Below are 72089 nucleotides of genomic sequence, written 5' to 3'. Positions count from 1 at the left end.
TTCCACATAAACGTTTTGGCCTTAAACATATTATATTCAGATTAAAATCTCACATTACTCTTTGTGAATCATTATGCCTGCACATTTAAGCCTCATTCTATCCCATACAGGTTTCTCTGGATCATCAAACCTTAAATGAATGCATTAATAAGGCTTTTGCCTACTTAAAATCTTTCTTCCTTTGCTCTCTGTCTGCTTTATTCATTCTTTCTTCAGTTGTGAGTTATATAGAACTGAAACTATCCTTGTGGAATGACTTGGGATATACTAAAGTCAGTTCCCTTGTAGATGAACATAACCAGCAATGTTAGCATTTTTGTTTTGCCAGGCACATCAAGCTGTTTGTATGTTTGTTAAGCATTTTAATAATGAAGCACTTTTCAAATGCTAATTATTTAAAATGAATCTTTTTCATTTGTAATTTATTACTTATTTCCCAATTGTTATGAAATGTCATGTAACGGACTTCTCATGAATAAAATAAATCATGGTTTGTTCAAAGCCAGCAGTGCTTTAGGGACACTCTGTGAAGGCATAAAGTGTTAAGGAAAATGAGCAGCAGTTCCACCTCCACAACATTCATATACTAACTGGCACACCTGTAGTCACTGTATCAGAAATATAGCCACTGAATTTAGGAAACATCTTTAAGCTGCCACAGAAAGTTTGTGAAATTGTTCCAATCAGTTAAACCTTAAGAAGTTAAAATATCAGTTGTGTATATAATGGATAAAAAGCACTGTTGAGGGAATTAGTAACACTGTCAAAATACTAACTGCCAGGCTACCAGAAAAGTAAAATGACATTTGATAAATATCCTGAAGATAATCAGTTCATGCAGTATAACAGATGATTAGACTATAATCTTAAAACTGTGGAATTCCTGTTCACATATTGAGGAAGAAAGATCATAACGGGGGGAAAAAAAACTTCGAAAACAAACAAACAAAAAACAACCAACTAATAGAAGATGAACTTTGAATGTTTAATATATTACAAACAACTTGTACTTATATCACTGAGGAAAAAGAAAAAAAAAAAAAAAAAAAAAAAAAAAGAAGGGAAGAGGAAGGGAAGGATATTGTTACAGGGAAATCTCAGGTGCTCTGTTAGACAGCAAGACATGAGCATAGACACTACACACCATGGCAGATGCTGTCTGGGATTTCCTGATCATCAACAGTCTCCATAACTTTGCAATAGTAGAATCAGACTTGTCAGCTGCCTACAGCAGTTTTGAGCAACACTTATTATCTATTAAAGATGGAGACACAAGAGAGCATTTAAAATGACAAGTGTTTAGAGAGGAGACATTGATTTATTCTGCACAGGGTGCAAGATAGATTATTCCTGCAAATCAAGTGTGCTGAGCCTTTATATTAGCTTCTATTTGTATTCCTAATATTTTCACTATACTCTTAACTAATACATAAGTCATACCTATCTACTACATATTCATAGGATTATGAAAGTACAGGATTACATAATATGTTCCAATCTATTGCACTTACAAAGGGGTCTTTGATGGTGTTCAGTGGATGTTTGGAGTGGTATCCCATTCCTCACTTTATCTATATTTGGGATCAAGGACTCTTCTAAGGTTTCTTCTGATTGGTTACCATTTTGGACTTGTGCCTTATCTCAGGAATATCTGTCCTTGTATCTTACTTATGGCAGTTTTGGATCTTGAAAAGAAACATCTTTTCTCTGTAAGGTTGTTTAACGTAAATAAGCAGGTCATCTAGAATTCCAAGCAGAGCTTCAGCCTTGAGCAAAATATCTCAGCTAGACAAAATTTCAAACAAGCAGCTTTTGAGACATCAACTTGTATACTATACCTTCATAGTCTCGTTTCTGCACTTCATATGTCTATGCAAGGTTCTCACTAATCACATGGTAGTTATGATTGGGTCATTGCCAGCTAATCTCTCCCTCTTTCCTGATCATTTCTCTTTTGGTGACAATTTTTATCTAAAATAATATGGGGGAAATTTTCTGGAAGAGTTGGAAAGTCTGGATAATCCAGATGTCATACCAATATTTAGAAAACACTATTCTAGTTAGGCAGATTAAAAAGTCTACTGAATATTCAGACATTCCTACTGTATAGAAAAATCAAGTCTACTGTTAATGCTATTGTCTCCATTGCCTTAAGTAACTGAGTTCTATAGCACAGTTCTTTAAGTGTCCTAGGACTTCAAGTGGAAAATCACTGTTTAAAACTATGCACATACACAAAATCTCATAGAAAATAATGAATTACTGTAAGAATTCACTAATACTTCTTCAAAAATAATAATAAAAAAGATCTTCAAATTTCCTTCTCCCCTGAACACTTATTTTAGACTGAAAGCTTCAGAACAACAGAAGTCTAAAATAAACACAAGCAAAGAACTAGAACTACTGTGAGCTCAGCAGAATGTTGCACTGAGATCAACTCAGTAAGGAAAATGATATAAATATTAATAATAATTTTTAAAAAGCCTTGAAATAAGATGTTTTTATACATAGGAGGATTCTGAATGAATGCAATATCTGAGTGAGAAAGTCGTAGGTTAGACAACTGTTACTCCTGTTTTTAATGCAAAAAAGGGTGGTATGAATGAAATTATTCCCTTGGGATTTCTGTCGTACAGTATATGCCAGCAAGCCCTAGGCAAAAGGAAAAAATACTTTTTTTTCTCGCAGATAATAGATATGCTGGTCACAAAACATAGTTCATTCTATGATAAGGCCATGACTTCTACTCGGAATAATGGTAGAATGTTTCATGAAGGGACATGATAATTACTTTTAACATTTAAGAGAAGACTTACAAAGGACTTATTATATAATTTCCCACAGTTATCAATGGGGCTGCTCTCTAATGAAGCCAGGCTGAATTGGAACAGAAATGGAAAAGAATAAAAAAACCACAGAGTATTTTCTTACATGAAAAATCACAGCTTCACATTTCAAACTGTTCTGTTCTTTAAAAAGACAAGTTGGCTCTGAAAAACATGATGGAAAGGTAGAATATTTAAATTCTGTTAATTTGGTCCTATAACACAAAACTCTCAGTGAACAGTCTATATTTCACCTTTTTCTTCAGCTTTTGAATGTCTAACCCACAGTACCTAAAAAAAGACTAAAGCATCCTGCATGTTCTAATGTGTTCAGGATCACTACGCATTTTTACACTCAGAAGTATCTACATAAATATAACAAATTACAACCAATGCAAACTGATATAATGCCCTAAACTTCAATAGTTTCTGACTCTAGGGAAGAATGAAATGATAATTCACTGTCATTCAATATGTCCTGGGGGAATCACAGAACCACAGAACATCCCAGATTTGAAAGTACCTATAAGGATCATTGAGTCCAACTCCCGGCTCCACACAGCACCACCCAAAAATCAGATAATGTCTCAAAGCATTGTCCAGACAATTCTTGAATGCTGGAAAGCTTAGTGTCAAGACCAGTGCTCTGGGGCGGGTATTCCAGTGCACAACTACTGTTTCAGCGAAGAACCTTTTCCTGATATCCACCCTAAGCCTTACTTGCAACTCATGTTCCCTGTTGAAGTTTCCAAGGGAAAAAAAAAGGGAAGCATTACTTTCAGAACAACTTATGTAGTTTGGACATATTGTTCTTAACAATCTCGTAACACTATCAGCTAAATATTAACTGTACCTAATGTTAGGAATTTTAAATACAAAATCAATACAGCAACATACTCATTACAAAAATAAATAAATAAATAAATCTCTTCAAGGGTTTTTCTTTCATTATTTCATTAGAACACAGTATGCAAATATCCATAATTCAATTATACAACAAAATAACCACGATTTATATGTCTTATTATATGGTTAAATACATTTTTTTTTTCAGACACTTACTTCCCACAGAAGACAAGAGATCAAACAAAAATACATTTCACAGAACCAAATAGATATCATTCTACTCCTAGTTGTAAATATGTTTTCTGCCTACTGAACACTCACAGTGAGAATTTATAGAAATCTGACATAACTGCTGATATTCAGAGGCTGTTACTTTTCTTCAAGACCTCCTACACATATTTAATAAATGATGTTTATTGTCAAAAGTATGCTGTTAACAGCTGTGTTCAGTTTCTGAGCCCAGTAAATCAGAAATAATTGTGGATGCAATTTCTGAAAAATTAATGTTTCTAGTGATAGTTCTCTTACAGTACTTCCAATTGCAGCCTGAATAAAATAAAATAATAATAAATAAATAAATAAATCTCGTATAATCTTTGTGTATAAAGTCTTTCACTTGTCTACTCACCATAATTATACAAGCTTTTTTTACCATATTTAAGAATATTATTTCTCCAACAACATGAATATTCTTCCTACAATAGACATGCACAGAAGCTCACTTGTCAGACCAGTGTGGTTGCACTTCCTCAGGTTTTGTACCATTCCAAAGCTCTTGTCCGGTTCCAATCCAGGCCTTCTAAGCAGGAAATACTGATCCTTGCACTAATTTTGCTGCTCTGTGTTTCAAATTTTGGTCATTACAATACTCAAATATGTGTGTCATACTATTTATGTCCTAAAACCTAATGAGAGAACTGTCAAGAGACGATATAGTTCTCCTTACCTCTCAGATAATTAAAAAATTATCTTAACAAACCAGAGTATTTTCATTTCTTCCAGTCATATCACATATTTGAATTCAATATTTTTTTTGAATGATTATGTACATAGCTCCAAAAGTAATGCCTCCCATTTATTTCCATAGGAAGTCTAACAGATACAAAGAGCATCATAGCACTCTTTGAGAGTGCAGATTCTCCGGTACATAACACTGTTTTTCAACACAGTCATCAGCATTACCTATGCATTTTTACCAGCAATGAACAACAGCCACACAGAAGAATCTACACTAGCAGCACTGATTCACTATCACTGTGGCCATTGCTGAAACGTACCACCCATCACCTCATTGTGCTCAAATCCACTGTCTGGTCTCCATAAATGTTCAGTAAATATAGATGAACGGGTGACATGCACCCTTTCATGTCAGACTTCCATGTCAGTCACCATTTTGTCAGCCTACCTCTCTGCTGCCAGCTGTTGAATAGCAACAAAACACAATATTTGTGGACAGTTTCAAACTACTGCCATACCACCAACCTTTGCTTATGATGTCACTGGCCAACATAATAAAATAGAAAATAATAAAAATAGTAATAAAATAGAAGGCATTACTTTTGACTCAGCCCTCATATTTGTCAGAGCAAATAGAAAATATTTTAAGAATTATATTAATGTCCTATTTGAGAGATAAATTTGCACACTTTATTCCTTTTTTCCATCCTTTAGAAACTTCTCTTTTATTTTTGTAACTGCATGTGAAAATTATATGGGTACTTTTTATGTTTCTCAAGATTATTTAATAGATACGTGATTTCACAGTGAGAGAGCTATTATCCTTTCTTGTTCCTCCTTTATCTTTTCCTGTTCTTCCTTCTCATGACCAATAAATCATGCTCCTTTTTAAAAACTGTCATTTTGTTAAAAAGATAGTGATTTTATATATTTAAGAAGTAGATTACATTTTATGAAAAATAGTAATTAGCAAACTGTATGTATTACACAGTATTTCAGAGTGGGAGTGGGCACTGAGTCTTTTTCTTTACTAGCAGGTACCTGCTAGTAATACTGAAGTGCTGAAAGTAATACATAGGGGTACTCAATCTGCTACATGCAGTAAGAATGAGAGAGAAAGCAAGGTAAACAAGATGAGATGTTTATCACTGAAAAGCAAATATAATTACTGTTGGTTTCAAAAAACATATCTTGAAGTTAGAATTTCATTTTGCATTCAAATTTGCAAGAAAACCATCCTGATTCTTCAGTTTCATGCTTTGGATCTTTGTGTCTCATGCATCCTCTCTGCAGAATATGCTCTCCATGGGCATTGCCTTTACAGCAGTAGACATTCAGTCCTAACAAATGAAAAGGGACAAATGATCAAAGAAATCAAACTATGTAGCCAGGAAAAGTTAAACTGCATGTTAAATATGGGGTGTGTGAGAGCTATTTGGTTCTTTCTTAGCATCTAAAAAATAATAATAATATGTTGTATGAAGAAATCATGGACTTTTTCTTACTGTAGTGTCAAAAGTTTGTTTGAATTTGAGAGTGAAAGAAACAATATAAGTACACAACTGGGGAGCAAGAAAGAGAATGTGAAAGTTACAGGCATATATCCATACAAACAATGCTCTGAAACAGAATAGGGAAAGATGATGCATGATAATAGTCTTATTACAGCTATTCATGTGGGCTGCAGAATTAATGTGAACATAGCACACAGATATAAACAAAGTCTGAGAGATGGATAGAGACACTTCTGGCAATCTAGTCCATCTTTCTGATAATGACCACTTATCCAAAAGTTTGTTTTCTGAAGTTCTGCCCCTTTGGATTTTGCAAACAAAAGGTGAGAGTGTAATTTTGGGAGGTACTAGAACATAATGGAAGTCCTTGTATTCTGCTGATTAATTATAAAAGAACATAACTTGAGAGAAGACTCAATCTTTCAGTTCACAGACTGCTTAAATATCTTATTGAATCCAAGCTTAAATCCTTTCAAAGAATTCCAGAAGTCTGGACCTCCTGACTAATTTTTACCATGTTGTCTTCATTATAGAAATATCTACACAAATGAAAAAGACACATTCTATGCCTACTTCTGCCACAATAACATGGAGAACTATTATCCCCAGTTGTTTGATAGGAAGACCCTGATCATGCAGCTGGGTAGTGAGTCATTCCTTCTAGCTGTTCTGACACAGAGAAAGGACTTGGTTTGCTTCAAGTCACAGGCTCACTTGCTGGGGAAAACCACCCAGGCCATTCTCTGCTCTCAGCTGTTACATGTAGGACAAAATCACAACAGCAAGATTTTCTCAATTTCTTTGATGATGATGATGATTATTACCTGGGACTTTTTTTCTTAAAAAGGATATTCCATAGTCCCTCTCAAGCTTCCTTTTCCTAATGTTGATGAGTGTGTTGACAGGCAGGAATAATTTCTATCTTCTGAATATAAGTTTATTCAGTTTGTTCTTCCTTCTGCTCAATAGTCATATTGGAACATGGGTTACACACAATGACCTCCATCATCTTTTTCTCTTAACGTTAATCAGATCCTTAAAATCTTTTTCATTTGAAAATCAGTTTTCAGGCCACTGAGTCTTCTTTGTCAGCATCTGACTTTTCCAAATGACTCCTCAAATTCGATGACTTTGGTGAATATCTGAGTTTAATAAAAAAGTTATCTTCTTTGCTTTGAAAATTGTGCTTTCTGTTGCATATTCTGGAGTGAGACCTGGGATTTTTTTAAAGCTTACTTCTGGTTTTTCTTGCTTGGTTTGCAATTCATTATAATCTACTGTACTTTTACAGTATAGTGCCACTTATTCCTGTTTTCTCTGATTCATAATTATGCTTTTATTTATTTTTTTTTCCTTGTTATTGGCTTTATTACTGATTTCATTCAATTTTGTCTCCTTGATTTTGGAATATTTTTCCAATAGTTCACTGAAATTACTTTGGATTCTGACTACATCTTCTAAAAGGTTTGTAGGCCTGTCCTTTTTGGAGTCATGTATGTATTTTATAACTATTAAATACATTCAATTGTTGGAACCATTAATGGAAATAATGGCACACTTTTAGGCATAGAAGAGACTATGATAGATCATATTTGAATTCCATTTTGACAGAAGCTCATTATAATTAGATCTAAGCAGATATTTTTGTAACCAGTTATGCCCATTTTATGTTAATATTTCCTTATAAAGATATTATCTTATAATTCTGTGAGTTGGTATCAGAAGCCTTACTGAAGTTCAGATAATACTGCATTTATGTTTGCTTTTGTTATAGTATATATATAGTATAAATAACCATGCTGGAATAAAAAATTTGATTAGCTTGGAGAAGATAATTCTTGAAAAATCTGCTTGTTATATTTATTAATCCTAGTCTCTCATAAGAGCTTTTATAATTTTTTGAGACATAAAAGACTATTTATTCTTGAAGTTAGACTGAATTGTCTTAATTCTCAGAATTCTGAAGAAGAATTAAAAGGAAGAAAGACATTTTTATTCTAAAGAACACCATCAGTGATTATCATCAGGGTCCTCAAACTCAAATACATTCTACAGTAAATGCTGTAATAGACTGAAATTATCTATTCCTTTCTCCTACTCTGATCCGCACACCTGTGCACTGTTAATATAATTGCATTAAGAATCTGGTTGTAACTGAATGTCTTTGTGTAAAAATTGAATCAGGGAGTTCACTGAGAGCATAAGCTTGCATCATTTGCCACTTAGTTTCCTGTTTTATCAAGTAATGAATCTGTTTTTCTTTTTCCTTCCTTTCACTTGCAAAGCCTTTCATAAACCTCACTACTTATGAACCTTTTATTATTATCAAAGCTCTAATTGTCTTCTGGATTCTAAAAGTAGTTTCAGTGATTTACTGGCTTCTTCCTGCTCCCAGAGGCCCTTTGTGTACTTATTAATACCTCTAGTGTTCATATTACCTCACTAAAGTTAGCTTCAGCATAAGGACACATTTTGTTTGAAACACACTTTAAGAAGTATATGGAACTACATGTAAAATGCTTGAATTGCAAAAGGAAAACAAAGAACTTCCTAACTTCTGAGAGTGGGAGAGTACTAAGGGTTATATTAATATTCATCCAGTTTGGTATTCTTTGTAAGATTATCTAGCTTAAAAATTAGGCAACACACAAAATAAGCAGCTTTTAAAGTATTTTAGAAAACAACTGTTCTGGATAATTTTGTTTTCTAAGCAGGCATCTGTGATGTTGACTGTTACATACTTTCCTCTTTCTCATGTATCTTATATCTTTAGTATGCCCAGTTTTTGAGCTTCATTTCTGGTTTTGTTTGTTTGTTTGTTTGTTTTGTTTTGTTTTGTTTTCCTTAGCTTCACAACATTACCAAGTACAAATAATACATTCTATTACTGAGGGGAAAACTAAATTCCTGTATCTCAGATTCGATCTTCATTTTTCAAGTTTCTTTCATAGCATGAGATGTGATTTCTGGTCTGTTTCCGTTGACTCAGTGCTATACATTTGAAAAAGCATGGGATAAGAATATTTATGAGTTCAGGTGACTGAGAACTGTGGTGCCAAAAATTCTGATTCCTGGTTATTGCTTCACTGAAATGAAACCAGTCAAAGTGAAGCCCGCTCCCTTCCAGAGTAACAAACTGACTACCATTTGTTTTACCAGCGCTGCCCACAATAATATGAAGCCATGGAAATCCACAAGGAATATTTGCCATAACAAACAGTGTGATTAAATTGGCATCACTGCAGTCATTACTTGAATAAACTTTCTTAAAGAGAAATATTTTAGCTTTCAAGAAATAAGATCAGGATGGAACTTCTGTTAAGATTTCTTTCTTCTAGCAACACCATTGCCTTTATTTCAAACACTCCAAAATTACTGAACATTTCAGAACTGAGATTTTTCCTCTGTCCTTACATATTTTTTAACATTGTTAAGTGTTGCTCAATAACCTGAAGAAATGCTGTTTTGCTTTTTGTGGAAATACTTGAGGTTTTAATCAGTTCTAATTTTGGCCTGGACGGCTATACTTATGAAGTTTTCTCTCCTATTTCACTTTGCATATATTTTTTTTTCTTTCTCAACTTTCCGGACTAGAAATGGTAGTTGTCATGACAACATAACACTGCTCTTGTATTCCTGTGATTGTTACTTTCTTTTTGATGGGAACAGCTGACAGCCTATTTTAGAAGTATGGGTATATGAAATTATCCTCTTGTATTACTTCTTTTTTTCCTGTTTCTTTTTTATCTTTTTTGGTTTGTTTTGTTTTGCATGTGGCTGACTGCAGAATCTACTTGGTTAAGCATGTCATAATCTGATCCCTTCCAAAACACATCCAGAGAATTTTCCCACAGAAATCTAAAATGAACACTTACGTTGTCTTAAAGGCAGATTTGTTACCCAGTGTGCAGTAAGCTGATCTCACACCCAGAGATGAGATACTGATTTATTTCAAAGTAGTTCAAGTTTGGGTGCTAGGTGTAATCTAGTAGTCTCCACAACTTGTCTCAATGGAACCTGAATTATAATTGAAAGTTGTGACCTAGTCTGTCTCAAAAGAGGGCTAAATCCCTTTGACCCCCTGACTTCACTTTCTCTTAGTCTCTCCCCACTAACACTTGCTATATCATTACCTGTTCTCCTATCTGTGGAACTAGCTCCTAGCAGCTGCACAACCTCTTCTTCAACTTTTTGCTTAATGCATTTTTTTCAATACTCCAAGCAGAACAATATTATTTTTTTTTTATACTTTTGCTCCTCTAATTCTCAGATAATATCTTTAAAGTCCCCAAACTCATTTTCATCAACTTACATATCCATCTAGTATAATAATCATAAGACAAAGAACAAGTCAACTTAGAGAATCTCATCCCACCTATCTACAAGAAGATTAAAATATCATTAATAGCATTATAATTCAAAGTTCCCACTTCTGGACACTTTTTCCATCCTCCAATTTATACAGTTTATGCAATTTTTATTTATATTTGACCACCACTGCACACATTAGTGTTTCAATGTTTTCTTAGTCAGGAGATCCCCACCAAATTTATCCCAGTGTTTTAGGATGCATCTCAGAGGTGAGCAAAGTGAAATCTCAGAGGAGGGACTGGTCTCCATACTTTCAACAATTTTTTGTTTTATCCAAGACTCCATATAGTCTGGTCTTCAGCACCTACATGTACGATTTCTTATTCATACAAAATACCAAACGTTGGATAATTCTTGAACAAAACAACAAAAATTAGTAAATGAAAGCCTCTTATTCTTCTGTGACACCGTGAAGTCAGTATCTCAATTTAAGTGTTGCACCTTAGTGTCACTGCCACAGACAGAGTGGGCATCCAACAGAGTACCTGAGAAAAACAAAGTGCGCACTGAAGCCCAATCTGTCCTTCACTCCCTGCTAGCTGCTGCAAGACAGGCAAGGCCTCATGGCTGTCCTACCTGGGTATCCAGAAAACTGTAATTAATTCACTGTTTAATTTAATTCACCTTACAGTGAATTAATTACCCTGTGTGCAGTAAGCCAGACTCGCTCACAGACACAAGACACTGTTTTCTTGCAAAACTGCTCATTTGGGTTCTAGGTGATCTCCCACAAAGCTAGGATTTTTGTGACACTTTTTTTTAATACTTATTATTATCACTTGACCACTACTTTGATACAACCTCTGTCCTGCAATTGGTAGGTTAAACATAGGGCTAATCTCCTTTTCTGGTGGCTTTCCTATTAGTGCTAATTAATTATGTGCCCTTTCAAGAAGCTCCTTTGTCATTTTTCAAGATGCCCCCTATCTTCTTCTGAGAACTCACATTGTGATTAAGAGTTCCTCTACTTAATCACTTTAACAGTTCCAAGGATGGTCATCCTCACCTAGCTACATATAAGGCTGCACATACAAAGACTTACGCAAATATTAGCACTTACGCGACTAGCAACACTTTGTATGTATACTGGTCCAAAAAACAGAAGCTATTCCAGACAGAAGATGAAAGTTCACAGTTTTAGTGTAGGTTATTCAGTGCACAAATGGGCACATGAGACTGAATAGCATTATAAGCCAGTAGTTGCTCTAAAAATCCATTTTCACTTTTAAGTGTGTATTTTACAAATATACTTGAAATGTCTTGTATAGGATATTCTTTGGAAGTTGTACAAGACATCGCAGCTGAACTGCAGACATTTCCATTCATTGTTAAACTTAGTTATATTTAATTTTCTTTTTCTGTACAGGCCTTTAGTCACCATGTTACATAGTAATATTCTTATAATATTTCTAGAGACTACCACTTCATAATTCTGTCTCAGTCTAAAATAAGTCTGTATGATTCATTGTTACATTTTTCCTTCACTGATCACATTAATAACAATTTCATCTTAAAGGTCTACTGTTACATTTTTCCTTCACTGATTGCGTTAATAATAATTTCATCTTAAAGGTCTACTTCTATTGTCTGTATCATAATATTTCTAGGAATTGTAATTATTGAGTCATTTCTCTTCTCTTCTCCCCTTCCCATTCATTCTCATCCTTTCCTTAATCTTCACAGTTTTGATGATCATAAGTCAAAACAAAGAAAATGAAAAGAATGTGTCCTGGTCATTTGGCTAATTATTTTCAAGTTTTGTAAGTATTTCTTAGATTAAAACACTAAGGAAAATGTAGAAGAAAACAACAATAGCAACAACCACAACAGTAACAACAATAAATAATAGCAAAATATCAAGACATCAAGATGATCAAGGAATCTGGCACTTCCTAACTTTTAAAGCTTTATAGTTTAAATCTTCTCTATGCAGCTGGAAGACTATGCACAGAATTTTTTGTTAAGATACGTATTTCTAATTAATATTTTACCAAATGTATTTCCTTACATAAAATATTCAATACCGTACCATGTTGTCCACAAACACCGGAGAATATTTGAGAAATTAAAGATTAAATTTGTAATGAGCATCATTATACCACTGATATTTTAGGAACACAAAATTACCTGAGTAACTGCAATTCAGACTAACAGATAGTCATGATCAACTGATTGTGAATGAGGTGCAGAAGAGGCATTTTAAAGATACAGAGCTAAGACTAATACTCTTATTTAACTAATGCTCTAAAGAAAATTTCCTTCTATTTAGGGATGATTTAAAAAGAAGAAAATGTTAAAAAATAAAATAAAAATCTCTCGGATGAGTAATTCATTGTGAAGAACTGGCTGAGCATTTCAGGGAGTGAGTGGGTATTTCCTTTCCCTGAAAACTTTGCCTTCTTGTATCCTTCTAATGTCTTGATTACAGCAATCATGCTCGATTGGTTTTATTGTTATGCTGAAGAAATGAAGTGGCTATCTCTCACCATAGCCTGGAGAGGAGTCATACACGAAGTCTCTGGGCTTTTTTACACCCCTGCAAGAAAGTACAACACGTACTATGCTGTCATTGTGCCACGTTTCCCAGAGGCTGCTTATCCCTTTGGAGGCAGGTACACTGAAGCAGTACGACACTGAGCTGTGTAAGAAAGAGTGATGGATTGTGACAGGGTGACTTTTTTCTTCTTCTAATGAGTCTTCATTTTATTTTTTCCCACTCCCTAATTGAGGGCCCCAGGGCAATGCTGAGCACAGGTGTAGGATGATTTACATGGTAATGTGGCACAAGCAGGCAGCAGTCACAAGTAGGTATTTATTCTGTTCTGACGGAAATGGCTCCAGTATGTCTGTCTTTCACTTGTGAGTTTCTCTCGTTGTTATTCAGGGAATAAACGACAGAAACACCAAGACCAAACAGAGCAGAAAATCTTGTCGACAATGGACCCTTGTCTCTGCCAGCCCCTCAGTATATGCATCAAGAGACTGCAGCAATATTTTTTTGTTGTTGTTGTTGTTCCTCTGAATAATACAGAAAAGAAGCACTTAACCAAGAGTCTAGGTGCCATGGCTACCAAGTAAAAATATCACATATAAAAACTTAATTGCCAAGCAGATGATCTACTGGGAGAAGCTGGAATGGGATTGTTCTCAACTTCCTGCTTCCGATCAGAAGCACTGGGGAATGCAGAGGGGGACCGTGTTGTTAACGCAGCCATTAGCCTGAAGCACAGCCTGCCTTGACCCCTTGGGCACAGCATGGAACTGCATGAGATCCTTACAGGCTTTGCAATGAAATGTGTGATTTACAGGACATGGTCTTCTTTGCTGAAAAGAACTGGGGTAGCAGGTGAGTTTTCCAGGATGGTGAAAGTTGGTTGGAAGCTCATGATCTATACTGGTCACACAGTCATTGAATGAGTGTGTCAGCTGGCAGCAGGCAAGGACAGACAAGCACTGGTGGTGAATCTGGATCCAGGATGGTATGAAGAAATGGATGTCTGCTTGTCCAGCTCATGAATATTTATTATCAGTAATAATGATGAGGGAAACTTTTATCACAACGTTAATGACGGTGGGACGCTGCGGGTTAGGGGCAGGGTCTGAGGCACAGGGCTATCCTCCAAGACAATTAGTGATGCATGTTGTGGATGAGATCAGGGGAAGTCTTTGTTGAATCTGTTGCTCTCAAATAAGAAAGAACTAATCTGTGATGGGAAGGTTGGTTGAAGTCTTGATTGCATTAGCCCTAACATAGGGCTCAGTTGATTAAAATGAGCATGCTTCAAAATTGTGCTTTAGTCTCCATGGACAGTATTCACTGGTTCTCCATTGTGTTTGAGAAGTGTAGACATCTAATTTGCTGATGTGCTCGTACAATTTGAGGCTTTTGAGTCTAGATCTGAGTTCTATGTCATACTTCAGCAATTATGAGACAGCACACCAGCTCTGAAATCAGCTGAGAATATTAGAATAGTTACTGAAAATAACAGGTGAACGTTTTTAAGAATTGGTCATGTGCATTATAAAGTGCAGTTCCTTTCCTACTTCTATCACAGAGATCAGTTATGAAATCACCCACAGTTTGATTCATCTGCCTGCATATTGATGCCTGCTTCCATTTGAGCCGCACAAAGGTGTGGAGCTGGTTTGAAGTATGTGCAAGATGCACACTCACCATGAGTAGTAACTCAAGACCAAGCAACATCTCAAGTGGCACTAAATGGCTATACTTGAGCAGCTGAGCTGAGCCTTTGTCTGCAGAGATGAGGCTCACTCTTTGAAATAACGGTGGTAATCTAAGAGGTTCTCAGTCATATAATATGAGGATAAACTAGTGTTCGTGACTGGAAGGTCTGAATAGGTAACTCAGATGACTAAATTGTCTGAAACAACCTTTTTGACTCACTTTTCTATGCATCATATAGGTGTGAATAGTTTCTATACAGAACTGAAGCAGTGTCATGACTCACAATTTGGATCAGAAAGCAAAATAATAGTAATACATTTTTAAAAATCATTGTTCTTTTATACCCTTTAGCTTTACCAAAACTCTTTGCAAATGACAGAGCAGTCTAAATGCTGGGAGACATGTCAGAGAGCTCACTCAGGCTGCCTGCTTCTGTGCAAGGAGTATGCATAAGCACCTATGCCATGTTCAACTCACTTTAGTCTTCAAAATGTAGCAAAAATGGGACTGGAGTGATATTCAGGCCTTGTGCTTGGCTGTACAAAAAGGAGTTTTACTCTCAGCAAACTTCTTAGGAGATTTATCTTTTAATAAATCAGTATACACTAACATTTAGTTTCCACAGTAGATCAGATTTCTTCTCTAAATTCCAAGCTTTTTATAGTTATGTTGGAAAAATTTCTGCTCCAATAGGCTTGCTCAATTATCTTTATCACACAAAGAGACAGAGTTTTTAATGGCTTTCTTTACTTGAATGGGGAGTTCACTGGGGCATACCCCTGTGAGGTCTCTCAAAGTATCGGGAGACACAGTCCCTCTTTTACCCCTGTACCCTGAGTCTAGTGAGCCCTCCCCTCCCCCCCCTTCCTTCTTGGCTAAGGTACTCAGGGTTCACATTCTTCTCGGTTAGCCTGTCCTGTGCTCACCCACCCCAGTAGGTAGCACCCTTTATTTCCTTCTAGTTGAAGAACATGCTATAGATACCCCAGGAATGTATGAAATGCAAATACTTACCTGGCTAGATGGTACTCTGAACATATTTCTCAGTTCATTAACTAGACCAAATAATTGAATGTTATTTTTAGCTTTTTCACTCCCCAAAATCCTCCAGTACAAGCAAGAGATTGGGTAAACGCTTGTTCATAGGCAGAGAATTGCAACCACAAAGGTAGAAGGCAGTTAATGCTACCACATGGGACAAGGAGATAATCTCACTCCCCATTTACAAAATCAGATTTTCCTGATGTCCTCTGATGCATTTGATAATTGTCTTCTCTATCAAAGCCAACAAGATAGAGGTCCTGCTGGCAAGTCTTCCATTCTTTCTTCAGAAACTATTTATCCACTAACACTCCATTTGGAAAAAGAACTGTACAAATACGTAATAAAAGACTGAGACATATTGCACATGCACAGGGGAGCAGAATTATGTTGCATGGGCTGCTTCACATTGGCCCTGAGAAAACCATGATCCTAACAATTCCTGTGGGTTATCAGTTGACTTCAGTCTGAATGTTAGGATAATTAGCCTTCCAACAAGTTATTAAGAGAATAGAATAAATAAACTAAAAAGGTAGATATCTGCCTGCACTGGCTGTATTTCTTTTTCACTCTTATGCACACCTTGCAACAGTAATAAGGTCTTCTAGTTTTGGTCCCATTTATATACTAATGTCATTTTCAGATTCACTTTCTTCATATCCAGTTTCCAGGTGTTAGGGAGATTAAAGTCCTGTTTTATTAGGTTGGCTTGTTTGAGTGGGCTTTGCTTTGTTTTGTTCTTAGGTAGGGCTGGTAATTGCTTTCTAAGTTAAAGGAATAAAAGCAACTGTTTGTTAATCCATTTTTTGGTTTTTTGTTTTTGTTTTTCCCTATTCATGTACTTTACTGATGGGGGGATTGGAACTAGAATTAGCAGAAAGGCATAGAAAGCACTGTTCCTAGTTCTACCAAATAAGCTGTCTTCAATACAGGCTGCACTCGTTCTCAGGAAAGACATACTAGATCTGGTTGCCAAGAGCCCTGGGACTCTCCAGGGACAGGGCATCCACAATGAGTTATACTTAGTTTCATTTGGCTATTTTATTTATCTGATATAATTTGTTCAAAACTCAATATACCTTTAATGGGGCACATTGTGTGGTGGAATGTGAACAATGGACTTACTGTAGGAGATCTGTGACATCAACATAAATTGAGATTGTTAACACCGTCCCCTACAGAGAAAACAACCTCTTGCACCATCTCTGTGTATCATAAGGGAATCTTAAGAGACTACTGGCAATACCTGAATCTATCCAGTAAAAGACCCAGGGGGCTCTGGCATGCAAAGTCATAACTGTGCTCTTAACATGACATTTCTGTTGAAAACAAGGGATCAATGAACATGGCATGACCTTGGTTGTTACTCAGAAAAAAACAGATATAAACTCATCAAATCTCTCAAATCTATTGAGCAAAATGGATGGAAATTTCAAGTATATGTTTTTCACACCTTGTAAACTCACCTGCTCTAGGCAATGCACAGTGTCAACCCTATCTGCACTAAGTTGGGAAACAAAGTAAAGTGAAGGGATAAAAAGCCCTATTGGGAGTTACACATTATAAAGGCATAGAGAATTTGTCAATTTGTAGAACACTGTCGTAGAATTACATTGCCTCTACAGGGCTGCTAAATTCCAGCCTGACTGCTTCTTTGCAAGGCATGACAAGAATGCAAAGTGAGCAAATATTTCATTTAGTGATAGAAGAGGTCATAGCAAACTTCAAGGAGGCTGAAATGGTAATGATGACCCAAGTCTATGAGGAGAACACAGAGAGGAACACAGTGTGTAATATGCAAGAGAAATTCTCTTTTATGAAAAACCCAGGGAGCTGGAAACAGAAGGAGACAAAGAGTATTTCTGAACTCCACATTGTTTGCATGTTTGAGCCTTTACTCAGACTGCCTTGCTGTCAATGATCTGAGCCTCAATATTCATTTCTAGAATATGGTTGTACGTTGCACATTTGGTATGAAGTCTACAATAAGAAAAAATAAAATGAAGAGGATACACAAATGGTATTTTTCATCTATATTATTGTTCTGAGGAAAAATTATGTGCTTGTTAGATAACAAAGTAGCTTCAAAACAGAAACTTAATGGATCTTAAAAATGAATTGGTTAGATGTATATTTAAAATAGTCATATCTAACCAAGCCATCATTTTTTTTTTATTTTTTTTTTCCGCTGGCATATACACTACTTCCTTTATGATGTGCATTCAGAGAGCTGGAAAGTCACAGATTCAGCCCCTCAGCCACTACCATCATATTCACACCAACAAGATTATTTGTATTTCTTAAGCTGTAATGCTCAGTGGTAATGCACTCTGACAACTTTCACTCAATCAACAAAAGGAACATAGCTGAAATTGCTAATGTACAGTAGAGCTAACAGTGGAAGAGATCTAAAATTTACTGAAATTACTATCACTGGGAAATAGGAAGTTTATGTTTTCCCAGAATATTTTTGTGTAAAGCTTTCTGATATTTAATTAGCTATGATAACGATATCTAAATCCAGGAGCATTTCTGCCTGTGCCAACTAATGATGGCTTTCTGATTTCTGCCTCTAAGAGTGACATGACTCTTTTTCTCCATGTTGTGTACAAAGCTTTGAGGCCTGTGAGGGTAAAGGAAGATACTATGACACCCTCTAGGGTAGCCTCCTTTGAAGACTAGGACCATGAGCTTTGATTTCAGGTTGCTCTCTATGTGGCTGCCTTTAAAGTTCATCTGAATTAACATTCAGCAATAATTTTGGCAGCTTTGCCAGGAAAAATCATTACAGTGGAATAATAATCCAAATAAACTTTGCATAGTCCCATTAAATCATTAAATGCCACATTGTTCTGTAATGCGAATGACATTTCATTATTTCTAAAGCATCAAACGTATCTTTGTGCTCGCTGCCAGTTTCATGGTATTAATACTGGTGACAGAATGTGATAACGCTGGAACAAGCAATGAAAGTGTCCTAGGGCTTATATAATGTCTACAGATACTTGAAATGAATGAAAAATACAGAGGTAAAGGCATCATAAAAGAAACGTGGAACTTTTTAGAGTGTGTTCAAAAAACTGATCTTGAATGTCAGTCATATTTAATTTGTCCATTGTCCTCTTGCTGACAAAATCATATGGAAAAAAATTAGTCAGTTACAATCTGGAGAAAAGACAGACTTTGGTTTTGCTTTTGCTTTTTTCCTCCATGTTTTTCTCCTTATAACCTCTATGAAAGTTGAAAAACCCTGTTGTAAGAGTACTGTGCTATGCACTTGAGTGTGTGAGGCATAAAACTGAACTGAATCAAACCAGTGCCTGGCTTTTAAATAAGGCTGTCTGAAGTCCAAAGGTATCTTCTGAGAAGATGAGAGACTCTTAAGAGCTACAAAGTCATTATTTTTTCTTTTAATGAACTTTTTAAATGTTTACTTAAATGAGAGAGAAAAAATTACATAAAGCATGGCAAAGAATAGGAAAACTGGCTTTGGAAAATCAGAGAGGAAGTCAGTCCATACATTTAAAAACTGCAGTTAGAAAAAAGGAAAGCAGTCATCTGATGTTTAACATGATCCAGTATCCTAAGGGAAGCTACATATCTTGGAAAGACACTGGAAAGGAGTGCAAACTGGTTACCTGCATACGTACAGAGACCTTCAGGAACTATAAGTCAACATGAAGATAATTTTCTGCTATTTTCTTATTCTTGAATAATTAGACATAATTAGATCAGAATCAAGATATCTGAGAAGTTCTAGTGCCCAATGTTGAGAATTAAAACTCATTTTTTTGGGATGAAAAGGACAAACAAAATAAGGTAGATATTGTTTCTGAGGTAAATGCCGACCTTTCCGAGTTTCAGAACACAATTCTAATTTTATCCTTATAGGAGCAGTCTCGTTTCTCACATCAGCTGATGCAAGCTAGAATGAAAGTGAGTGTTAAAAACCATTTAGGATGGCCTGCAATTCACTGACATTTCACGGACTACTTACTAGCCATTGAAATTACTTAAGTTTTAATTTGACTTCTGAAAGTTTGAAAGAGCGAGTCAATAACTGTCTAATCCACTTGAGTTTCTGGGATGACGCTGAACAGAATTTGGTAATGAGTCATGAGATACAGCTTTAGACACAGAACTGTGTTTCTGTGGCCTCTTGACTGACATATGTGCACTGACACTGAGGCACAGGCTTCCAAAATCTTTCCTGAAAGAAGAGCGCAGAGACTTTAGTGAATTTCATATTATTTAACTCTTGCCCTCAGCTTGCTTTGACCATCAGCTATTTGGTGCTTTGCCCACCTTGTTTGGCAACAGTGTCTATCTTCTAGCAGAAGGTGCACGATTGTTCTCACAAGACTGTTTTCAAAATAAAATAGGTAAGAATGTTGATAATGAAAAATAGTAAGAGCACATTTATTCTTCAGATCTGTCAGTGTATTAAAAGCATGAAAGCAAACCCAGGACCCTCATGGAATTACAATTCCATACCATGTGTATTTCATCCTTCGTTCAGGGCTTCTGTGCTTCTGTTATTCCTTGACCACATTCTCTAAAATATGAGATGATTAGTATAGTAGTTAATATAGTATATACTATATATATATAGTATAGTACATATATATACTATAGTATAGCAGTTAATATAGTAGTTAATCACTGACCACCTCACATCCTTACAGCAAGGAAACTATCACAATTCTCCTTACTATAGCAGAAATTCAGCACAGTGTGTATACATTTGTTCATATGTTCCATTCAAATGTAATTTCCATCTCTCAGTGATTTCAGTACATTACCTAATCATGAAGTCTGACATGTACTGTCTATTTCTGGTAAGCAGCTATGTTTTTAAATTAGACAGAGATTTTTCTCATAAATGTAATCAGTAACAGTCTGTGTTCAGCACTGCGGAATTTCCAATGAAACACTGCATTGAAAAACACACATGGAAAATTACCTTCATGACTAAAACTCAACCAGTTGGAAGTCTACGGGTTTACAGTATCATTCAAACTGACAGAATAAAAATGTTTGACCTGATCTGTCACATTGCAGCACTCAACATCCATTTATGATGGTCTGATTTCATCGCATCGAACAGCTTCTCACACTTGAAGAGCTGTGAGGAAGTCTTGCATTGTCTTCGTAGCTATTTAATCTGTGTTGCTAAAGGAGTGGTTTTGAACAACAGTCTGAGCTCTTCATCTGAGAGAAATTTAGAAAAGTAATGTGGGGCTCACTAAACTATGAATGTGGAAGCTTCTCAAGCTCTTCTGTCACTTATGAAGTAAAAGCCTATTTTTAAATATAAGCGATATCTAGAAGTCCAGAGCATATTGCTTTTCTTTAAAAAATGGAAACTTAAGGGTTTCAAAACTATAACTGCAGAGAAATAGTGTCCCTGATTCTGCTTTGTTGGATCACCTAAATTTTACTTGTTACAGTTATCAGCAGTTGAGAATCAATAGTCAATGGGTAATGGAATCTGTGAATTAAATCTGTGGGAACTTTACCTTTTTCACGTCCAGGTGACTTCTCTGCTAAAACAGAACACTTACTCTAATGGGGCAGCCCATGGACAACATAGTCAGACGAGTCCAACATGTTTTTCACCAAACAAATCATTTTGTACCTGTCTTCTACTTTAGGAAATGACTGAATCAGACTCTTATTCCCTCATGCTCCTTTGTTTCAAAGCATAAAGAATGCTATCTGTCCTCTTTGTAAGATTTTGATTTTTCTCAATGAGATAATATTGAAGTCTTTGAATGAAAAATCTTCCTGCTTTTCTAGATGTGCAACAAACAAACAAACAAACAAAAAATAAACACCCTGCTGCTTCCATGGTTTGTAGCAGCATAATGTCTTTGACATAACACAGTAATGCAAATTGCTTTAGTTTTCAAAAAGTATTTGGTGATTACCATCTGGCAAGTTGGGACTAGACGTATTTGTACAATGAGGGGACTCTGATGGTTGAGAGGCTTGCAAATGATTACTCTGCATCTTATTGATTCATCAGCAATAGTTTGCACTTGTCAACACATTGCATAGCCAGCTGCGGCGGCTGTTTAGTAACAGCTAAGAACATGGTCGCTGCAGCCTTACCCTCCTCTAGGGTGTATGAGATGTGTGATCCTCCTCTAGGATGTATGAGATCCAGTGATGTATGCAGCTGAGTTTGGAGACCAACTGTGGATTTTATGTGATCTCCACTGTGTATAAAAAAGTACTTACCTTTCAAATGACTATTTTGTTTGTTTGTTTGTTTGTTCTGAGAGCTGAGTCATCCTTGGGGGGAAAAATAATTTTATTTTTATTTTTTTCAAAAAGTCCACCTATAAGCATCAGGTCCTCATTGAATAGAAGCTAGTTTTCATTTGGCACTTTTCACTGTTCTCACAATAGGACCAGAAGTCTTGGGCACAACATTCATCCACAACAGCTGAAGGTGTGAGCCACCTAACACTGCAGCAATGAAAGATGGTGTTTTTCTCATCTTTATATTCTAAGAAATAAGAAATATATACATATGAACAACCAAATATGGTATGAGTAAGCGTATTAATATAGTATAACCGGATGAACATTTGTGCTTTAGAAAACAAATTGTATCTTCTAAATTCTATTTCAGACATTGTGGTGACAACCACTAAATATGCATGATAGTAAAATCAGGCAACGTTTCAAAATGGCTCACATCCTTTTCAGTTTCCAAATAGTTAAATGGAGAATGTTATATTAGCTGAGGTATAAAAGAGAAGTGCGGTCTCATAATGTATATGTGCACCTATGCTAACAAGAAGCCAGTCCTCCTCATCTACAAATGGTCAGGTGGTGAACTGACACTTATCCCTTTTAAACTCTTTTCAGTTAGTAGTGCTTGATGACAATACTTTAGTGTGAGCTCTGAGTAGGTTAGATGAAGCTTTGTTTTTCCAACCTGGGAAAGAAGGGTAGAAGGGAAAGGGAAAGAGAAAGAGAAAGGGAAAGGGAAAGAGAAAGGGAAAGGGAAAGGGAAAGGGAAAGGGAAAGGGAAAGGGAAAGGGAAAGGGAAAGGGAAAGGGAAAGGGAAAGGGAAAGGGAAAGGGAAAGGGAAAGGGAAAGGGAAAGGGAAAGGGAAAGGGAAAGGGAAAGGAAAGGAAAGGAAAGGAAAGGAAAGGAAAGGAAAGGAAAGGAAAGGGGGAAAAAAGCCAATAAAAATCATCATGAAATCTTGCAGAAGTTATTTATCTGAAAGGAAATAGAGATAGCTAGCAGCCCTGGTTGATTAATTGAATTGCTCCAAATGAGCTAGAAATATGTGAGTTTTCAAATACTGCTTCTCATTAAAGGGTTGTTCTCTTCTTTCAACATTTTACCCCATAACAAAGATCCAATTTCTGTCCAGTCAGTGAATTTAAGATAGGATAAATACGTTAGAAAGTTCTAGGCATTTTATGCTGATTCCTCTCTTCCGGAGGACAAAGTAACCAGGTTTAAGTGGTCTCTAGGTATGAAGTGTCTGGGGAAGATCACAGTGTTTATACTAAGAGGTAGACAGACTAATTGACTACAGAGTCCAAAACATGAACTCTTTCACAAATGAACTGCAGAAATCATATTCTTAATAGGTCCTTGGTATTTCATACCTGTCAGCCCAGCACTTTTTCCTTCCCTCGTGAATGAGATTTAAGAAGAAATGAATAGAGTGTAGTCTCTATGTAACCATACAGATGTAAGCCTACATCTGATAAATGTAAGAGGCAAAACCACTTAGTTTCTTACTTGATATCTCTAGGACATATATTTGGCTTCTTCAGAATTTTCCATAGCTCTCCTTTTTCTTCTCAGGCACAAATGTCTGCAAACCTTAATGTCAGAATACAAACTCAAAAGCATCCCTAAACCGGACCATGGAAGAGGACTTAGAGGAATGGAATGCTCAGCACCATTATCTTGTTCCATTCAGCAAAAGAATTTGGATGCTAGCCTTTTAATTCAAACACTACTACATTTTAAAATTATCTTAATTTGCTTCCTTAGTGTTATTCAGTACATGTGGTACAATATAGAGGTGCATTGCATTTTATGGCTTCATAGAACACAGATCCATAACCAGAGGAGTGTAGAGTACTCTGGAATTCATATAGACGTAATTGCAAACATAAGCAAGAAATGTAGACCACACACCATCTCTGAGGAATAAATCACAGCAAAGCTAAGTTAAAATAGATGAAGAAGGCACATGAAGACAAGAGTGGAAGTTTGGAAGTAAATGACAGTAAAGGAGTGGGTGTGAAATGAAACTGAAGCAGAGATGTAGGCGACACAACAGAGTTTTGCTGAGCTTGGAAAGCAAGAATGAAGAGCTTAAATGTAATGCACTACGTCACCAGCCTTGGTGAGGGCACTTTAAAGTTAACTTTTTGCAAAGCAGAGAAAAGTAAAGCTGTCTCTTCTGCCACAGAATCAGAAAACAGAACTTGTGGGAAAATAAATAAATAAATAAATAAATGAATAATCCACAGAGGTATTTTGATTATTCCAAAATAGAAACAAACCTTCAGCAATTCAGAGTTCATCTCAAAGGAAGCCAATATCTCCTTGGTGAGCTTAGCCAATGATACCAAACTTATTCAAGGAGTATCCTGCAACGTAGAGAGTCTACACCAAGATGCCTAGACTAGGAAACATTTCTTTTGACTTATGAACTCCTGTTTTCTGAGTAATAAAATGTCATCTAAAGCAAGAGAGTGACATAAATTCAAAGAAGCACTGATTCTTCTCTGGGCTAGTAGCACAGTGCCCCAGTTTACAGTGTTAAAACAAACAAAAAAATACTGACAGCAAAAGACATTGTTGAAGGATAACAATGTGGGGAAGTGGTTTATTTTATACAGTTCCAACTGTTTTTATAAATGGAAGTGATAACAGTGGAGAGTCCAGAGAGGGTTAGACTGTAGAGCTGCATAGAAACACTATTAATATGCTGAAGGAACAAAGGATTTGGACCGCTAGGTGTAGCATCCAGGAAGTGAAATTTCCAGAAAGTTTATTGCAGCTTTATCAGATACATAGGGATTATAATGTTAATGTTACTGCTTCGGTAATTGTATGTGTATCATCCACTTCCCTAGGAGCCAGTTGTGTTAATAATCATAATTTCAGTTTGGAAATGAATTCTCAAGTTTCATAGCTCAAAGCTGAAGTCGAAAAAGGCATTGTCTGCTCTATCGTCCTGATTCATCTCATCTGCCAAATACAACACTAATTTCAGTCCAAATTAAAGGCTATTACTTTTTTTTAAGTATTTCCTTACTGTTGTAATTAATTTGATCATCTTTCATCTTAGGTACTTTTTTCAGGAACTGGGGCGTTGCCCACAATTCTTTGACTTGTCATTCTTTTTCATAAAACAGTAGATTTGATTCTTCTTCATTCATGGGTCAAAATGTGGGGCTAAAGAAACATCTCTTTTCACTAATTTAGCGATGTAATGTGACAGTAGCTTAGGGGTTTCATTTGCCTATGGGCACTCATTGTTATCATCAACTATGAAGGCATTGCTGCATTACTCATTGTTTATTTTTAGAAAGATATTGACAGCTTGAAGGCTCTTGAGGGGGAAGAAAAATATACCCAGGAAACAGAGTTAAATATGACTACATATTTTTCTCAAACTTCCCAAGTTTGCCACAATTTTTGCACCTTCAAAACTTTCTCAGGTGTGTAGACAGCTGCACCTGGACCAGTCTTCAGAAAAAGAAGCAGAGAATGCATAATTAATAATAAGATAGGTAGCTCTAGCTTCTGTGTTGAACCTCCTTCCCACCCTCCTGTGCAGAATAACTGCACATACACCAAAGAACTCCACAGCTGAACACCTAAGTTCTTCAAGGTTATAGTCCAAATAGCTTAAAGAAAAAAAAACTAAATAAATTAAAATTAGAGGTAGCATCAAGAAGACATGTTTGCTTGCTTATTTATTTATTTTATGTGATGGTATAGGACATGTCTTTCACAAAATCCCTTGTGAAAGTTACTAAATACAGTTTTAAAGAAAAACATTTGCACTGTTTTGAAGAAGAAAATGAAATAAAAATGTTAAAAGAACGTTTACACCAGGGCCAAAAAAAAAAATTAGATTTAAAAAAAAAAAAAAAAAAAAAAAAGTTGATTTCTTACTTTCTTTGCAGCTTATTCTCATTCAAAAAGAAAGTCACATCCTTGGCAAATATTTTCTGTAATTTCTTAACATATTTTCAGGAAAACAAAAACCAAAGAAGTTGGTGTTATTTTCTTTAATTCAAGTTCTGAGATATCATTTTGAAGTAAAAATCAACAATTTTTCCATGATTCTAGCTTAGTTCCAGCTGCTCATATCTGTGCTAAATCACAGCACATGATCACTGCCAAAAATTTACCCTTTTTTTTACCACAGTATTGCCTCTGTTCAGCTGGCTATTTTCAAATGGCTGAATTAAAATCAAAATCACTAACATTTCTGAAATTGCTGAGGAGCATCAGGACTGTTCTCACTTCTATTTATGATCGGATAATGTCTGTCAGTTTGGGAATCTGAAAGATAGTGTTGAAATGCATACATCTGCAATGAAATCTCAGCCACCTCTTCCTTCACAATTTTGCCTACGAATAAAATAATATGTAGTGATAAAGCTTTTTATCCATAATTCCATAAGCAGTGCTTAATAGCAAAAGAACATCAGCTTATAACCAGATCTGGAAGGAACAATAAATCCAGATGAGAAGGTGTTTGGGAAATAAATTATGGAAAAGGAGTCACAGGATCTTTAGTATTTTTAATAATATAAGCTGTATACCAACCAGGTTCAGTATGAAGGAATACTCAGTTTGGGGACTGAAGTGCTATGGAGAACTATTCCACTCAGGCACTGATTTGATAACCAACACAGAAATTATATGCTTTTGTTCCAATAGGCATATTTTCAAGCACAGCATGACAAAATCCCTGCCTGAAATATCCTTTTCTTTCTAGTCTTTCACTTCAGTTGAATTCCTTCATTCACAAGCAGGACAAATTTCATAGGCAGCATCCAGAGCTGTAGGTACAACAGCTGGCCACATAAATTGCTCATTTCTGGGAGCACTCCTTCTGCTAGCTGTAGCACTCCTATCTCTTAGCCTAGTCAGACAGAAAAAATTGCTTGTTTATATGGAGGAACAGGGCAAGTCAAACGCTGTATCTTTCCCAGACAGTATTTAGTTGTGATTATGTACATTCCAGTTTAATAGCGAGTGTGTTCCTATTAGAGTTTATTCATACATACTCCAAGAAAGGAGGAAAAAGGATTAGAATTCTATAAGAGGATTGAAGAGAGGGAAAAAAAAAAAAAAAAGCTGAATCTTTCACTGATATTTAAATATCATTTTTTAAAAGTTCACTGGATTTGTCTCATAAAAAAAAACAAAACAAAAACATAACTCAGTCAAATGGGTCAACATAGAGAATAAAGACCATTTTATAAAGCTGAAAATGCCCCACTGAAATCTTATCTTTATATAAAAAGACCACATGCTCAGAAATCTTTTATATTGTTCTCCCAATTTTTTCACATATGAAAGAGCTGCACATTTTTCTTGGTATGTTTTTATTTGTTTGTTTGTTTTGAAAGTGAGTTTTTTTAAAAAATATCCTGTCAAGTTTTAGACACTCTGTGCCATTTTAAATATATTTTCCCTGAAGGAAATAGCACTAGGACAATTAGTGTCAGCTGAATATGCAACCAACATTTTGTGATCTAGTGTGCTGTCATGATTTTGGCTGGAATAGATCCAGTTTTCTTCCAAGTAGCTAGTATATTGTTGTGTTTTGGATTTAGAATGAGAATAATGTAGACAACATAGTAATGGTTAGGTTGTTGCTGAGCAGTACTTGCATAGAGTTAAGAAATTTTCTACTTCTCATGCTGCCCTGACAACAAGGAGCTGAGGGGGAACAAAGATCTGGGAGGGGACACAGCCAGGACAGCTGTCCTAAACTGGACAAAGATACATCCCATGCTATGTGGCATCATAATGAATGATGGGGAAAATGAGAAGTAAGTGGATGACATTAAAAGTGATGGCACTTATCTTCCCCCAGAGTGGTTACTCTGTTTTTCTGTAACTGTCTGAATATCTGCTGATGGAATTCATGATGTACATGAATTCCTCGTTTTGCTGTGCTTGCATGCAAAGTTTTTGTTTTATTTTGCAAATTGTCTTTACCTCAGCTCATGAGTTCTTGCATCTTAACTTTTCAGATTCTCTCCACATTCTCAATGTGGGAGAGTAATCAAGGAGATAGGTGATGCTTAGCTGTGTTCCAGAGCTAAATCACAACAGTTGCACATCTGTGATTGGAAGCATCTTTTAAAAATCTTGTGTTTCCTTAATGATTTTGTTTGAATATTTTGTGAACATTCCTCATAACTATAGTGAAAGGCAAGACTTTTCTTACTCTGTTTCTTCTTGTTTATGCTTTCTTGTAAATTAAACAATCTTCCTGAGAAATTAAATATATGTCTTTTTATCAGAATCCTCTAGAATATCAGGTAGAAAGTGTGCTTGGGAAATTGGACGTCCAACTGAGGATTTTTTTCTGTGGTGTAGTTTTCCCTGTAGAGTAATGCCTCTTCAGAAAAAATGTTAGCCAGACATGGCACACGTCACATGACTGAAATTACTGTGAATAAGAAACAGGCTGCTGTAGTAACAACAGGCATCTGCTTTTCTACAATGATAAAGTATAACCAGTTTGTCACTAATCTTATCAGCTGATAAGCCAGTTTTTAGGAATCAGAGGAAGTACAAGTTCCCCCATGTAGATCAAATTCAAACAAATCTGTTATACTTTAATATCCCTAATGCTTTATTAGTATGTCATTTTACTGTTGACAGATACGGCTTTGAACGATCACATCAGCTGTAAACAGCAGAATTACTGCAGACAGCAACAAGCACTTCGATTTCTTTAGTGCATTGAGACTTTCTAGCTTCAGTGCTACATTATGGGTTTCATTTTATGCACTTCTATATATTTTTTTTTTTACTTATTTGAAAAGCAAATTATTAGCAGGAAGAGAAAGGAAAGCCATCAGAAGAAATGAAATAATTAAGATACATACTTATCCTAAAGGATTTGTATCTTAAAACTGTTAGTTCAAAAAGACTAGTCACTTCTCTCTTTCTTTTCACTCATATCTATTATGACATTTTCATAGAGCTAATAATATGATGCTCTGGAACAACCTGTACTATTTAACTCCTTTGAACAGCTGATAATAAAATGTGTATCTATATACATGATTTTCTTGAACACTATCATTCAGTACATGTGAGGCATATATTGTGATTCTGTCATTCTGTAATCAGATCCAGTGAGCATGGGTTAATGCAAGGCAGATCCTCCTTGACCATCCTGATCTCTTTCTGTGATGACTTGCTTAGTGGACAAAAGGTGGATGCTACTCACTTGTACTTCAGCTAAACATTTGATACAGTTTCCCACAGCATTATCCTGGAGAAACTGGCTGCTCATGATTTGTATGGATGTACCTTTAATTGGGCGAAAACTGGCTTAGTTGCCGGACCCAAAGTGTCACTGTGAGCTGCGATGCACCTTCTTGGCAACTGGTTTCAAGTGGTATTCCAGGGCACAATGTTGGCAGACAGAACACAGGTCAGCAGTGAGTCCAGGTGACCAAGAAGGCTAGTGCCATCCTGACCTGTATCAGAAACAGCGTAGCTAGAGAAGTGATGGTCTCTGAATAGGCACTGGCAACCTTTAGTACTGAGTTCAGATTTGGGCCATTCACTAAAACAGCATTATGTTGCTGGAACATGCTTAGAAAAGAGCAATGGAGCTGATGAAGAGACTAGAAAACAAGAATTACAAAGAGCTGTTAAGGGAACTGGGGCTGCATAAGCTGAAGAAGGATGTGGGGAGACCTTGTCGCTCTCTATGACTTGCCCCGGTGGCGCAGTGGTAGGAATGCCGCGTTGCAACACCAGGGCCTGGGTTCGAATCCCCCCTGTGGTACAAGTGGTAGAAGTGCCGCTCTGCAGCACAGAGGCTCGAATCCCAGGAGTTGGACTCAATGATCTCTAAGGTCCCTTCCAACCCGCACGAGACTATTACTATTACTATTACCTGAAAGTAGAGAGGTGAGTGCTGGTCTCTTTTCTCAAGTGACAAAAGTAAGAACAAAAGGAAACGGTCCCAACTTGCACCAAGGATGTTTTAAATTGGATATCAGGAAGAACATGTTCGTAGAACAAATGATGAGAAGCTGTAACAGGCTGCCCAGGGAAGTTGTGAATGAGAGATGTGTGAATGTTGCACTTGTTCCAAATTCTTCCTGTATCCAGTCTCATACCCTGTAAACTGATGATCTTTGTCATATTTCTAACAAAGTAACTAACCTGTAAAATATTTGGTGCATTCAAAGGCACATTTTATCTATACTTGCTGAAAATATCCTATAGTCTTCAGGTGGAAGGAAAACTAACTAAGATATTACCATTACCTGAGTATATTCTTAAGCTCCATAGTCAGATGGGTTAATGATCTTGAAGATAAGGAATGCCTATAAGAATACATACTTGCGTATTTAGACTTCTATCACAGAGCTTGCAAAAAGAGAGAAACGTGAAAGGAACTTTATAAAGAACAGACATTATCTGTCAGAACAAAACAATCACCCCTGAATACTTTATGAGATCTAAATACTGAACGTGTTAGGAAATTCAGACTTAAGCATTAATTTTGTTTTCAAAAAAGGGCAGCTGGAAAACCTGATATCCATATGTTATTTGAAGGTAAGTGGAAAGTGCAACATAGTCAATAGCAAATCATCTACTGCTTTACAATGAGTGCACTAAAAAATTCATGTTGTATGCTACTGGGCCTGTTCTGGGAATATATTCTTAAGCTTTAGAAACTTACTAGAAAAAGTAATTTCCTACTGCAAACAAATGAAGACTACCAAACAGGTTTTCTGACATCAAATTGCAGAGGGGATGCAATACAAAGAAAGATAAGTTGTTTGACTTCAATGCAAGTCTACTCAGGGCTTCCCTAGCATCCACTTTAAGTTTTTGTTTTTACCTCTTTCTTAGTAGGGGAGTTGTTTTAGGTACAATATTATTGGCTCATTATTATTGCATCAGCTGAAATGGTGATTATAGAAGGGTACATTTTATGAAGAAGTTGGCTACAACCTAATGAATAATTAAGATCCTAGCACACAATATTTCCCTGTTGATGTTCCCAGAGGAAAACACTGATAAGAACAACACATTTTTACGGATGAGAAAGTAAGGTGATTGCTCCCAAGAGAAGTAAATTCTCCTAGAGAAGCAAAAAGAGCAGCCCTTATGCATGCAGAGAGAGCAGGTGTAATGAAAGACATGGGAATTAATCCTGATGTAGACCACAGTCTCTATAAGCAGCAACCCTATCCATCAGAGCACCAGGCAGAAATGAAGAGTTAGACAATCTACTTTGGTATTAAATATGAACAGAAGTTAAATTTGAGCATGTTCTGGATTATTTTAATAGGGAGCAGATGGATGAGGTCTATTTACTTTTCCATTGTTGTACACCATTAACTTAACTGGCACCAAATGAAGAAACATTCCTTTTGCTAATGTCCTAGAAATACAGCAAGCACAGCTTCCCAGTGCTGTTCATTGAATTTTCAGCTATAGTCACAAAGTAACTTCTCTAAAGAAGCTAAGGAGATCTTTTATTTTTAACCTTGAGAGAAGCAGTTTTGCTAGCCAAAATAATTTCAAAGTAAATAGTATTTTTCACATAGCTAGCAATAAAATAAATATTTTTCCTAAAAAATTTTGGATTTTTTAGATGAGGAAATAATATATTTCAGGCTGTTCTTTTCTTTCTAAGAACCATTTTCATTTTAATTTCATTTCATCATAAGTTTTATATCCATAAAAAGATTATCTTTTCATTCAGGTAATTCATTTTATTTTAAATATTATACTTTTTTTTTTATTTGTAGTTAAAATAAATAAATAAATAAAGGAAGTACAGGATCTTCCTTTTGAGGTAACTTCAATTATTTGCATAGATGTTGAGATATTTTTAGCTTGTTAATTGAAAATTACATTATTTTTTTTCACTCCTATGTTCAAGTCAGCTTGTTGGATGTCAGTTTTCAAGGTCACAGGATAGAAATTCTCTCTTCCACATCACTAGTAATTTGATAATATGAGAAACTTCTTTCGGAGGAAAGGCTGAAAATTTTGAAGAAAAGAATGAAAACTGACAAATTATGTCTTCCTTCTTTTCCAATGGAATATAAAAGAAGCTAGATTTTATTAAAAAGCTGAAAAACAAGTCACTCTTTTGCCCTGTACAGTTACACCAGGGCTAAACAAATGTGAAGTGTATGAAGGTTCTGGTTTTCTGTTTCTGTCACTTTTATGCCTTCTTTAATCAATTTGTGAATCATTTGGGTTACTCTGCAAATCAGCAATCAGACAGGACATTCTCGATTATGCACAAGATTTTCTGCAACAGACTTCAATGTGGTTATCTGAAGTCAAATACATTAACTGGCTGTTAACTTGCTACCTCAGACAGCTAGGAGAAACTGAGATGCTCTAACACCTAGTTTTCACAGATGGTAAATGTCCTTATGATTGGTATAGCACTCTACTACAGCTGAGATTGCTTTAAATAACTTTCAGAAAGTTATTTAGTTGTTTTTTGTTTTGTTTTTTTTTCCTATTGTTCTCATACCTTTCATTATAAGCACTACTTTTGAGTCTATCTACCAATAAATAGAAGGTGTTTATCTACAGGTATAGGAAATTAAGGATGGTACTAAATTGAAACTAACAATTATTTTTCAGAAGATCTGATATATATTAAGTTAACGATTTTCAGTTTTGCAAAGTTTTTTAAGAGTGCTGTAGCTCTGTTAACAGCCTGGCCAACAGCATTCTCTATAGAGTACTAATTTATTTTGCTTACGTGGCTTATAAATACCTGACTCCAACTTTAGAAACTAATTAGTTAGCCAGGTATCTTACATAAAATGAGCAATTTTTTGATATCCAAAACTGTACTGGATCCAAATGCCACCATTTTTTTTCTAATTATGAAGAACACAAAGGAATGTCAGAGGGTTAGAAAGCATATTGTGCCTTAAACTGAGATAAGATGACAGGCAGTGTATCATTCAGCCACATTCAGCTTATTAAATATCATCAGAAAAACTCATGATTAGGTCTGTTTTTCAGAACTAAAGAGTTTTGGGATTAAGAAGGAAAAATTCTCACTTGGCTTTAATAGAGTTGATTTTGTATAGAAAATCACCATTTGATTTCTACATTGCTCACTCTTGAGTTTGGAGTGAGGGACATAAACTGAAGCTAGGGGAATACTCTTTACCACACCACAGGTTACAACCATCTGTGGTGGGGACTGCAGGTACATAACAGGGCATGATTTACCTGGGGACCCACCATTCTTTCAAACTTACTCCCAAGTGTACACATGAACCAACAGCTTCAGTGAGTCTCTTGAGGCCTCTCCACAAATGTGCTGCTTGTCCTCCAGCCAGGTAATATAGGCAAAAAAAACCCTGAAATGGAGTCACTATTCCAGCAGTACCATGGTTGGACCTGGTCAATTTGCACCTGCTGGCAAATGTTACCTATGTGGGCCTTCCCAGGAGCAGTTCTCTGTTCATCCTGTGGGCATTCTTTCAACATACATAGATGTTCAACAAAGTCCCTATATTTACATTTTATCACTAAACTGAGGGGCTACTTCAAAGTGATTTCCCTCTGTTTTAAATAATTAATTCCTTTCAGGCTTATCTGATGGAATGACTTATGAACATGTTTGTTAAAGCAAATAAAGAAGTGTGAGGGGAGGAGTCTGGAAGATTTCTTTTTCTCTGTTAGGCTGAAGATGGCTGAATCAGCTCCGAATAAAACAACCAACCAAATAAAGGAACAAAATTTAAAAACATTAAAAATAAATAAATAAATACATACATAAACATAAAATTTAGAAGATAATCTGAGATGCTATTTTACAGCCCACAGCCTTTGCCCTTTAGATTTCCTGTGCTGAAAATATTTTGATAATTACTCTATACTGATTCATTAGAGATGGAATTTTTTAAATTAACTATGATTTCACAGAAATTTAGTTTCATTGATATTCGTTATCTGATGCAGCCACTTCATTTTGTTCTGTACTTGAGAAAACAGCTTTTTAATACAGGAGATAAGTAATTTTTATGTAGTCCTTCAAGTTGCCCTGGGGAATTGTTTAAGAGTCCATTAGTGTCTAAGCAAAATTTTTCATTAATTTTGAAAACTAAGATGTCTCAGAGATGCTAATTCTACCTTCAGTAGCTTTTGAGATTTCAAGTAGTTTCCTAATGAGGAAAACCAAACTCAGAAAATAAATCAAAAAATTATGTTTGGATTTGAAAAGTTAGCTTTAAGCTTTCTGTTTTTTCTTTCTCTCAACAGAAATGACCAGAGAACCCCAGGACTAGTCACTGCCCTTCTGAGATTTCATCAGATAAGTCTCCACAAACTGCTTTGATTTTGACAAACAATATAATAGTGTGGAATTGTTAAGTTATTCTAACTTTCTCAGCTTGATGCTTTAAGCAGTGCAGCTCTTCAGAGTGTACAACGCTCATGCAATTATCATTAGCTAAATGCTCTTTTAAGTCTCCTAAGGTGAAAGAAATCATAAAGCTATGAACAAAGATGCATAAAAGGGTATGGAGAAGTAAGATTAAAGTTTATCTCTTCGCAAAGGCTCTCACACTACCAAACCACAAATTTATGGAAGAGGTGAAAAATTTGTGACCCTTTCATCACCTCTTGTTAAATATAAATGAATATAAATAATGTAAATATTATTGGGAATGCCAACACTCAGTAGCTGAAAGGCAGGTTTTGCTCATCACAGCTTTTGGCTATTGTCCACGGGGAATTAAAAAGCTTGATAATCAGCTTTCAGAAACAAGACAAACTTGAGATTAACCTTTGAAAAAAAGGGAAGATTAATGATTTTGAATGCTTCTTTTCAATTGTGGTGTAGGAAAGAAAGAAAATTGCATAGAATTTGCAGAGTCCTGAAATGAATCTATCCTGAATTATGATTTGAACTGTAGGAGTCCTCTAAGCCTGACACTAGATCTGTTTGGGAAAATAGCTGACATATTGCCTCATTAGAAAATTGAGAAAACAAGCCTTGACTGTGTCTTCAAACACCAAAGCATATCCACGTAAAGGGTGAAAAAAAAAAAATCAGATTTTGTCATGAAATATATATTTTAAAATTTTAATAAAAGCTACAAGAATATCCAACACAGCACCAGACTGTACTAATCTCTAAGACAGACATTCCAATAAGAGGAGGAGATGACATTGGAGAATTACCAGGAACACAGTCATCTATATATGTGTACAAAGGGGAATAAAGACAAGTTATTTTCTTTCAGTTTTATAGATATGTCTCTCTCTCTCTTTGTCTCTCTCAAAATAAATAAATAAATAAATAAAATAAAAGGAAAAAAAAAGTTTTGTTAGGGAACTAACAAAGGAGAGCTCTAGAATCCCTTGCAGTTTGCTGATAAGGACGTTGCTGAGAAGCAGGAATAAAAACCATTTACTAAGCAGAAAGGGAAAAATTAAAAGAAAAATGTAACTATAATAATACATACATGTATACACAGTGCAATTACTCCCAATTCACTGACTGACACACAGCAACAATACAACTTCCCATGGACCAATGCCCTTCTACCAGCCCCTGATGAACACTCAAGAAACAACACAACTGCCCACCAATCATTCCACAAAGATTACACGCTTGTTGCTGAAGAACATACAAGTGTGATTGTTTCAGGACAAGGTAAGTGGCTATTAAAACTCATAAAACACAATGGTTGCTTATAGGAAATGAAATGAGGAAAAATTATACAATCAGTTGAAACTGTCCCTTCTGTTTCAGAACATCTCCTTTTAGGTGCACTGTGATTGAGAGCATCAGTTGCTCTGTGTAGGAGTTTTAAATATGGAAGTGCTATTGAAGTTTTATTTTGAAGCATTAGTTCTGCTTTTGGTCTCCTAGGAACAAATTTCCATCAAGTACCTGAGCTCATAAATCCTTTGACTAGGAAGCAAATCTGGAAGGTTTGCCTGTTTGTTTTTCTTTGTTTAATCACTCACAAATCATACTGCAATAAATATAACAGTACAGATCTTGCAATGATCAATTCCAGAATTCTTGTACATTTGTTACTGTGTTCTGGCAGTGACTGTGTTTTTGCAAGGCTCTAACTTAAGAGTGGAGTAAACAAGTACGTTTAGTTTCCTCATTATCTTCTCAGTGGATCTTAAAGTCTAATTTTGATTTGAGAGCCACTACCAAGTGCACAGCATTTATCTGTGCAGTTTTGTGCTTTTTCTCTAGAGCAGGTCTGCAAAAATAATGCTTATGTTCCTCTTGTGGATGGAGGGTGCCTGTATTCAACATCACTTCTGCCTCTGCTGTCTCAGCTGAAGAACTTCCAAGGGAATGGCTTCAGGGAAGCATGTGGTAACCTGACACTGTAGCCAGTTTTAATTCCCTCTCCAGCACAAACTTGAAATGTCCATTTCCAAATGCTCTTAAGATTATGCCCTTAGGATAACCAGCTTATATGGTTCAGCACTGAATGGCATGTCTACAAGCCAGACCTTAGTTTATTAATCTTCTTGTAGCACTTAGATATTTAAGGGCTTTTGTCTTTCCCAGACAGTTCTCCATCCCAACAAAGTTCGTGCACTTCATAAGTCTTCATTCTGCTTCACTGATTCACTGTGAGACGCTGTTTTCTATTGACAATATTACAGAAAGTGAAGAGAAGATCTTTCTTCAGGAACACTCAAATTCATTAACGTTAGTGAATAGTTGAACTGCCACTGTTTTCTGCCGAAGTACCAAAACAATCATAAGGTGTGTAAAGCAGCTGATCCACTGCATCTGGTTTGAATTGTGGGAAATTTGAGGTTTAAAATTTATTGCTGTATTATCAACAATGTTTTTGAACATTTAAATCTCAATACTCAAACATCCATTTTATGTCCACATTTTTTCTTAATATGTTGAGTATTTTCTGACTAATGCTTGACTTTTTTCTGACATATTTTAACAGATAGCAACTTAAAATTTTGACTGCTTTCAGCTATTATCCTGCCTAAATTGTGTTTGTTTTATTCCTTTCTATGGTAACAAAATAATTCATGGGTATTTCCTCTGCAGTTAAAATGGGAACAGTATTCTATGTGAACTTGTACGCACAGGACTCCTAGTACAAAAAAAACTGTCAGTAGGGAGTTTAGACAAGATACAAATATTCTGCATGAGTATCGTGACTTTCTCACACTGATATTTTATAGTTGGCTCTGTAGTGATCACAATAACAAGTGGGAGAAAAGCAAATTAAAGCCAAACATGCATTTGCTATTTAAGCTTTTATAGTGTCTGAGCTGCTGTGCAATCTTTATTCCACCTAGAGATAAAAAGTTCAGCTTGTATACAAAAAGTTGCCATCAGTGGCTAAGATGCACAAGCTATTCAATGACACCCAGAGACCGGCTCTACTCTTGTGTTGAGTCTATCAGCTATTAAAGCATTTGTTACCTGCTGTCTCATGGCTTGTGTCTCAAAGAAATAACAGACTTTCCATTGTAACCAGCCAGCGCTGCACCATTCCTGGAATAGACCCCACTGGCTTTTCTAGATATTATCACTAAATATATCTTGATAACCTTGCCAGCAGCCAGGATTTTTTCCTAAAGGCAAACAGCCACCACTAGCCTACATTATAAACAGTAGATCTTCTTGCCCAGTACATTTTGAAATTACCAAATGTCACTTCCAGGACTTCCAGGTCTCAACTCAGCACAAAATGTTTCTTTGACTGCACTGAAAGGAATGACATACAACTTAAAAGGAAGGTTTCTGGCTTGATCCGGCCATAGAGATGTTTCTCTGAGCTTCATGTCTATCCCATATGCCTCTCTTCACCCTTTCTTACTGGAGATTATGGCTTTCCAAATGCTGTATCTCATCTGTATCCCTCCAGATTCTTTCATCTTGTCTTTTCATTGTCTTGTCTTCTGGGTCCCTCTGTGAGTCTATACAGACACTGACTCACCTGGTACTCTCTGCCTGAATACCAGGACTTCAGAGAGGACTAGAGAGTCCATTTACAAGGGCTCTTAGCAGCGTATAATTTCTATGATGCAGTCTGTCATTTTGATGAAATGCATCAGATCAAGAAGAAGCAGTAAATATCTGTCAGATGCTCTCTGAAAGATTAGGAACACAACTCTAAAATGTGTGAATTTCACTGGTCCCACATTTTAGTATTTAGCACAGAATATTGCTAAAAAAATCATAAGATCTCTTAAAAAGTATTTCTATGCAATTTTCACACAGTTGAATCCCACCTGAGTTGACCAGATTCACAATGACTAACCACAAAATTTACCGTAGGCTAACATCACAGAAATCCAGATCTTATTTAAATGCAAGAAAAGATAACATCTATATTAAAAATTGGGATGAAGAGCACCAGATAGTCAGTGCTAGTTAAATTTGTAAATTAAACACACAGAGATAAGAAGCAAATTATTCAGTAGGAAGCAGCAATGTTTGCTTTTTCCAGTAAATAGTCCTAAATAATGCCATGGGAACTTCCCATTACCTTCAAATTAATCTAAATACAAGGAATTAGCAGTGGTTTCAATTTGTGTTTATGGTTTGCCTTGACATTTTCATATGAAGTCAGTGTCTGGTATTTAAATACCTTATTTCCATTCACAAGCAGCAGCTATTTAACCTCATGCAATCAGCAGGAAGTCCCTTTTAACATCAAAGTGTTTCATTTATATAAATTAGATGCATAAGGTGAAGTCTAGCAAGGCTGCATTATTTATGTTAACAGAGGTGCTATGTCTGAGAACTGTGAATATTTTAGCACTTAAAGATTATATTTAAAGAAAAAAAAATATCCTTCTTAATTCTTAGAGAGGAGGCCATGGACACAAAGAATGAGGTTGGCTGTCAGTTGAATAGAACTGCTTAGGATCACCCCTACTTAATTCCTAAGTAGTTCTGGGTTTTTCACTATTTTTCCTGTGCTTTCACTTAATAGCTATGTGCTTGATTTTCAATTTTTTCAAATTTCCAGCACCATTTCTCACCCCCCAAAAATTTGGCAATTCATCCATAAGTCTTCTCAATCTTCTAATGTGTCACTTTTGTATCCTTGGAAACAAACAGCATTTTTGAAGTAATAATCATTCTTACACAACAATATCAGAAACTTCCTGTTTCTCAGTAGATATTATAAACTAAGGTGTCACACTTTGTTTTTCAGTGTATAAATAGATTATGCATGTGGGTTTACTACAGCAACTACGATTCCAGTACACCTTTTTAATATAATGTATTCACATGATGCACTGACATTTTTTCCTTATATGTGGTGAATCATCTCAATCATAAATATGTGAGCAACCTTCTCACCACTTACTCTATCATTCTCCTTTGAAGAAACATTTCTAATGACACTGTTTTAAGAGGAGACCCCTGTGTGATACTAATTCCCTGAAGAAACCTTCTGCTGTTTCAAAACACTGTCTGATGGTAACTCAAAATGATCTTTTTACCTGCCATTGAGATGTCAGAGATACCTGAAAAGTCAGTTAGGAAAAAACATCTTCAGAACTCAGAAAAAGAAAATGAGAAACTAGTATTCCATCTCTTACTAAAACATACACACATTTTAGGCAATAAAGTGAAAATGGCTTCTGGAATATCTGCAACATATTCCCTGAGTCAGGAAACCTACTATCATTACAATTAATCTCACAGGAATAATGGAAAATAAGGAGCTGTATAAGTAGCCTTATATGCAGTCTTCTTAATGAGATGCATATTCTGTAAAGGGTGTATTGACTCTTCTCAGCTCCTCTCCATGGTGCTTAGCAAAAGGAGAAGGAGTAATGGCCTAAAACGTGAACATAAGAAGTTCCATACAAACTTTCAGGAGAACTTCTTAACAGTAAGGGTGACAGACTTGCCCAGAAATGTTGTGGACTCTCCTTTTATGGAGATATCCAAGATCCATCTGGATAACTATTTGTGCAACCTACGGTAGGGAACCTGCTTTAGCAGTGCAGTTTGACATAGTGGTCTTTTGAGGTTCGTTTCAATGCTGGTGATTCTTTGATACTGTGGCTGCTTAACATAGGCCACAGAGGAAAATAAATAATATGAAATAAAATGAAATAAAATAAATTAAAACAAAATAAAACAGGAAAGCAACAGCTGGATCTGGATTTTTTTATTTTTTTTTATTTTTTTTATTTTTTTCCAAATAAAAGCAGTGGGAAGGGGAAAGTAATCCATGGCAACAGCTTCTTTCTCTACTGCATTGCACAGTGAGGCAGGAATGGATCCAATAAATTTCCAGTGCTATAAACAGGTGAATTAAAATCTAGGGAGAGGAAAGAAAAACAAAAACATAAACACAAATAAGAAAAAAAAAAAAAAGTAGAAGAAGAAGAAGAAAATATTATTGTGCCCAGTTATTTGAGCTGATCTGTTGAAAACAAACCTATCAACATCACCATGTGTAGGCAAGCAGCAACATAAACATACAAGTAGACAGCTTATTGCATGAAGATTGATTTTATCTGAAAAGCTTAGTTTTTAAATAAACAATACTTGTCTTTAAGAAGGCTGTCTGGTCAGTTTATTAACAACATGTTACTGTTTCTGGAAAGAACAGAAGTGCAAGACAGCACTTAGACCTGCTAAGACAAACTCTGATAGTGCTGGACTATTGCAGCCCAAGGCTGTGCATTAGAGAGACACAGTGTTTCCCTCTGAGGAAAAAAACAGTTCATGCACCAAGATCTTAGAAAGGAGATCAAGGAGTCCCAGAGGAGCAGTTAGCTTATTAATAACAGCAGCTTCTTGTACCCTTGTGTGCTTCTTAAAAGAAAAATTATTGCACTTTTTATCTATTGTAGTCTAATATTTACCTGTTAATAGGTTTCAAATTAGCTGATATTAACAAAAGGAAATATAAAGTAACAATATAATGATTAGCAAAAATGGTAAGAATGAAGTCAAGGAAAGGCCTGTTATTTTACTCAGTCAAATGGAGAAAGAGAAGCTAATGTTGCTTGGAAAGCTGAAGCACTTTGCATTCTTTAATGGAGTCTACACTCAAAGAGTTAGCAACCTAACATTAACAAGAAATGTAAAAAGTTTGAGATGTAAGTGGAAAAGATCAAAAAATATTAAGAGTCATGAAACATTTGGTCATAGGTATATGTGATAAAGTTAACTTTAGAGCACATAGGGAATTAGTTGAAGCAAACACTTTTGAGAGCTTGAAGCAATTTTGATTTCTAGAAAACAAAGAAAAATGCACTGGTCTTCAAAAGTGGAAGAACAAATCGCACAAGACATTTCAGCCTATTTTTCCCTACCTGGAAAAAATTCTTGGAACAAATAACCCAGCTATCTAATTTTAAGCAGCTGGGAGATTGGAAGGTAATAAGCAATAGCCAACACACTAGTGTAAAAGAAAAATCCTCTTTATTCTTATCTTTATGAATATCAGTAAAAACTACAAATTCTGGATATATTCATGTTGGTCTTTTGATGTTATTTCACACAAGATGCTTCACAAGCACATTAAAGAAACATAGTATAGATGAAATTGTTATAAACTTGTGACCAGCTGGTTTGCAACATCAGTGACAAGTCACCAGTGGTCAGCAAATCGATTAATGTATTGAACAACATTTATTAGGACTTTCTCCTGCTGATGAAAAGGGAATATCTCTTTTAAAATCTCTGTAACCAGGACAAATTGGAGAGATAAAGTCAACATCCAGTTTCATAAGAGACAATTAAAATGAAAATACATCTTCTGGAAACAAGTAAAAAAGCAAACAGAAATAAATAAATAAATAAATAAATAAATAAATAAATAAATAAATAAATGTGTTGCTTTTCAGTTGAGACAAGGGCAAAGTGCTGAATTGTGGTGTGGCTGCCTGAAATGAGGACTGGGAAGCACTAGCTGGCGGAAAGGGTTGTTGCCTTTGGTGATCACAAATTGAGCATGAACTTCTTTAGCTGTTGAGAAGCAATGGAATATGGAGAAAAGGAAACGTGAGTTCAGGCACAGAAAAGCAATCACAATGTTCTACTCATGCTTGCTAGAGAAACATTCAGTCTGAGGCACTGCAATTCTGGGGAGATGTTTACTGAACTAATCAGAAACATTCCAGAGAAGAGCAATAGTGTGCACTGAGATCAGTCTGAGAACTTCTAAAGAATGTATTATTCTTTATTTTAAAGATAAGAAAGTTCTGGGAGATGCGCTAAGAGATGCCAGAATGATGAAGGTACTGGATGGCAGTATTCTTAGCTTAAGACAAGTAGAGAAAAGCCAGCAAGATCAAGATATGTCTTAAGGAACATTTTCTAACAATGAATCATAGAACCATAGACAGTATTTCAAACCCCCTGCTATGTGCAGGGTTGCCAACCACTAGACCAGGCTGCCCAGATCCACATCCAGCCTGGCCTGGAATACCTCCAGAGATGGGGCATCCACAATCTTCCTGGGTAACCTGTTCTAGTGTGCCACCACCCTCTGAGTGAAAAGCTTCCTCCTAACATCTAAATTAAACCTCCCCTGTCTTAGTTCTCCCTCCTGTTTATAAGCTCTCTTCAATTATTGGAAGGCCACAGTGAGGTCTCCCCAAAGCCTTCTCTTCTCCAAGCAAAAAAAGCCCAGTTCCCACAACATTTCCTCGTATGAGAAGTGTTCTAGCCCTCTGATCATCTTAGTGGCCCTCGTCTGGGCCCACTCTAAGAACTCCATGTCCTTCCCATACTGGGAAGTACTAAGGTGCCTTGGTGGTGATGTAGTTCTCAGCAGTAAATATTTTTAACAACGCACCTGCACAGAATTAATCCAGAAGGAAATCCAGAATATATGAAGGTGAAGAGATTGTGCTGTTCCAATACTCCACCCAGCTAATGTGACCTGCTCACAAGCACTACTCTCCCTTTTGTATTCTGTCAACATGTCTTGTTACTATGGTAACTGATAACATCAGGTGTTCCTTTCATTAAATGGTATTTTTTGAGCTATGGAACATGTTCTGAGCTGAGAACACAAATGCTGCATTAGCAGTATTCTTTATAATTTGAAAGAATTGAAAGGAAGAATTGTGCTCAAGAAAAATAAAATAACATTGGCTTAGAGGCTGCATTTTTATCTTAGAGTTTTGTCTTAGCATTAAAATTGACCATTAAATTTCTACTGGAACAAAGTTGCTCAACAAAATGCCAAATCACTACTGCCAAGAAATCTTCATCCAAAGTAATCTTTGCTGTGCTTAAGGCAGGCTTCTACAGAGCTCTGCATATATTGCTCATCAGTTGTTAAAGATCTTGTAGAGCCAAGACCCTTCCTGAAAGCCCTGGGATACCTAGAGGCCTGAGAAGCTCTGCTGATGCCACAATTCCCAGTCACTATATTTCTACAGAACTAAGGCTCTGGGCTGTTGCACTTGTTTTGTGCATCTGTGTCTCCCAGATGGTAAGAATCAGACAGTGCATGGGAAATGTTAATTCACAAGAATGATGCCCTTCGTTGAAGAGTTCTTGTTTTCTTCTTGTTATTACTTACTTGTGGTCAACTTAAAGTGTGTTGTTGTTGTTGTTTTGGGGTGGGGGGAGTGTTATTTTGTTTTGCTTTGCTTTCTGGGGGTCAAATTTAAACGTAAGTATTAGAAACAAAAACAAAAACAAAAGAGAGAATTGTCCATAAATGTGAAACATAATGTTCAATTTATTTATTGCATAGCTGTGATGATTATCAGACTTGCAGATATCATAAAGAACAACCTGAGAAAACACTCAAATTTTCCATGTATTTTAGGCTGTTACACTTCACTGATCATTCCTAACCTGTGTCAGATGTGAAACTTGCAGTTTATTTATCAAATAATGTTAAATATTCCATTTTTTTTTTTCAGCCAATGCCATCATGTTTATATTCCTCTAACATGTATCTGTAGTTCAAATGTAGTTTAGATGAATTTTTAAAAAGTCAGAACTCTTTCAGAGAATTCTTATGGAATGTAATGTGTTTTGTTTTTTTTTAATTATTTTTTTTTCCAGTTGATGCTGTATGTCTAAGTTACAAAAGGGTAACAAAATATTTCATCTTCTTTATGTAGCCAGAAATTTGTAGCTAAGGAATCGTTACCTCAAACGTGCTTACTTGCTGAAAGGTGCTGTGCTAATGGTACTAAAATATCAGACACCTTAGCTGAGCTTTTTACTTTTCCTAATTTCTTCCTTATCAGTTTCAATTCTTAGTGAAAAATCTATCTGGAAAATTAGTAGATTTGAAGAAGATATCTATTGCTGAGCAGAACCATTTTCTACTTTTCCTGAGTCTAATCATGTTAAGGTTTCCCTCAGCATATTTACTCTGCCTCCTGTGTCCTTTTCTATCCTTTCCATCCATTTCATTTCCTTCTTTTTCAGAGAAATGAGTGAAAATACCATGCTGTGGTAATGCTGTTCACTCTATTTGTCTGCTGGATCTTTGCACATACCTATTCTGTTGTTGCTGCCTGCTTCTGATGCAAACTCTTAGGGACAGGAAATAATTAACATTTCATTTTGCCAAAATGACTAGCACAGTGATAGATTGCTACTTATCTTAGACACATCCTATTCCTTTTCATTTGCTTGGAATATAAAAGTATACAGAAATTTGTCTGCTTTAGTAGCTTTTTAAGAAGCAAACATAATGGTGACAAACATAATGGTGATGAAGTTGACAACAATAATAATAACTGTAACAAGACTTGACTTTAAATGGTGATTTTTCACATGCAATTCAAATGAATCTTCTTGCTAAATTTTAGTAATGCCAATTTTACTGCAGCCCAAAGAGAATTTATATTCCTCTAAACATATCTTCAACATCTAGCACTGAGTTTTCTTTTCCTTTTTATTTATAGTTGCATCACTCCTGTGCTGAATTCAATTGTCCTCATAATGATACACCTGCCTGTTCCATCTAATTGTTAGCTTCCATCTGAAAAAAAATTACTTTTCTTTCCTCACTTTCTTCAAGATCCTCCCCACACTCTTGTATAAAATTAGTATCAGCAGCTTCAACTACCTTCTGCAAGTCCTCTACACAATATTCTCTTTGTTTGTTTGCTTGCTTGTTTTCTCCTCTCATTTTGAACTTGTTTTTCCTTTATCTCTTTTACAAAATCCTTAAATTTTTGACCACATAAGTTCCTCCAAATTCTGCCATACAGCCAGTGTGTGTCAGCTCTTATGAAAGGATTTCAAGTAGCTTCATGTTTCTGTTCAGTCTTTCATTTAAGCTAAAATGCATTTTAAAATCAATTCAAAATATAATTTCTACAATTCTCTTTCTTTTACCATCACATTTTGTTCTGGTTCTAATAGTCAGATTTGTTTGCAGTTGGTTTATTAAATTTGTGTTAATATTTTGATACTATTTTGTGTTAATATCTTGAACTTATCTCAGTTCTCTTTCTTCTTTGAGTTGCAGTACCCACAGAATCCTCTCTGATTTATTGTCTGTTCTTTATCTTTCAGTTTCTGCAGTATTAATTCAAGACTAGGTGTTTTGAGAGATTATGTTTCCCACATACTAAAATAAATGTATATTTGCAAATCTAAAAGAAGTCATTTTTTTCAATATTGTGAGAAGGTAAAGTCTTCAAACACTGGATGATTCTCCTGCTGTTTGGAATAAGTTTTCAGACTCACCATAGATCACGGCATTAGTATTCTATTTTTCTGCAATTATTATTATTATTATTATTAGTGGTTGAGGATTTGCAATAACTGAATTTTCGGTCAACCACAACACACTTGGATTTTACAACACCTAGAGCCATCTTGCTGTAAAGTTAGATGACAAGGTAACAGAGCAAGATATATGGAGGCCCAGAGAAATACTTCACATGCACAAGATACATTTCCAGAAAAGGAATCTTTCAGATGGAAGCTGATAGCAGAAAACTGTTGGTAAATTACCTGTGAACACTAAGGCACCAGAAAGATACCACTTGAACCTTCTGATTCTCTTACCTTGCATGTTATTAACTCTGTGTACAGACATGTTCAGGAAATGGCCATTAAGTGTATGTTTCAACCTTGGCTGAATCAGTGGAAGAGCCTGTTGACTTAACTTAGCAATGAATAGACCTAGATTTTTATATTACAAATATTTATGAAAGTACAACTCTAATCATTCATAATTTTCACCACAATTTAATGATTAATAAGGCAGAAATATACTTATGTTGGAGAGCTTTGAACAAATATGCTCAGATAATTGATGATGGGGAAAAAAACTACTTATGATTAAATTGCCAAAATGTATTGTTTGAATATCAGTAATGCATGAGGAAAAAACATTCTTTCATTTACTTTCAAAATGAATCAATCAGATTTAGTTTAGGACCAGTACAGTTTGTTTTCTGACATTAATCATTTTAATGACCTATAACATTCTGAAAACATATTTTGATGTCTCTAATTAGTAGTGAGGCCATCTCATTAAAGAAATAAGCATCCAAAGCTATGGCACTTAAGGTGAACATATTGCAAAATAATTTTAGAGGGACAGAAACAAAGCTGATTGTCTGGATTGTCAGGAAGAACATTTGGAAGATCCCTTCACAGAGAACAGGGGCAAGAGAAGCCTCCTCATGTCCAAATGTATGGAGAACTGAAACAATTTCATTTTAGGCATATTAAGCAGATAAAATGCTACTCTAAACTTAAAGTAGACAAGCTTAAGTTTTCAAGGTATACAGATCATTTAGAGCAATTCTTTATAACCCAGGAACAGAGAAGTTAAAATCAAAAGACTAACATAGAAAGTTCTTGTTTTTAGAGACCCAAATTATTTCTCAGAGCTCCCAGATGAAGTCCATATACACAGGAAATTTTTTCTCCCAGCAGATTCACTTCCAGATGGCCTAAGGAGTTCTCATACACTCAAGTACTTGCTTTCTTATTTCTACAGCACTTAGACAATACTACACACAGTCTTCAGTACCATTCACTGCCAGTGTTGAATGGTAAAGGGATTAATTGCAAGCGGTATTAGATAGTTTGAGTTCAACATCATTTTCCTTTTAGACTTCAAATGTATCAGTGTAGCATCTTATTTATTTAGTTTGCTGATAGCACTTATGATGTTAACACTGGATGGTACATCTAGTCAAGAAAAACTCATCATCCTGCAATTTATAGAAAAGGATTAAATAAAAAAAAATATATATTTATGGGCAAATAAGTAACCACTTCCATGAGCATTGGGTGGGTTACCATTCCCATTTGGATGATTATTTTTAATAGAAGAAAGTGGGTTGGAATATTAATAACTTATGAAGCATAATTAAGATGAAATGCCATTACAGAGGTGTTACTTATGGGGGCACTTAGTGCTTTGATGCTAAATTCCCCTTGTGATAAATACAAAGTAATGGTCAGAGATTGATTTATACAGCCATCAGTCACCAAAGAGGTCGAAACAGCCTTTAGTAATAATGGTGCTTGAAGTAGGTCGGGTTTTAACTCCTTATATGTTGTTTTCCAAAATCCTTTCATGTATGTAGCGTCCAAAAATGCATTACTGAAAGACCCATAGCAAAAGATACAATTACTTTATCTGAATGGTTTAATCTGATGCTTTTCTCTTAAGGCACTCATATTAAGTAAGCATAATGTGAAAGGGACATTAAAACCCAACCAACTCCAAACCCCCTGCTGTAGGCAGGGCTGCCACTCACCAGATCAAGTGCCCAGGGTCCCGTCCAACTTGGCTTTCAGCACCTCTAGGGATGGGGCAACCACAGCTTCTCTGGGCAGCCTATGCCAAAGCCTCACTGACCTCTAAGAATTTCCACATGCTGTAGTCAAAAACAGAAGTTCACTTCAAATTTAACAGGTTGTAACAGGTTGTAATGACTTCTTTCTGTTGAAATAGGAGAAATGGCACATGGCTGAGTTACTATAGTTTCTCTGAGCGGCCCTGACAGACTAGTTAAAGACAGACCTTGTGTAGTTGTGGCACTGTTAATTCAGGCACAGGCCAGAAAAGAGAAGCAGTACTCAGGGAGCAGAGAAAGAATCTAGTTGGAGGTTTTGCAGGTTAAACTAAATGTGGTTTTGCCACCTGTTCCAGTGTGTAAACAGATTAGTGGTGTCATGCTTTTTATCTGGATCAGCTCATTTCTCCCCCATTAAGTCACTGACATTCTATGTAAATCCAACTGTTTTGAAAAATCTGAATTTAGAATAAATCTTATCTCACTAGGCCACCCAGGCAAAAGCGATAAAGGACAGTATTTTTCCTGTCCTGAAATTAACATTTCATATCTTCAATCTACAACAAATTATCCATTCATATTCTTCTGTTGCTGTATTTCATCGCTCTCAGGCAATTGGTGTACTAGCAGAAATTAATGAAAACACAGAACATTTGAGATACTGTGGTGTCTTATATGGACCTTAAGAATAGACCTGTTGAAGCCATCAGCTGAAAACAAGGGGCAGAATCTTTCCACAGATTTAAATATGCACAGAATTTATCCAATTTTATATGGTGACTGTGATGAACAAATGACATTTTTTGCTACTGGTCTCAGCACAGCCAACTCAGTCATGAATAGTAGTGTGATTTATGTTAATAGTCCCAAAAAAAAAAAAAGAAAAAAGTTATCCTTCTTACTCACTGTTACAGCTTGAAATTGCACTTATGAAAACCTATTTTAATCAACTGACTGGATATCCTCTTTTTTTTTTCTTTTTTCATTTTTCTTTTCTCTTTTCCCTTATGTGTGACTGACTAGCACTATCACAGAAGGAAGTAGTATGTCCGAAGTATTATTCTATTTTATTCACTAGCCAAAAAAATCGTAAGCACTCTTAAGGCTTCCATTGCATTTCTACGTATGTCTTTAAAAGTTAATCAGAAACCATTAGACAAGGCTAGGAATTCTGTGATGTTGACACAGGAAGTTTCAGAATACTCATTCACTCTGAGTGGCTTGATGTGTCAACATGATGAAAGTACACCACAAGATGATTTTAGCAATGCAGAAAGTTCATTTGCAAAGAGGCAAGCATCCTCTAATCACCTTTTCCAACTGGTCCTGGTAAGCAAACTGAGTTCAGCTTGGTTGCCCTTCCCTATATACTATGAATACTGCCATCACCATCTGCAGAAGCAGATGCCTCTTATGAAAATCCATTCTCAGGATTGAATTGCTTTTCATTATGAAAGTCACGTCAAATTCCTTTCTAGGTCAGCTTTGATACAATTTACTGAATTTCTTCTTACTTTTGCAGCAATGGAGTGATGTCTCTTCATTCAGTTCAGTCTGAAAGAAATAGGAAAGGATATTGTATACCTAGAAATTTTTTACTAAGCCCAGTAAAGGAACACATCTTCCTCCCAGAAACCTCCTTCATATCTATATAGCTACCATCAGATGACTCCTCTTTGCTAAGGTTTACAAATGGCAGCAGGTAAAATTTCCTTTCAAGAAATCCTGATATCCATTTACTTTCCACTGAAGTGAATGTAATCTAAGTCTTTAACTGAATGAAACTATCAAATTTCCCCATCACAAAAGTTGCCCATAGAGGTTGAGCAATTTAGTAAAGACAGCTGACCTTAGATAACTGTGAACATTCGATGGAATTATGCCATTTTGCAGCAATCACCTTGATGCTATACTGGAGCACTTAGACATGTAGACTCACCTACAGAGATGCGTCTTTTTTCTATATGTCATTCCATATTCTATAAACACCACAAGATATGCAGCATAGCTATTTTTCTCATGAGTACTCTCAGAGGGTCAGATTTTCATTTCCTCTAAAGCGCTATGAAGGGACTGTGATCTAAGAATTCAGACCCAGTCTTACTGCAGATTTCTGATGTCTTTGGGTAAAAGAAAAAAAATAAAATAAAGAGAAAAATAGAAAAAAGATTTTAAAAGTTACATATGCTGTTATTTGGAGAGATAGGCAGAGTCAGTTATGAAAGATAAGAACATTTCTTGTAGGTGTAGATGAGGGATAAAGGAACTCACATGGGATACATCCTGGTTAACAGAAGGGCTGGGTACAGAAAAGTGGTACCAGACTTATTCATGGCAAAAGACTTTCAGCTGTAGAAATGGTAAGGAATCTCTTATTACTCAAACCAGCATGAGTAAAACCAGGAAGGGTTAATTAACAAGAGATAATGTACAGATATACAAAACCATTCTTCTAGTTTTGTATACTTGTAAATGTACACGACTTTCTCTGATTTTAAGACACATATTTGAATTATTCTGAGAGGATTGATACAGCAGTGAGGAAATGACTAATTGTGAAAATGATAATGAATTTATGTATGCCTTATTAATGAGTTTTATCCAAACTAATCTGATATGTTAATAATGGCAAATAACTACTCCCAAGAAAATTCTAATTAATTGCCTGCCAAACCACAGTTTTCAAGATATTTCAGTCTCAGTCATTTTTGTACTGTAGTTATTTTATTCATGTTTTGTTTTCAACACTCCCCCTGCTTACAACTTTAATTTCGAAGGACTTCTCTTTTTTCTTTCCCCACTTCACACAATGAAGAGGTATCTCTAAAGATCAGATGCATAAACGTTACACAAAAAGGCCGTAGCAAATCAAGTTCAAATAAGATTTTCTTGTAAGTGTTCTTACCTACCAATTTACCATTATCCCTTTCTTCTATGATATTAATCATCCCTTTCATTTTGTACAGATGCATTGAAGCTGGAAAGATCTTTTATATGTTTTTGCTTTTTTTTTTTGCAGCAGGTTCTTTTCATCAGCTGTAAAATCCCTTCTTAAAGGAAATCGATGAAGATAAATTCAGTGGCATAAAGACTCTACTTACATAACCTTGAACATACAGTTGTAGAAATACAAGCGTAAGAAATTTTCTCCTCCTTTCCAACACAGTTCCTACTAATACCCTTCAGGGAAGCAGACAAAGATCATAATGACACCCATCTCTCTATTTCAAATGCTTTGATACAGGCTATATCTGAAATAGAGTTATATAACTAAAAGATAGTTTTTAGATATTTATCATAGTCTCCAGATCAATGTTGTCTTTGAGTACACATACTAGTTTAGCAATAGCCAAAGCAATATACTTCCCAGTGTTTCCTGACAGACCCTATAGGCCTGCTTTATACTGCAGTTGCTGATCCTGGTCTTTGAGAGGGGATGCTGGATATCCAGTTTCATTTCAGTCTGACAGCAGATCCACATTCCAGTACCAGTTGTGCGCCTGTCCTGTCCTTATGAGAATAAGAAATGACTTGAGAGGAATAAGATTCATAGAGAAGTAGAATTCTAGCATCAAAACTGGAACTTGCAGTTCTGTCCTTTCACCTATATAGTGAATCTGTAATGCTAAATCCTTTAAACACTCACTTGGTGAAAGGACATCATCTGGTAGCTCTGTGGATGCAAATCAGGATGGTCTGGGAAACATCATTGACAGTCACTGTGGAAAGCTAAGCTTAGATACTGAGCCTGCAATAATTCTTCCATCTCTTAAAAGACAGAATTGCTACAGTCTTGACAAGAGAAGAACACAAGAAAAATAGGTGACATTTCCCCACAATATAGTCCTGATGGACTCTTAAAGTGCAGCCAATTGTGCTTTTTCATACACTTTGGCATGCTGTTAGACGGCAGCATGACAAGAAAATGATGAATTTGGCTGTTTGATCAATCAGTGGGAGATTAGGTTGGTCCACCTTTAGCCTAGTGACATGACTGCTCCTGGCTCTTAGTGACAGTTATTAGATACCTTATTGATGAGGGGAAATCAAGCACTGTTTGAAGGTAACAAAAAGTTCTAACTTCTCTTGTATCAAAACTCAACTGCTGCTTACCTCCAAGTCTGCACTACATTATCTGCTTTCCTTTCTGGATAGTTACTTCCCAGTTTTTACTTTGTGTATTTCATACAATCATAGAATATCCTGACTTGGAGCCAAATTGTTCAATGAAACTGTTCTGAGAAAATCACAGGAAGGTTGTGCTAAGAGTGAGATTAATCAACCCCGTCCTAATTTATTGTGACAAGGAACTCACAATTCCTATTAATTATTGCCATCATGTTATTATTATCATACTATTATTTATAAATATTATTTTTTAATCATAAGAATTGCTTGCATTATTTATTTATTTATTTATTTTGCTTGTTTCAATAAAATTCAATAAGACATTCTTCCATTCTCTGCAATTTTTTTTGCAGAGAGCATTTATAAAGAAAAGAGTGAGAATGCTTGAGGGGAATTATTTCTTTACGCATGTGGGTCTGAATGATTCACTTAGAGATATGCAATATGATACTTAATGACCTTAATGACCTTATTTATGCTCTAGTCCCAATTGAATCAATCACCTTATTCATCCATTAGAGAGATTTAATGAGAATGCATCAAATTCCAAGTATGCTGCAATTGTTTCCTCTTTGATTGACAAAACTTTCTCAGATTATGTTAGTTTTAGTCTTGTGTTAGTCGTACTCTGTCTCCTGTTATCCTTAAGTTTCTTTGTCCAAGTTTTAAAGATATGCCATAGAAAATGTTGTGGTTTTTTTTCACTCTTTTCTTACAATCCCAATCAATTTACTGACCCTCTGTGACTACAACCACATTTTTTATGTCTGCATCTCTTTCCTCAGAAAAAATGAAGCAAGTTTCGGGGTTGTTGGAGATAACAAAAAGAGGTGTGAAGAAACAATTGTATTCCTTACGGCAAAGTATACAGAAGAGGTGCTCCCTGCCACAGGACTTTTCTTCCCAGATCTGCCATGGTACAGAACTCTGGTCTGTAATATACTATCCTCATCTTCTACTGATTTACTTTGACTACCAGTAAGATGTGAGCTACACTGTTTTCTTTATGTGGCAAAAGAAGGAGGAGAAAGGAAGGACCAGGGCAAGATTATTCTCCTACTGTAGGAGAGCAAGAACAGGTGCAGTTCAGTCAGAAATTCCAAAGAACATCCATAATGGAAAGTAATTTTTCTTCCTGCTCCTGTGACTGGGAAGGAAAAGAGGAGAACAGCTATTTATTTTGGCAAGGGCTGACTTCTGCAAAAATAACAAATACCTCCTAATACACCCATGCATCTCCTTTTATAGCAAACATATTAGCAACACACAACAGAGACTGATAGTCCGCATAGTGCCTGGGCCATAAAGACCTACTGGTCAGTCATATTCAGATTTTCATGGATGGGACCTACTTTTCATATAGTCTACCCTTAAGCACGGCAGAGATTGCAGAATGAATCAAACTGTTATTGCAATTGCTTATTTCTCTTATTTCTGTTTCTCAGGAAGAAGGGTAACATTCATATTATTGGATTCTTCAAAAAAGGCCAAGGTTGGTGAACTTAGTGCCAACTAGTATAATAAATCTTCTTTAGATATATTCACATAGTGAATAGCAGGAAATAGTCTCTGTGTTTCTGTGTCTATCTGTATTTCCAACACAAGATAAAAGCATTGGTAAGGGCCAAATTGTCTGGTAACTAATAAATAAATAATACTTTACAAGATGTTCTGAAAGTGGGTCTTTTGTGGGAGTTGTGCTGAGAGAGACTTGAAAACCAATCAGGCAATGGAATTACAAGTAATTAAGGAGCAAAGTATGAAAGCCAGTGTCTGTCAAATAGCAACAAACAAACAGAGAGCTGGAGCATTGTTAATCAGTGATTTGAATTAGAGTACAAGATATGGGAATTCAGAGAAAACAAATTTGACTTTATCCAGATAAAGCAGGTATTGTTGTAGGATGGGCTTTTTTTACCCCCTATTTTCTCTGAGTAATTCTTGACAAAATGCGAGAAAGCCACAAAAGCCAAGCCGCAATAATGTTTTCTTATGTGACATTTGCTCCTTCTCTTTCTCTACTGAGGAACAAAGGAGTTTGTCCATTATGCACTTTGTTTCAAGAGTTGCTTTACAAAAATTCTTCACATAAGGTTATATGGAGTTTGTAGTAATCATTCTCAATTAAGGCAACTCATTATCATCCTTAGGAGGTCACTAATATGTAGTTGCTCTTTTCAAAGTGACAATTCCAAACATAATATTGGGCTTCTGTAAAACATGAGTGCCAATTCTGTCTTCCCCATTTTACCAGAAAACCTATGCTGTTTGTAGGGCTGTATGGAGCTGACCGTTTTTTACACAAAGTAGACCTTTTCTTTTAGGAGAGGCATTAGGTGAAAGTGAATGTGTAAAGACCTGCCTGTTCTTACTGGCCTACACTCTTACGAATGACAGGCTATTCAGGTACATCTCTGCCATGTATAGCTAAGGTGCACATGAGAAACTTCCAATAGAGGGTCTTGTAAGAAAGCCATCAGAGCAGCAGGACAAAATAGATCAAAACTGTTGGCTGTTTGTGCTGTACACTTTTTTGTTTCTTTGTCTATGTGTGTGTGTGTGTGTGTGTTTTTCCATTAAGGGACCCATAATAATTAACTGCAAACAGATGGGTAGTTTTTAGCAGTCTCTGACAGTTTAAATTTTTGCTAATTCCTACGCAGCCAGTGATTTATACCAATCTCTAGGAGGGCATAAGAAATCTTACGTAAACAGCTTAAAACAGAACACCAAGGAGCCACCACTGAGCTGGTCCAGAGGGCACCAATGAATTCACCATTGTGGAGTAACACAATTAAATACTACTCTTGTGCTGGTATGATGATTTGGAGAATCACCTTATACAGTAGCAGTAAAGTTATGAATGCTTCAGCCCAGGATCACAGTAACAATTAGCAATTTGTATATTACTGAAACAGGTGGTATGTAAACACACTTAAATATTTCTGAATCTAATCCTTCCAGTACATCTTTTTCAAGCAGTCATTACTATTCTTTTTGTTTAAGTGCATTGCTTCTCTCTTTCTCTGTTGTCTAACATTTAATTTATTATTGTAAAGGCTATGCCTGTTAGCAAATAATACAGACCAATAGGAACAGATTTGTAGAGCTGAAAACAAAGTCTAGGTGAGTTTTTCTGAGGAGGTGTTTCGGATGAGATGCAGAAAGAAGCACACAGGACTTAATGGCCATAGCAGCAGGAGTGCATTAAATTTTCACCTGAATGCATGATCCAATTTAATTTTACCCAAGAGGAACTGGATTTATGTTCTCTAAGATGGCTCCATGTTGTAAACCAGAGCAGAGTATGTGGAGACAATTAATTAGGAGATTCTTTTCCAAAATGCATGCCTGATCTTCACTGAAACTCAAAAATAATGCATATGTTCCTAAGAATGTCAACAAACATCATAAATAGAGTGATGTAAAGATGAGGTATCCACATCAAATACTGGATGATGAACAAATTCTTAACAGGGGGAAGATGGCTTGTGAAGGGTCACTTGGCTGTGGTGAGCACACTACCTAACAGGAATCTGGGGTTTTCTGCTGAGGCTTACCCAGAAGTTACATGATAGAGGGACTTCAAACACAAGTCATCCATTTGACTGCTTCAGCAGCTTTGATCAGGAGAAGCAGACAGATTAATGTCTTGAGCCCTACAGGCAGCAGGGATACCTCTGCAAGTGTCTCTTGTGTTCCTTCTACTAGCTGAGCTAGTCGGAAGACAAGTGGGAGAATGAGAAAGGAGAAGGGATGTAAAGATTGGTTGATGCAGTTCTTTTATAAGAATAGGCAAGGGGTGGCAGTTAAATGCTAAGTAACTTTGTGTTGGCTGTTAACAGTAGTTCATAATTGCATTTGCTTCTGTCTCCCATCTCCCACCTTGAAATGCCCGATTCCTCATGAGTTGTGTTTTCTTCTGAGGAAGAACATACTGAAGCAGCATGAAGTGGAACCACAGAAGCTCAGAAGCCACAGAGGCTCAGGATACAGTGGGACAGTTACTGCCTCCTGTTCCAGTTCCCTAAGAAGGTCACAAGCAGCCAGTCTGTGCCATGAGTTCTGTCCAAGAGCAGACAGGACAGGATGGACCTTCCTTGGAACCGGGAAACTTAATGCACATGAAGGATGAAATGGATGAATTTCTGTGTATCAGTCTTATTTGTAGCAGCATGGAATAGCTTGAAGAGATCGATTATAGATAGTTCAAACATATGCAGACAGGAAATATTGCAAGGACATTCCTTAGCATTGCTTGACTGAACTGAATGGATACTGGCAGCTTTGCTATACTTCTTTTCCAGTGTATTTACTAGGATAACCACCTCAATTTACTGAGCAGACTATTTCTGTACCTGTGTATGTAGGGCCCTCCTTTTACAGGGCCCTACTCAATTTTCCTGACAACTATAAATTCCAAAGTTACACATCCTTAGCTTTTCTCCTGATAGGTTCTCCTGTGATAGGAATGCAGCTCACAGAATTCCAGAAGCAGCTCCTTGACAGAGAAAATGATTGAATATCAGTATCTTTTAAGAGTATGCCATTTTATCACAAGTTCAGAATGCTAAAGATTGTGTCTATGTACAATTCACAAGTTCTGGATCTCACAGGTTTGTCTGTATGCAGTTTACATCTGATTTTAAAAGTCCTTTCACTTATTTTAATCCTAATTGAGACTTTTTGTTTGCAACTTCGAAGTTGCATATTTCAGGAGAATCTATTTGGCATAAACTCTTTCAGTAATGTAAACATGATAGGAAGGATTTTGATCAAAATACATTTAATGCTGTCTGTATAGCTAAGTTGAACTGAGACTGTGCTTTAACTCCTAATTCACCCCTCAGCGAGGGCTCTCAGTTCAGGTCTTCTTCAGACCATCACCCAACAAACAGTGCTTGCTAGAGAAGTTTGAAAGTAAACTGTGAAAAAGCCAAGTCTTATCCAAGGTGAAAACAAAACTGAAGTGACAGCTTTGTTAGTGCATGAAAGAGAAGTCTTATGACTTACTTATACTTTATGTATTTGCATTTCCTTTTTTAACTGGAGCAAAGAATCCTATTTTTAAAGCAAAGAATATTCATTAGCAATAGCCCTGCATTTGATTTCATGAACAAACTTGTTGAATCCAGTATTTTTCTCTGTGACTCAGTCTGCAGACTGTTTTATCTTGACAAAGGAAAACTAATTCAGATTTGTTAATTTAGGAAATGAGTATTATTCATATAACCTAAATTAAAAGATTTTTTTTTTTTTTTTTTTTTTTTGCTGTTACTCATGTTCTCATAGTTACGCCTATTTTAACACACAACATTCATTTACACATGACAGCTAAATGAAGTAAGCACTATCTTAATTGCCAATGCATTTTTTCCTATGTAACACAAGAAATAAGTACAATTGCATGAGGTGGAGCAAGGCACTTCAGTTAGTGGCCCATATTGTTGCTTTTTTTCATTTATCTGTAGGTAGACCAAGACCAGACTGAGTTAGAAACAGTGCTTTCACCAGAGCTATTACATTATTTCCAGAGTGGGTTGTCACCTAAAGCGCTTTTAGACCCAAACATGCCTCCACTTTAAACCAAAGTCTATTAGAAAGCACATATATGTGCCTTCTATTTTAACACTCTCCTGCCCAGAAATCTATTCCCATTTATCCTCAAAGGCGTGACCTTTGGCTATGAGAGATCATGTTCCTGCACAGCCTCTGATGGTTCCTGCAGGTTTGTTGCACAGCACAGAGCCATGAGATCCATCCAGAAACCAGCTGCGGATACATAGCTGAGAGACAGGGCTTGGCAGCATGAGGACAGACAAGCATTACACACAATCTGACTTGCATCCCATAGATTCAGTGCAGGGACTGAACTAACTTAAAACTGTTTGTGTCTAAGTATCTTGACCAGGAAGGATTTACCCTTGGGATAACCATCCATCTGGGGAGTGAGGTGAAAACAAAATTAGATTTTGCTGAAAGAAGAAAGTGCTTTGTCCCATGAATACAAACTGCATGCTGCAGCTTGCAGGAAGGGATCATTTATAACAGAAAGAGCCCTAATCTGAAGCATAAAGAGCCTCCTGAAAAAAACAACAAAACAACAAAACAGAAAACAAACAAACAAAAAAAAAACAAAACTTTTTTTCTAGCAGAAGAAAGTGTAATGTTGCTGTCATTGATTTGTCATAACAGGAAAAAAAAAAAATCAATAGGGAAAAAAAGTTTCAAACAGGGAATTTAATTTAAGTGGTGAAACAATAACAACACTGAGAATATTTTTATCCAGATGGAAACTGGAGGTGGCTTGCAATTGAATGAAGTAAGAAATGTAATTTAGATGGATAACATCCAATATTTATACCACAACTCTACATTCCACATCAAATCCTCATTCGCATGCAATTTTGAATGCCCTGAAGATCTCCCTTACAACATGGTATCTCTGACTCTACCCGTTTCTCTCTAGGATACCTACTGCCATATTCACAACAAGGTAAACTGATGGAGTTGGCTTTCAAAGAAAGCTAACAGAGAGGTAGTGAAGGGTCTACCAAGACTGATTTTTGTGGGTTAAAAGACAGTTAAGTCTCATGCAGCCACCCAGTCTCTTCCCAGGTGGGACAGGGAAGAGAATCAAAAGGGCAATAAGAGAGAAAACTGAAGGGCTGAGATAAATATAGACTTCAATAAGTGAAGCAAAATAATATTCAAAACCATGCCTCAACAGGCAGATATTTAGCCATTTCCATGAAAGCAGAGCTTCATTGCATGTACTGGGTATATGGAAAGACAAATACCATAACTGAATGTTCCTCTTCTTTCCTACCTCTTTCCCATGGCGTTTATTGCTGATTACAACATCATATTAATATTTGGCACAGAACAACCCCTTTGTTGTCAACTGTCCTGACTGTATCCCCTTCTAGTTGCTCATGGATCCTCAACCTACTATCTGGCAGTGAAGAGTGAGAAAGAGAAGGCCTAAAGGTTGTTTGAGCACTGTTTAGTGATAGCTAAAATGTTGATTTGTTATCAACAGTTTCGGTCACAAATCCAACACATAGAATCATATGAACTGATGTGAAGAAAGTAAACTCTATCTTAGCCAAAACCAGTACAATGCCTTAAGATCTGCACACCTTTCTTCAGGTTAGACCTTTGTCAAAATACCAGCCTAGAGTCCCTCTTTCACAGTTAATGAATGTAAGATCTGTGATTACTTTGTAAACTGGCCTTTTGTGCTTCAGTCTGTTCATGATGAGCTTCTTTGTAGGCACATTTCCACCAGACATTTGAATAGGTTTCCTAACATCTTGTGTCACTTCACTGTTTGAAGGCAGACTAATGCTTGGGCTGACAACTCATTAACAGTCTCAAGCCTGTTATGCACATATAAGTCTCATGCTTTCCAGTGTATATAAAAGGAAAACTGAAGAAGTATTTTTCTGTCCTTTGGATCACATCTAGAGCTTTGTGAACATAAACACATAAAATGACTTGGTAAATTGTGAACAAGTATCTTACTAACATTCTAACATAGAGTTAATTAATGAGAACATTAATAGAAAACCACAACCTTCTAATATAGCATCCACTGCAGTATTTGCAATCATCCCTGAGATATTCAGAAAATGTTCATAGTAGTTATACAGCAATGATTTATGTTTTGAAAACTTTTATTTTTGGCAAAAAGCATGAGGAATTAAAGTAATACAATTTTAAAGTGCATCTATTTAATAATACCAGATCTGCTGGCAATTAATTCTTAGTCATTGGCAAACACACAGCAAACAATCACATAGTAAATAGCTGTCAAATTTACACCAAATAATCACATTGTAAACCTACCTGCAGTTTACAGAGACTGTTTTTAATAACCTACATTTCCCATTTCCCATCTTCTGTGCAGAATAATCTCTCTTTCTCTTGATCTCTCTCTGTTTTCTTGTTTTGTTTTGTTTTGCTTTGTTTTTAAGCACCTGTGACAGTATAGCACCTCATGTTTTCTCAGTTTTTTGAATGGAATAAAAATAATAAGTAACACATAATCCAGAACATTTTGTTGTTACTGACTCATCTTTTTTCTAATACATGTAGGTTAGGACTGTTTTCATGCCAAAGACCAATTTTCCTCTCGTATTTATGTAAAGCGTATTCTCCAGTGGAACTATTGTTCACGGATATGAAGTGTATTCACAGTTTCAGATATGCTAAAAGTAAGATTTGATTTACTTTCTCACAATTAGTGACACAGACAACATTAGTGAATAATTCCCAGCTATATTATTACTACTGCAGTTGTTATTATTGATGATAATGATGCTAATGAAATATCCAAAATGAAGACAGCAAGTAGTCTAAGTACAATGCTTACAACATTTGAGTGATTTAGCCACTTCATTTACACTTGCTGATATCCAATTGATCTGAAATGAGATAATGACATTATCCAATAAAATTTACAAATCCATGGTGCTTGTTGCCTTTGAAGTAAATGCATTTTTTCATCTTTAATGTATAGGTCAAATTTTCAGACCAAAGGTATAGCAGAATTGCATTTCTATACACCTGAATGTACACAGCACTGTACAAGTCAACAACTTCTTCATGTGGCAGGTTATTTTTTTATTTTAACTATACTTTTGAGTGTGTGGAAGGATAATAGAAACGACAAAGATAAAGATGGCCCCAAATGCAGCTCTGTAGCACCTGTTAATAGACGATACAATTTATTGTTGCTTAAACATCATAAACCAAAACAATAGATATTCTCTATTTTTCTTTAAATATAGAGGAAGAGAGGAGCAATTGCTAACACTCCGCAAGACTTTGTAGGAAGATGTTGCAGTGGAACCAGTGGCAATTAACTAGGACCAAGTAACCTAATACTTCATTATTATCTGTGTGCAAACAGGCTTAAATAGAGCAATGACTCTAATTGATCATGGAAAAGAAAGCATAAGAAACTAGTACAGGATTATAGACAAGGCTGTAAAAGTATATAAATAAAGCAAACTTCATTAAGAAAGGGAAATGAGAAAGGAGATTTGACTCTGAAAACACTAATGAATGTAGACTTCTTTTTATTCCTAGTCGATGCAGTGCCTTATTTTCTCCTGTAGAGAAATAATGCATTTTCTCAGATCATCAAAAACTCCACCTCAGATTACCTGCTGCTTATGTTAGTTAGATATGAATGGATGGGCAAACAACCGCTACCAACACATTTCAGTAACTGGAACAGACTAGATCAAAATTATAACACAGTGCACCTTTTGTATGTCCCACAAGACACCAAAACACATAACAGTCTGATAATAGTCTGGATGTCTACATCGGCATACTGTTGCTCTAACTTTCCTACTGGTGATAACACAGCAAATTCTTCAATCCATCATTTACATTGCCAAGAAGATTTCTAGCTTTGATCTAGATTTTGAGGATTCAAAAATGTTATGAATTGTTGGCTGCCTGCTGTTCTACACCCTCTATTTTTTTATTTTCCCACTAGTGGACATTTCCAGACTCCTCCATTATTCTCTTATAGCCACTTGTAGATGTGAATATTCTGAATTGCATATTTTGGGAAGTAAGAAAATGGTTTCCACAGAGAAACATCCAGTATTAAGTAGCAGATAGCTAAAATGCAAGACAGCATTTAGATCACTAGTTAATCCTAATGATGTGGCTGTAAAGCTTCACATCCGGAACAATTCTTTAAAAAATATTCAGTTGCTAGTTTATTTTGTATTTAGCTTATATCTCCTCAGAAAAAGTATATATAAAGAGGAAGGAAATGTCAAAATTATCTCTAGATTATCTTTTTATCTGGGAATTCAGCATTCTATTTTTCTACTCCTAAATCTCACTACACATGTCAACAAAATAAGAGCTTGGAAAATTGTGTAATTATCTAATTCCTGTTGAAAATAAAATATCACTCTATAAGATGAGAGTTTATGTGCAGAATTCTTATCCATCTAAAAGCCAGTAGTGAAGGATTTACCGTCATATTTCATCCACAGACTCACAGTTTCAGTAAGCACACTTCTACGGCGCGGAGAGAGGGGAAGGAGGAAGAAAAAAAGAAAAAAGAAGCAGGGAAGCTCAGAAAAATATGAGAAAAACATATTTTACATATTATTTTGGGGGAAAATAAGAAAGAATGATCAATAATGGAATAGTTACAGGGAATCAAATTAGAGTGTTTTCCAGTTTACGGAAAAATGAGAGGAGCAGAGAGGAACAGGAGCCAGAAGCAGATGCGACTTTTTTTTTCTGTAACGGGCAATATTCCCAATTCCTTTTCTCTGAAGTTTGATTGATATGTACATGTATTCAAAAAACAAACAAACAAAAAAAACAAACCAAAAAAAAACCATTCCCCCAGTATTTTCTTTTCAGGGATGGTGTTCTCTTTTATTGTCCACTCTGATTCTATCTTTTTCTCTTTTGCCTCTTCCCCTGCAGCATATTACTGCATAGGTGCAAAATCATGGATACATTCTTGATGCAGAATAAATGAAAATGTGAAAGAGAAAGCTTAAGAAAGCATAAGACCCTTCTCTCTCCTGAAATAAATCATGTCCTTCTTGTCAATGCTTCTCCTTTCTCTAGGTTCCATAAACCAGATGCAAGTAGCCAGAAATAAACCGTGATTTTTTTCTCTTCACCCTAAAAGTCCAACAGAAAGATTTTCTTGAGATATCTCCTGAGATAGCAACATAGATAATTATATTATGCAATTACCTTTTGGTATGTCTGCAAACTGTTAAAAACCAAGATGCCTGTTCTAGATTATCTTCAAGAATGTATGAAAACTTACAATGTTGAGGAAGGAAGTTTTTACTCTGAAGAAGAGCACAATCTATTTCCATTCTGTATTTTGAGAAATGCTAAAATACATAAGAACAGCATTGTATAGGGGTATTATAAGCCTGTTATCAATCAGAATGTTATTTTGAGGCAAATAATGAAGTGCTTGATACCTCAAAATGATTGAAGAGCAAAGAAATAAAATAAAGCAGGATAAAGGAGGAAACAATGATTGTAATCAATGCTGTCTACCCAGTAGGGCAATTTGAATGTATGAAAAGGAAATAACATACATTATTTTTATATTCGCATATGTATACTTTCTAATAAAATGCTTGTATCATGCCTTATAGTAAGCACCATATGGCATTATGAACTCCATAAGTATTAAAAATGTAAGCTTGAGCTAATACATGAATAAAATGTTATCTAAGAGAGTAGGGTTCCTCTGTAAAGTGTTACTAATACAGATACCTAAAGGGTGTTTGCTGATCTTTCAGTAGAATGGCTAGTAGTGCATAACTACGGAAGATATCTCACATTTCACAAAAACTACTTGGATGATTCCTTTAAATAAAGTAGATGTTATGCAATGTGATGCACTCTGGGTAGCATGTAAAAGGTACTAAAATATAAGCAGTGTCCTCCACAGAGTAAAGTTTGGATTTGAATTACAACTGTTGTAATGTGGACCCTGACAGAACAAGCCCAATGATTAGTTCTTCCCTTCCTATTTTCTTGGTATTGCTGTTGTACTCAAGAGGAAAATGAAAATTTAAAATTATTCTCCACTGGCATCTCTCAAAACGTCTCCTCTACCATGAATTCCCCTGTTTTAAACTACTCTTGGGAAGTCTCTTTAGAACAAGATTTTATTCAGCCCTCTTATATCTGTACTTTCTACATCGCTAAGCCCTTTTAGTAAGTAAAGAATGAGCATAATCATTGCAAATAGAGTTCAGTGATTTCAAACAGTTTATTATACTTTTGTAGTAATTAAATATCCCTGATCAGTTATAACATCACAGCTGCTTAGGAAAAGTAATATGTGTAATAGAAAGATAATAGAGCACTTTTTAGTTATGTGGCCATGCGTGACGTGGCCATATAGTTTTGTCACACAGAAGAAGCAACATAGAAAATACAAAAACCATACTGTAAGTGCAGAAGTACATGATACCAGAAAGATGAAAAAAAAAAAACTCTGGCTCAAAAGGCAAACTGTACTTTTAATTTATGTAATGTATATGATTTATACAGTATTTAAATTTGAGTGGAAGTATGTATTTTAAAGAAAGTGCACAAGACAAGAGCCTGAATAATACCCTGTCTTCTTATACAACATTTCTCTTTTTTCTTCAGCATGACAGTTCCCTTTTCAGTGATTCAATTCTTTGTTCTCATCTGGGTAAGCATGAGTTTCCTCATAGAGACATGGAAGAGACCAAATTCTGATGCACAGAGCTGATGTATGCTTGCTAACTACATATGAGTCTCTTTTCTTGGACAGGAACAGGGCAGAATAGAGGCGAACAACCTTCTCCCCCTTTTTGCTGGCCACCCCTCTGCCAATGTAGCTCAAGATTCAGTTCACCATCCAGGCTGCAAGTACATGCTGCTGTCTCATGTCTAGCTTTTATTCACAAGTTTCTCCGCATCCTCTGCAAGAATGCTGTCCAGAAGTTCTTCACCCAGTCTGTCTAAATATCCAGTATTGCCCTGACCCAACTGCAACACCATGCACTTGGCCTTGTTAAGCCTCATTAGGTTCTCATGGGCCCACTTTTTAAGCCTGCCCATGTTCCTCTGGGTGATGTCCCTTCCTTCGATTCTGTTAACTGTACTATTCAGCTTAGTGTCACAGCAAACTTCCTTGGGGTACACTTGATCCCATTCACTCATTAGTGATTTTGTTGTCTATACTTGCCATAAGAAAACAACCATGCAAACATATTTCTATTTAAACAAAAACAATTTAGTTTTTCAGGAACAGACATGATTTGTTAAAGAACACAAAATTATTGTGAATTTCTGGAAAGTTAGTCACAGTCAAATTAATCAGCTTTTTTTGGATCTCTATGCTTCCCAAATGACTAGGAGACTGTGGGAGAGATTCTCAAAGTAACTTTATAGAGTCAATGTAGTTTAAGCCCTGAAAGTATAAGCAAATAAAAACCATGACACAGGAAGGATTCTGTGGCTCTTTTCAGTGAAAGAGAAGTGCTGAATACTTCAGCAATGAGGATACCGATAATGCATTTTCAGCGATTTAGTCTTTCAACTCTTTCATTTCTCAGCAAAGGGGTTTATGTACAAAAAATGCTAATTCTGACATCTTCTGACAATTCATGATGCATCTGAGACCGCTTGTGTCTCAGATGAAATTATCACTATGCAGCATTTCATTTATGTTTTCTGACAGAATTCTTTGTAAGCAATAGAATTAAGGCAAAGACAAAATAATTATAGATGAATGCAACTTTGCTTTTCATCCTTCCTACCCCCTGCCATACTGAACTGGAAGTGTCACTGATGGCTCAGCAAATCTTTTTCCCTTTCATAAATTTTTACATGAGAAACATGTCTTTCCCAAGTTTCTGTTAGCAAGTTGAAACTGTATGATTGAACACACTCTGAAATTAGTAGCATGTTTTTACACAGCTTTATCAAGCAGAATTTAAACTGATTTGCCAAATAGTATTTTTCCTCTCTTCTTAGCCACCTAGCATTTTCAGAGAAAGGTTGATAAGAGAGGTACGTCCTCTCAGTGTATAGAGGAAGAATTTCTTATTCCTGCACACCTATTGTGCTTTTATCACCCACTAGTTAGTGTGTATGTACTCTGTGGAAATATGCACCACTGCCAGATGAAACCAAAGATTGGGCACTAATATGCATCTTCTGATACTATGAAAATAAAGGTATGTAATATGTACAGTGTTCTCCATTTTACAATCCTGTGTCATGCCACACTTTAGTTTCACATACTGGTTTAGGTCATTGGGCAAAAATACAGACAACAACTATAAGACTTGCAGGATATGAAGTCTGATGCTTTTTCACAGTGAGGCTGCCTCCTACCACACTGCACATACGTAGTAGCTATTGAGATCTGGTTTTATGAGTGGTCAGAAAACTTTTAGACAGGTATAATATAAGAACAGATAGTTATATTGAGAAGACTACAACTGTGGTTTTCAAGGATGAAAACCTGAACTCATGAAATAAAAAGAAGATTTAACAATAAGGCTTTTGTTGTTTGTAATGCTTTGCTTATCCTGTTTGCTAGTTTGCTTTTAATCAGAAGCTTAATCTTGAAATAATTTACATGGAAATTTCCTTTTTGTTTGTTTGTTTGTTTTTTCTGCATTTTACGATTACAGAACTGAAACAAAATGAAATATTGTAAGGAAAGAACTTAATCAAAAGCCATAGCTTGATGTCAGTACATTGTAGTCGTCAGAGTTCATGGTTTGTCCAGGTTCCCAGAAATCTAGAAGGATCACTCCTTTCCTGTCTCAAAAGACAGTGCATATCACTTTACCTACTGAGGGCTGTGTCTCAAACTTTTCTATGACAAGGAATGCACATGCCACCACCTCATGGACTTCTGTTTTGACTTTGGCTTGTAATGGTGACACCATGTCTCATCACCGATAATGACATGATCTGACAAAATGTCACTTTCAGCTTTGTATTGGTTCAATGGGTTCTGACAAACTTGCATATGATGTTCCTTCTGTTACTCGGTGAACATTAGTAGGAACAATCTGGCTCAAATGTTGTGATACTCCACCGCTGTTACTATCATTTCCAACACACAGATCTAATTCTGTACATAGTTTCCTGCTTGTAACCCACTGATTTGCACAGATGAGATATTGAGATGTTCTTCATTTTCTGGTGTGAAAGCCATGCATGGCCATCTAGGATGCATCTTGTCTTTCATGTCACTGTCACCACTGCTGAAACATGCCACCCATCACCTCACTGTGTTCACTGTGCTCAATCTCAATAAAAAACATTCAGCAAGCATTGATATCAGTGACTGCCATTTTTTTCTGCACAGAGGAATTCAATAACACACCTTTTCTTCATATGTGCTTCCATGTCAGACACTGTCAAAGGTTTATGGGCTGGTTTGGACTGATTCTGTGACTATCAGGGAGAAGGGACCTGCAGATCCACGTCCTGAGAAAAGGAAACGGGGAAAAATGGGAAAAAGGGTAGAGAGATGGGCCTTAAAAAAAAAAACCACAGCAGCAACAGTCTGAGGAGAAACATATTATTTTACTATATCCCTTTGGTGTCTTGTACAGAGCTTTGTTCTTTAATATAATCTGAACAATTTCTAAAGGATTAAGCACTTAAGATGAAGCAACAAGAAGCGTGTCTCTTCTTTAGTTCCAGCAAGGCTTAGTTCTGTTCAGCCCTGGGATGTTTCTGGGTAAGCTACAAGAAGATCATCAATATCAGTAGCTTTGATGCTCCAGGGTGAGGTAGCAGCTAAACAGGATTTTAAGGAACTAATTTTTGATGGTTGACATCTCAAGGCATTCTTACGTCCCTTGCTTGAGCTTACATCCCTTCAGTTCACTTAATTCTGAAACAGGGACTATTTTCTTCTTTTGAAAATAACTGTGAATATCTTAATGTGTTTATTTAGCTATTTATTTTTAGCTTAGGGGGGAAAAAGAAAGAAATGTACTCAGAACTCTTGTTCTTCCCATTCCATGCCTTTTTCTGCTTCCTTTTTTGCTTGCCTCAAGATAAATTGGTGTCATTTCACTTGTTCCTCTCCTGTCAAGGATAAATTACATCACTTTCTTTTTTATTTCTTTGCTTCCTTTAACCCAGAGAGACTTCCTAGCTTCTTAGGCAAATCACAGGCTTACCTGACATTTTCTTTGTCCTGCATGGAGTATACATGTTGAGATACTTTTTAAAAGAGACTTACATTTGGCTTTCAAAAATTAAGATTTATTGCAGTTCTGTCTTAAAATCACATAAAGTTTCTGAATGACTTTAATATACTTTCAGTTAGAAATACAGCACTAACCTCTGACATAATTTACACCAGCAAAACTGAGTGTAACACCAATGATGTATGCCCAGATTTACACAGAAAAACATCTGCATTCACTGATATCAGGAATCTTGTATCCTCTCTACAATGAAGTTTTCCCATGTTTCCCTTCCCTTCCCTTCCCTTCCTTTCCCTTCCCTTCCCTTCCCTTCCCTTCCCTTCCCTTCCCTTCCCTTCCCTTCCCTTCCCTTCCCTTCCCTTCCCTTCCCTTCCCTTCCCTTCCCTTCCCTTCCCTTCCCTTCCCTTCCCTTCCCTTCCCTTCCCTTCCCTTCCCTTCCCTTCCCTTCCCTTCCCTTCCCTTCCCTTCCCTTCCCTTCCCTTTGTTATCTCTATTATAATTTTCATTATTTTTCCCACTAGATTAGAAATTTTCCCTGCATATATTGTATTATAGTCTTTGTATACTAAATTGTTTCTTTTTCCTTAATCTTTTGGCAAGCCTAAAACTATGCATTCAACCTCACCTCTCAGTTGAATACAAAAATATAATTTATTTGTAATCATGTTTCAGGTGAATTTGAGATTATATCTTGCCCGCTCCCCTAAACCTGCTGAGAATATGTCTATTCTCTTTGCTGGAAAGGCTGCAAAGAGCTCCTTCATAACACATTAAAAAGATGCTTATGTATCACACAGAGAGACTACTATTATTAGAAGTGTCGATTTGGTTTGGATGCTACTTTTCACCATCTCTTGAAAATGTATTTATGCTGCTACACTCACTAAAAAAGAGCAGTTCCAGCCAATAAGACAAAATAACTAATATAATCAAATAAGATGATAAATATTTGTGTAACCATATGCTTTCCTCTGTTATTAAAGCCATAAAAGACTATCTGTTCTAAAGGGTACTGCGCCAGTTTTTTGGTCAAGGCTTGATACATCCATGTCTTGCTACTTTACATGCAGGGAAACACTGCCTCTACTTCGTTTGAACAAGAGAGATGCATGTTTTAGGGATTTAGGACTGTAAATACCACCCTGACTGCAGTCAGAAAGAAAACTTCATGGGCAACTTTAACTAAGAAGATAATTAGACAGTATTTTGAATTGCAGAATATTGCTAGACTTATTACAGAATCATTAAAAACTAGCTCTACTTGACACATACCTCAAGTGCTCATGTAACTGTAGTTATATGAAGATAAAACCATGAATAAGTTTCTTCTGGGTCTCTTGAAGACTTCTTCTACTCCACACTACAAAACAATGATATTTAGCTACTTTTTAAAATACAGTAAATATTTTTTTTCAAATTAATGTTTGAAGAAAGGGTAGAAGGAACACCAGGAAGTTCTTTAGGTTGGGTCATTAGTAATCAGCATATTCCTGGCAGTTATCAGCCCAGAATTATGATGAAAGAATAGCTTAACTTGCTTGGTGGCCAGATGTGGGCAAATGAGCTTTTCTCTAATTAGAAATTAGTGAAAACTCATGTGTGATAAATGAAAAAGGATATAATAAGTATATGCTCATTTTCAGAATTATTTTTAATAAAATTTGTAAATAAATAATGTGTTTTTGATAAAATTATGATAATATAGGATTCTATCAATTGATACCAGGCTAGTAACTATAAATTATTTCATCCTGATGCTCATCTGGTCTTGGGCGGAGTCTGGAGTCAGAGGCCCTGAAGTCTTACTTTTTGCTGGTGTTCTCTGTATTCAGGTAGCTCACACATGTTATATTTAAAACACATTGTACAATCACAATAAAAGCACATTTTCAGTTCCAAGTGATGAGGCAGTTAAGTAACAGTGCCCAGAAAATAAAAGTCCTTCTCTCTGATGTTTCTGAAGGCATGCTTTGTCCTTCCTTTCTTGCTTTACAAAGATAGACACAACTCTTTTAATGTCAAGCATGTAGGTGGCGATCAAATCTGAAGTTAGAGACTCTAATAAGACCTCTTTGTGAAGGAGTTTCCCCAGATTTTCTTATTCATGACTGTATATCAGGGAAAAAGCTACAGCTTGTGTAGTGGGCTGCTGTCAGACTTTGTGGGACCTTTCAGATCCACATATAGACATGGCAGATCTTGAACAGCTGATATGTTATGCTTACAACATAATTATTTGTTTAAGAAATTATTCAGCTTTAAATGCAGGACAAATAATGAATATCATGCTATGTACTGCACATTTGCTAGAGATGTCATAACAGGAAACACATCATCTCTACTTGAGGAGAAAAGACAACTTTGGCTTTGAGCTTTGGTGAAAAACAAAACCAAAAGTACTCTGGAAGCACTGATCACCCAGAAAGAAACTAGGGAATGTACTGGTACTGGAATTAGTACTTGTAACTGAAGCATAGCCTCAAGTAATCACATCTTATGTGCTGGTGGAACTGCTTCTTGGCTCCATACTTTTTTTACCTCTGGTGCAGTTCTTCCTTGACTGGAAAGAAAATAGAACAGAGAAACACAACAAAATTCAGCTTTCAAATTAGTCCAATCAGAAGTGAAAGTCCTCCTGAAGATAAGGTGAATAGCTATCTAGGCTCCAAAGGCGCATGCTCCTTCTCCATTGGTTATAAAATGGGAGTTAAGATGTCTAGCTTCAGTATATTTCTAAATGTTAGAATTTTAATTTACGTGTTTTAATCTGTGTGCTGAACCCTATCTGAAGCATGCCAAAAGTAGGCAGAAAGCATGTTACTTTTTCTTCCATTTCTATCCATTGACTTTATTGACAAACCCACATACATGCATCACAGTCTGATACTGTATGAATAGGGTAAAACAGTCTTCTTCAGATTCAAAATTGGAAAACCTCACCATGGCTGCTAGAAGCTACTGATAAGCTGACCAAAACCCTTTAGTTCTCAAATAAATTGATACTATTACTGGAGCTCTGGAAATTTCAATTTAAGCATGAGCAACTACAGTTACTCCTGTTAATTTTAGCAGATGCTTGTGGTACTTTTTCGGTTGTTTATTTACTGAAACTACTGTCAGAAAGGGATTTTGATACAGCTTTAAAAAAAAAAGTATAAATGATGTATATGTGGGGCTTACGATAATTTTATTAAATTTCTGTCCAGCGATGGATAATAGAGATAAAACCTATAACAGAAATACCTCCGCAGAATCTTGATTAACTTTACTGAATAGAATCTGTGAGAAGTACCAACTGATAAAACATTCATAAATTACAATGGTTATGTTTGTCTCGAAAAATAAATAAATAAATAAATAGATAGATAGATAGATAAATAAACGGAGAAGAAAAAAGCTTCCTAAATAATGACTGTGCTTCCTTCTGGTTTTCTGTCTTTTTTTATGCTTTACGTGTAATTGTTTGTAAGCTTTTACACTAGTAAACAATAGAATCTGGATACATATCACAATTATGAGATCTGTCACAATTACAAGGAACAAAAAAGCACAGTGGTAGTAAATCACTGGAAAGAGATAAAATATACCATAGTGTTTCTATGCTTTTCTCCTGAGTTGCAAAACTACCTCTAATAGTTAATTTTCCTTTCTGTGTCCTAACTCCTAAGGTATAGCAGTTCAGCCTAGGGGGGGATCGAAGACTGGTTCATGAAACAGTCATAGCATTTTGTAATATTGCTACATCAGGGAAGTGGGGGGCAAGAGGGGGAAACAGTTTCCTGAAAATCCTGAGAGGACTCTTCTTTTTGTCCCTCTTTTATGCAAGCTCTAAGCTAAAGTTCACCCGTGGCATTGCCAGAAATGCAAAGCTAGAAATAAAAGTCATTCTGACATGTCACACAGTCATTTAACACTTTCCAGGAATTCAACTGCTGGAGGTTTTAAGCAAGAAACATATTTTCAAATGCCACTTATGGCACTGCTAAAGCAATGGCTGGACTTGGTATTGATTTTTCTACACAAAAATAATATTTCAAAATTCTAGGTAATGTTGTAGGGAAAACAGTCCTCACTATGGCTGCTCTCAAGAGTCACTTAATGCCACGAGCTGTCTCTAACATGTAAGCAGACTCAGGACTATACAAGCTGGAGATCTCAGCTGTTATCAGTCAGCTAATAAATGTATGTAACCACATCATTCATACAATGCTAATCACACCCTGATGTCCAGGCATCTGTGCTCTCACAAAGACCATCGCTTCTCAGCTCCCTTGGTCAGATCACTCACAAGATGGTGATGACTTTCTGTACTGGTCAGAGTTTTACTTAAAGCCATTACACTGTGGGGATAAGTTGGACTCTGGACTCAATATCACTGCAGATTTCATGCAGAGGATTAACTCCAGCTGCAGCTGTTCTGTACTGCTGATACTGCTTATAGGAAAAGGTAGTATTGCTCTTTAAGTATGTCTGC

The 72089-nt window shown here is 36.0% G+C and overlaps 1 long non-coding RNA gene across 2 annotated transcripts; it reads left to right on the top strand.

The window, feature by feature from the left end:
- Nucleotides 1-43113: 43113 nt before the first annotated feature.
- Nucleotides 43114-61825, top strand: LOC116653624 (uncharacterized). 2 transcript variants are annotated; one of them, XR_004307815.2, is made up of 4 exons: nucleotides 43114-43441; nucleotides 52658-52789; nucleotides 53318-53364; nucleotides 55804-61825. It is a non-coding gene; the product is annotated as an uncharacterized LOC116653624 (long non-coding RNA). The 2 variants fall into 2 exon arrangements; XR_014943806.1 differs by having other exon boundaries at nucleotides 43119-43441; nucleotides 52658-52802.
- The last annotated feature ends 10264 nt before the right edge of the window (nucleotides 61826-72089 follow it).

This window comes from Coturnix japonica, chromosome 1 (assembly GCF_054131305.1).
Source record: "Coturnix japonica strain WE chromosome 1, WE-NBRP24, whole genome shotgun sequence".
NCBI lineage: Eukaryota > Metazoa > Chordata > Aves > Galliformes > Phasianidae > Coturnix > Coturnix japonica.
This window is presented reverse-complemented; position numbering and strand designations above follow the sequence as displayed.